This window comes from Diplotaxodon limnothrissa, linkage group LG11 (genome assembly GCF_057381915.1).
Source record: "Diplotaxodon limnothrissa isolate DT_005_m linkage group LG11, D_limnothrissa_male_GT1.1, whole genome shotgun sequence".
Taxonomy (NCBI): Eukaryota; Metazoa; Chordata; class Actinopteri; order Cichliformes; family Cichlidae; genus Diplotaxodon; species Diplotaxodon limnothrissa.
Genome location: NC_140606.1, coordinates 1,794,974 through 1,865,597, shown reverse-complemented (window position 1 = coordinate 1,865,597; position 70,624 = coordinate 1,794,974). Strand labels below are relative to the sequence as shown.

Here is a 70,624-nt window from a genome sequence, read left to right as displayed (position 1 = left end):
ACCCACCAACGCATCCGAGGATACAATTTTGAGGACCTGACAGACAGAAACATGTACGTCATCAGAGTAACTGAAGTACTAATTAGTCATTACTTTAATAGTAAATGTATCTGTTCTGTCTTTCTGGAGACGTCTCTGCAACTGTTTTAAGGATCTGAGAAACTACTGAACACTTCAGTCCCAAAACACTGGTTGTAGAGATGTTTGCTGTCTACAGTCTGGAATACATCGATCTATTGGATCAGTTCACAAACGAGCAAGAGCAGAATGTCCTGTATGAGATGAGATTTAACAGCCACAGATATTCACTGCAAGTGTCTTAATGAATGTCAATAACGTCTCGTGATGAACTCAGCCAGCAAAGGTCATGTTTGGCCTTATATCTGTGCGTCCATCAGTAGGTGTGTCAGCTGATACGTTTCTTACCAGTACCAGGTCCTCCTAAGAAGGACTCGGTCACTCCACACCTGATTAATTTGAAAGAAATGTGGAAATATTTTGCCAAGCAACCAAATATGATCAAACTTGGAGTTATTCACTACTTTGTTACACTTGTTACACTGTCACACTTAGATGTGTCAGTTCATCAAACTACTTTAAGTATTAGACAATGTTAACCTTAAATAATCTTAATAAATAAGAAGAAATACTGAGTCCATCTTAGGAATCCCCGGCAGCCTACGTCTATTGCAGCATAACTAAGGGAGGATTCAGGGTCACCTGGTCCAGCCCTAACTATATGCTTTAGCAAAAAGGAAAGTTTGAAGCCTGATCTTGAAAGTAGAGATAGTGTCTGTCTCCTGAATCCAAACTGGAAGCTGGTTCCACAGAAGAGGGGCCTGAAAACTGAAGGCTCTGCCTCCCATTCTACTTTTAAATACTCTAGGAACAACAAGTAGGCCTGCAGAGCGAGAGCGGAGCGCTCTAATAGGGTGATATGGTACTACAAGGTCATTAAGATAAGATGGGGCCTGATTATTTAAGACCTTGTATGTGAGGAGCAGGATTTTGAATCCTGGATTTAACAGGAAGCCAAAACAGGAGAAATCTGCTCTCTCTTTCTAGTCCCTGTCAGGACTCTTGCTGCAGCATTTTGGATCAGCTGAAGGCTTTTCACGGAGTTTTTTGGACATCCTGATAATAATGAATTACAGTCGTCCAGCCTGGAAGTAATAAATGCATGAACTAGTTTTTCAGCGTCACTCTGAGACAGGATGTTTCTAACTTTAGAGATGTTGCACAAATGGAAGAAAGCAGTCTTACATATTTGTTTAATATGTGCTTTGAAGGACATGTCCTGGTCAAAAATGACTCCAAGGTTCCTCACAGTGTTACTGGAGGCCAAGGTAATGCCATCCAGAGTAAGAATCTGCTTAGATACCATATTTCTAAGCTTTTCAGGGCCGAGTACAATAACCTCAGTTTGATCTGAATTAAGAAGCAGAAAGTTAGCGGCCATCCAGGTCTTTATGTCTTTAAGACATTCCTGCAGTTTAACTCATTGGTGTGTGTTATCTGGCTTCATGGACAGATAGAGCTGGGTGTCATCTGCATAGCAGTGTAAATGTATGCTATGTCTTCTAATGATGCTGCCTAAGGGAAGCATGTATAATGTAAACAGAATTGGTCCTAGCACTGAACCCTGTGGAACTCCATAATTAACCTCAGTGTGTGAAGAGGACTCTCCATTTACATGCACAAACTGGACATTTCCAACCACTGTAGTGTAGCACCTTTAAATCATTATCTCTGTAATAAAATTTGTGGTCATCAGTATTGAACATGTTCACCTAACATGTGAAAGTTGGACTTATTAACTTCTGGTTGAAGACTGGAAGGTGTCACAAATTAGCATCAGGATGGGCCGTAAAAACGCTGCCACATGCTGAGCCGTCTCCTGTGGTGATCAGTGAATTAGGGAGGAGCAGTCAGAAGCCTCATTTCTAAAATAAACATGTTTGTGTATGTTGTCCTTCCAGAGTGCAGGAGGACCATCCCATTATGTCTTTCACTGTTTCCAAAAATGGAAGGTTAGCTCTGCTCAATGTTGCTACTCAGGTGAGCTCCTGATTACTTCCTGACATTTTGTTTCTTTCATCAGCTGCTTCACATCAGCTTTGTCTTGATTGTTGAAATGTGCCTCTTATTTGCAGGGAGTGCACCTTTGGGACCTGCAGGACCGGGTGCTGGTGAGGAAGTACCAAGGTGTCACCCAGGGTTTTTACACCATCCATTCCTGCTTCGGGGGGCACAATGAAGACTTCATTGCCAGTGGTAGTGAAGGTAAGACCAAAGCATGTTTAGTTCTAAGGAAGAAGAAAGCAAAAAGTGTCCTCCACAAATGTTGCTCTGTAAAGAGACATTCATACAAATATTGAACCCAAACGTTGTTCTTGATGCTAAAAGAAGGTTTTGTGCTGGTCATTAGTGTGATCCAACAAACTGCTGACGAGCTCGTCTCTCTCTTGTCAGACCACAAAGTTTACATCTGGCACCGGCGCAGTGAGCTGCCCATCGCAGAGCTGACCGGTCACACACGCACAGTCAACTGTGTGAGCTGGAACCCCGTGGTGCCCGGTCTGCTGGCCAGCGCCTCAGACGATGGAACCATCCGAATCTGGGGACCTGCGCCCTTCCTGGATGTCCAGGATGCAGAGGGACTGAATGGTATGAAAGTGAAACGATTTTGAAAGGCTAAAGGTAAAGTTCAGTCTCCACCAGAAAAGAAAGAAATTAAATTCTGGTAAAATAAAGTTGATAAACTGTCCTTCTGTGGAAAATCAGTGATTGGCCCACAGCTGGAAGTCAGATCAGATCTGTTCCAATCAAAGGCCAAGTTTGAGCATCAGTGTTGTACTTTTATTCATTTGTATTCTTTAATGTCTGTGGTCAGGTACATTTGTCACATTTGAGATTAAAGCAAAAAAAAAATCAAAATATTTAAATAAGAATTTTGAACAAAGATTTCTTTCTCCTCTCTCAAGGAGAACATGGGGCTTACAGGAACTGCATCTTGGTGTGGAAACTCTGGCTTTATTTATCATTAGTGAGGCAGTGAGCTGTGCTCCACACAGCAGCTCAGAGTCAGCAGATGTAGATGATGCAGGCGGTTCTGGAGTGAGCCGATCTGGGTGAGGGCACTCGCCCAGGTGTCTTCCTGCTCGCGCTGATACCTGAGTGACCTTGCAGGTCGGACCTTATCAGTCATACCTGTTACCAGCTGCCCTCTCGATCGTGGCTCTTGCTAATCTGGGTTGGTTTAAAGGCCTGTGCGATGGTACTCAGAAAGGCCAGAGCCTATTAGACTAATATGGGTTAATACTCAGAACATAATGTAATATAATTACATTAATATGTGTTTCTAGTCTTCTTGCCTAATGAAAGCACTTGTACAGGACTTTAATCTGTACCAGTTTAGCCCTTTATCTAGCTCACATACATGACCAGTAACTAACATTCTCAGGCGCTGTGAGGAGCTGTTGGTCAAGTGTTTGCTTGGTCAAAGTGACGCCCAGCAGCCTGTAATCACTGACGACGATGATGATGATGATGATGAGTAACGTGTGTTTCTTATCCTGCAGAGTGTTGCAGCATGGACAGCTGATGATCTGCCGCTAACACCCTGAAAGCATTGAGACTCTGTAGAGACTTGAATGCATAAAGTGGGGACGTTTTTTAATTGGACAGCTGCATCTTGAAGGCGTGGCCTGTAGTGGGGCGCGCCTGGACGTCACAACACGAGCTGTCGAACTCGAGGCCGGGCTCCAGGACATCTGACCCACCTTCTCCTCCAATGTGGACCCGTTCCCTAGAACCACACAGGACCACCAGCCTCCTGCTTTATTATAAAGTCCATTATTTATTCCTGAGTAGTTCACTGAGTAGTGCTAGGCGCCCGGTGGAGGCTTCGTCTCTGAGCTTCTCACATGAAGAAACTCTGACCCGTCGCTGAACCTTTTCTGAGACTCTAGCTGGAGCGATGGTTGGTGGAAGTGAGACTCACTCGAAGAGAATCTTTTAACTGCTATAGTCTGTTTTTGGTTTTGTTCCTTACTTTTAAATGTGGAGTTTCATGGCTTGGCTCCGTTGTGCTTTCCTGCTTAAACCCAGAGACAGAATCGTGTCCCAGGAGCATGTTGCATAGGAATCTGCATAACTCGTGTTTTACACTCGCAGTGTTCAAGTGTGTCAAGTGCTTTGCTGTTTGTGAGGGCGTACAGCAGCTGATGTGTACAGCTGTGTCATCATACGTGGATTATGGGATGTTGTTTCCTCTGTTCAAGTGTGGAGTTTCCTTTAATTCATGTTTTCACTCTTTGCTCTTTGATTGTGTTTCAGCCTGTTTCCTTCCTCTGTACAAACAACAGTCATGTTGTGTGTCTGTGTGTGTCTGCTATCTGTTTCATCGTTTGTCATCTTTATCGATGCTGTTGGTTCTGAGTGGAGGTGTAGCATAGAGACAGTCTGATTTCTGACAGATGTGTTTACATGAGGCTGTCAGTGAACCTCTCCATGAACAGTGTGTCAATAATAATAACACAATCGTCTAACAAACCCAGGCTGACTAAACTAAAACTGCTGGCACGTCGTTTTTGAACACACTGATTGCCGTGACCACCCGCAGGCTCGTTTCCTTGAACTGTTAGTGAGATCTGGGTTGTGCATCTCAGTTTGTTTTGGTCCATTGAGAGAATGTTTGTAGTAGAAAACAACTTTCCTGACTTCCTTCATTTACGAGTGGCTGTAGGTCAGGAGGTAGAGCCGGCTCGATGGTTCGAACCCTGGCTCCCCCAGTCTGCAAGCCAAACATCCTTGGGCGGGATACTAAACCCAGACTTCTCTCCTCTGATGCATTTAGATAGAAAGCACTTGAAGTATGGTGAATGTGTATAAAGCACTATATAAGAGTCAGTCCATTTATCATGGTGGACTGATGACTCAGAGGGTTTTTGAAGTTTGTAGCTGTGCACATCTACGTAAAGGCTCCTGTGACAATGACGTCGGTTTGATTCGAAGCAGCTCGAGGGTCACCTCCTCCCTCCAGTGTTTGTGGGATTACTCAGTGCGACCAGTAAAGACAGACACATAAAAACAGAACATCTCTTTGTTATTAATTCAGTTCATCGTCTACTCTGGAATCTCACGCGAAGCCGCTGCATCTCTGCAGCTTAAAGGAATCTTTATTACTCCAAAAAGATTTGGGATCCACGTCATTTTGTAAATTACATTTTCTTAAGATAAAAAAGAAAACATTATCCTTAATGTTCGACACATCAGTAGGAAGCGAACAAAATGACAGAGCGTGTGACTTAATCTGAGTTTCCAAATGTTTCCTGTCTTGGGTCAAAGAGCCGTCTTCCTCCATGTGTGGTACACAGTTGTGTTATTCTGATATTTGTGTTTCGGGGTTTCGGTGCTTCTGGCTGAAATGAACAAACAACTGAAATTTGAATAATGCAGATCAGTTTTTATCCAAACAGCTTTTATACTCTCTGTAAGTCTATTCAGATTCTTTCCAGTTGTGAGCAACAGCTGGAAGACGGTGGGAACCCTGTCGTCTCCCCGGACATAACTGTATCCATCAGCAGCTTCGCTCCTCCATCACACACACAGTGCACAACAGCATCTCTCCCACAGCCCACACGTGGTGTTTGAGTTTCTGCTTCTGTGATCATTTCAGGCTTCTCTTCTTCAGTCAAGAAGCCAAAGTAGTAACTGTGTTTGCTTGCAGGCAGTTTTTGCCTGGAATTCAGTTTTAATGTGTTATTGCAAAAAGTGATTGTACTATTCAGTCTAGTTCTAGAATTATGTGTCCAGATTTTAAATAAAGCATTCGGGGTTTTAAAAAAAGGTTTTACGTGCAGCCTCCTTTGCATCGTTGTTCACAGAGTTTGTAATTAGGAAACGAGCGATCGATGAAGTTTCAAGTGTTCTTGTCATTTACCTGTAAAGGTGCAGAATGTCAGCTGTTCCTGATGGTTTGTGGGTAGAAACTGTCTCTGTGTCTGGATGCTCCTGAACCGCCACAGCAGGAGTGTGAAGAGGCTGTGGCTGGGATCAAACAGCCTCGTGCAGCGCTGTCTGCAGAGAAACTGCATGGTTGACAATTCAGTCCCGGTGATGCGCTGTGCTGATCTCACCACCCTCTGCAGAGCTTTGCAGCGTTACAGCCGCCGTACCAGCCAGTCAGAATACTTGCAATGGTGCATCTGTAGAAGTTGGTAAGTATTCTGGGGTTCATGCCGAATCTTCTCAGGCGCCGCAGAAAGAAGAGCTGCTGTCTTGTTGCTTTTGTGATCACACCAACATGGTGTGACCAGCTCAGGTCAGGAAAAGAAACAAACTCTGCTGTCAGTGATTTCAAGTCCTGCACAATTTTCAAACAAACAATACTTGCACTTCTTACATCGTACGTACCCTGTGCTTTCTGGGGTATGGGCCATACGTGGAGTGACTTAAAAATAGCTCACTTAAATGAAAGAGCAGAAAACGTGCATCCTTAGCTACCAGGCAGGAGCAAAAGAGCCAGACCACAGAGGAAGTTCACAGATGTACTGAAGGACAAGAGGATGCAGGTGGGTGGGATGAAGGTGGCTCCTAAAGGGAGCAGTTGAAAGTAGAAGGGAAAAAAGTACACTATGAATCCACATTTATTTTGATTACAGTTTTATTGGTTTTGCCTTCAATACAGTGGAGCACAATATCCATATGTGGTTTGGCACTGTGCAGGCATTCATGGCACAGCGGTCCCACCTACCTGAGAAAATACTTTTTGTTAGCCTGTTTTACATCTTCTGTTTTAGCCTCACTGCACTGGGTCCCTTCATTTTATTATTCTCTGTTTTTCAGTCTTCAAATCGTCTCCGAGCTCCTACATTTACACTCCCAGCCGCTCCGAACAGCTGACGTGCTGAGGACGCAGCTCAGAGGAGACAGAGACAAACATCTTCAACGAGCATTTTTAAGTCACTTCTTAAAACTCTTTTCAGTGGCGAATATATTTTTATTTTTTAAAGATCCTTGCTGCCCGCAGCCATACACTCGTCAAAGGACCTTTGACCTCTAAGTTTAATTCATTTTATTTACACAGCGCCAGATCACAACAACAGTCACCTGAAGGTGCTTTATATTGTAAGGTCGACCCTACTATAACAGATACAGAGAACAACCCAACAATCATATGACCCCCTATGAACAAGCACTTTGGTGACAGTGGGAAGGAAAAACTCCCTTTTAACAGGAAGAAACCTCCAGCAGAACCAGACTCAGGGAGGGGCGGGGCCATCTGCTGTGATTGTTGTTGTTGCTGATAAAATTGAAGGTCAGATAGCAGCGAAGGGATAAAAGGGGCCACTGCAGCAGCCCCGCCCACCAGGTGATATGCCAGCAAGGCAAATATAATAGCCCTGCCCACAGTGACCTACGCCACCGCACCTCTCCATCAAGACTCTGCATGCGTGATATGTTATATGAGGGAGGTAGAGAACTAACCCTGGAAAGAGAGCCAGGAAGCAACTAGCTCAGCAGGCACCACACTCCACCACAAGGGGTGTGGGGCCCACCACACCATCACTCTGGAGCACCACGGAGTCCAGAGCAGCACAGAGAGTAGACTAGAGTCACAAGTCTCAACTGCACACTGTGTCACAACAGCAGACAGCCAGTACAGGGACAAGACAAACAGGTCTGGGTTGTTCCCTCACCTCGATGCCCCGCCCCACGGGCCTGTGGGAGACTTCCACAGATTTCTTCTTTTAGTTCAGCCACCGGCTGGCTAATAATCTGGATTTCATCCATTTTGAAATATAGCACTCGATTGGTTTAGAAGTTTACTGGGGAAAACAAGTAATTGATTTAGGCTGAATCATCCTTCTAATGATATATATCCCATGAGTGACATGCAGTAGTGTGAAAAAGTTTTCACCTGTCCTGATTTCCTGTTGTTTATTTTTTATGTTTGTCACACTAAAATGTTTCAAGAAAACATTTTTTATATTAGACAAAGATAACAAGAGTAAACACAAAATACTCACTCCAATGAGTCTTTAAAGCGCTGTGGAGGACTTTGGGCCTACTTTGGAGAATTGTTGTAATTTAGCCACAATGGAGGGTTTTTAAGCATGAACCGCCTCTTTGAAGGTCACGCCACAGCACCTTTGGATCAGGCCACTCCAAAGTCTTCATTTCAATTTGTTTAAGCTATTCTTGGCTTGGATTTTTGTTCCCATTAATAATAAACACCTTAATTCAGAAACTGCATTTTGCGTTCACTTGCATTATCTTTGTCCAATATTTACATTTGTTCGATGATCCGAAACGTTTAAGTGTGACAAACATACAGAAAAATAGGAGATCAGGGAGGCGGCAAACACGTGTGAGCTCATCCTCTACAGCAGGGGTGTCAAACTCAAATACACAGTGGGCCAAAATTCAAAACTGGAACAAAGTCGCGGGCTAACGTTAATATTCATTGAAATATATTTATTCCTCCAGATATAAGAATGAATCTTATGGACTCAAACACGTTTTGCTGAAAAACTGAATATGGAACAAGCAAAGCTTAATACTAAACAAACAGTGTTGGTCAAGTTACTTGAAAAAAGTAATCAGTAACTAATTACTGATTACTTCCCCAAAAAAGTAATCCCGTTACTTTACTGATTACTTATTTTCAAAAGTAATTAATTACTTAGTTACTTAGTTACTTTTTAAAAACACGATTCACAACCTGAATAGGTGATAAAGTGATAGATCTTTCAGCCAATTCTACTTTTTCTGCATAATCCTTCATACAAAATGTAATCAAATGGAAAAGTCTCTTTTTAAAACTTGTTTTATTAGTTTTAATCTTTTAACTTTATGCATCAAGCAAAAATTTAATTATATGCAACATTCTCTGACTGGAAGAAATTAGTTGAACATTTAAACCTATTTTCTGCACATTCCAGCACATAAAATAAAATATTTTGTGTGTTTACACTCAGTCTTTCAAATAGATGCAAGTAAAACACAGCAGAAAATAAATAAAGTCAAAGACTCAGCGGTCCTGTTGCTCTATTTTCACCTGTAAAGCAGGAGCGGGGTAGGCGGAGGTTTACCCTGGTGCAGGTGTGCCGCGGTCAGTGGAAGAATCCAGTTTCTCTGTGAGTTTCCCATCACGTCGTAGCTACTCGGTGCTTGCTCTGAAGTTTAGGGGTTTTTCGCTGTAAAAAGAAGTTTTCTTCCCACGCACAGCGGACACTAATGTTTTTGTCACTTTTTATGGAATCAAACTCAAAGTAAGGTCAGTACTTCCACGATTTAAACGCTGCACGCTCATACTCTCTCCCACAATCGATATATGATCCATTGTTGATCTGCACACAGCTGTTGTCACTAACGTCGCACTCGCTTACGTCACTGTCATGAGACATTCTCGCAAAAAAATCACGGTTTTAGTAACGCAGTAACGCAGCGTTCCTACGGGAAAGTAACGGTAATCTAATTACCGTTTTTGCAATAGTAATCCCTTACTTTACTCGTTACTTGAAAAAAGTAATCAGATTACAGTAACGCATTACAAGTAACGCGTTACTGCCCATCTCTGTAAACAATATATATATTAGCTGTATAATACCAGTAGGCCAGCTCTAATAGTAATTTGGTTTCATGGGGCCAGATTTGACGCCTATGCTCTACAGTGTTAAATGAACGTGACTCCACACCAGGCAGTGGCAGAAAGATTTATACCTACATATTTAATGTCAGCTGACTGTAGTGGAGTGGTGGTTTTGAAACTTATCTTTAAGTGTGATCCTCTTTAGGAGCGAGGTTTGTGAGTTCCTGTGAAACAGTGATGCATCATCAGCATACGGGCTTATTATGGTCTGTATTTTCAGACTGCTGCTGGTGGCTCGATAAAAATAACAAAAGCGAGTGGACTGGATACCCTCTGCCTGCTGTGAAGATCATAAACACAGATCCATAATGTAGCGATTCTCAGTCTGTAATAGTGTTGGGCACAGTGAAGCTTGTTTTTCTGTTAATTAAAATGGCTACGACTCTTTGTTTTGAGTTGCAACAGGCTGAGAATGTGTGAAGGAGCTGTGGCGTGTGCACGTTTCAGACACGTGCGTCTCCTGTAGTGAGACAACAGCAGTCGTTTACCTGATCAGTCACTTTAAGCCTCTTTTCCCTGGAATCAACTCCATGTACAACCAGTGTTGAAAAACCTCATTGTGGTCACGTGTAAACCAACTGGTGCAGTGCTGAATGTTCACTAAAGGTCGTCACCTTTTACATCATATATATCAATACATCAGTGTACATCACATATATATGACGTAAAAGGTGACGAGGGGAATAAGGCACTGCAACCTTCCAAGAACCGTTCTGAGTGACCAGAAATGTTACTGTATCATTTTTATATTTATTTTATATACATTGATATTTATATAAAAATAAGGTTGAGTAGTAGAACATCCATTATGCACAAAATTACTTACGCTGTACTTAAAAGTACTTACAGTACAATTTGTTTTATTTCCTGAGAAATACCTGAAAGAAAGACAAGTTTAAGTGACCCCATAAAACATTGTGTGTGTTACCAGCAACCACAGAAATGCATATTTAAAGACGACCACGTTCACTTCCTGGTTTGTCGGGAGCAGCTCCTGAATCTGTTTGGCTGATAGCAGTTAAACTGTCATGAGCTGTGTGGCAGGCAGGGGTAGGACCCAACTGCAGGACTCAGAGACTCGAAGCAGAAGCTTTATTTGCTGTGAAAGATTAACTAAAAACAAAGTACATGAAGAAAGAAACAAAAGGTTAACTTGAAATAAGTCTTGAACTCGGGATACATGACAGGAACCAACTGCTAACGTGGAAACGACAATGAACGTGTTGAGATTGAAGACTTGAATACATGATAACAAGGGGACACAGCTGGGACTGATCAGACCTGACGAGACAGGCAGGAAGCAAAACTAAATATACTGAACACAGGACGAAGGACTACCACAATAAAACAGGAAACAGTCGACACACACAGAGAACAGGGGGAGTGACACAGCAGGAGACAGAACTTAACATGCACGAGAGACATGGCAGCAGACACTGCACAGAGCCACGAACAATACTAAACACGAGGATATAAAAGCAGGACACAGACACTGGGTGGACGACCCAGGACCACGACAACAAAACAAGAGCACGACCATCGGAACCAAAAGCAGGGAGATAAACTAAACCTTAGAAAATTGTTCAAACCATAATCTCAAAAAGACAAAAACATGAACCCTGACATAATCTGAAGTACCGTCCATGTGCAGCCACTATCTTACACATTCACACCGAAGAAATCCCCGAGATTACTCACAGGGCTGCGAAAGGCTCGTAGTGAGCCGCATGTCAGGCTTCTTTCTCTAGCAGGCTGCAGTGGAGGTGGTGAACAGCTGCAACTCTAACATCTGTCTCGAGCTCTGCCCCCCCCCCCCAGCCGATTGGCTCTTCCAGCCTTCTTGTCAGGTACTCAGTCGTGTTAATGAGCCAATCTGAGGTATGTTAGGGAAACGATGCTGACGTGACAAAAGTTAACAGTTAACAAATAAAACCAAACCCATGCAAATGCACCACAATAAGAAAAACATGCACATCACAGCAACATGAAGGTTCTGCCTGATGACACCCATCATTACTTTCTCCAGCTTAAAGCAGGCAGTACTCACAACAATGCATGGAAGAACAAGCTGCAATAATATATAAACAATAATAAAGATTTAGATCATATTTGAATGATTGTAAAGCATTTGTATTAATAAAGGTTTAAATCTTAATAGTGTGAACACTGCTTCAGCATTCTGCTGCTACTAATAATAATAAGTGCTGTTCATGTGCAGGAAATAATCACTCCGCTGATTTACAACTCTTTAAGGAGAAAATCAGTCCTGAGAAATCTACATGTATTTGCTGACTGTCAGAAAAATTGTGTACATTTTATGTATATTTGGAGTGATGCAACATCCTTCATCTATATCCTTCAAGCTCGGTCCTCTACCAGAGGCCTGGGAGCTTGAGGGTCCTGCAGCATCTTAGCTGTTCCCAGGACGGCGCTCTTCTGGACAGAGATCTCCGCTGTTGTTCCCGGGATCTGCTGGAGCCACTCGCCCAGGTTCGGGGACACTGCTCTGAGTGCTCCGATTACCTCGGGGACCACTGTTACCTTCACCCCCATGTTCTCGTTCTTCCTGATGCGGCCATCATCACTACAGCTCTCTTCTTCTGCTTGTCCACCACCGCTGTGTCCGGTTAGCCATCACCATTCGTCTGTATCTGGAAACCCCATCTGAACCGTTATCAACCACTCTTCCTTATTATATCTCTCCACCTGTTTCCTTACCTTAATTTCACTTACCTCCACCTCGTCCTTACTCTGTTGTTGGGACTGCTGTCCTTCTGCCGGCACTTCACAGCTGCAGCTACAACAGCAGCCTCCTGTGGCTGTGGGCTCCTTGTGAGATCTTGCTTGTCCTGTTATTAGCAGCAGCAGCAGCTAACATGTTGGTTCATTTGGTACACTTTGCTATATCGATCTTTGTTTTTCTCTCTTAGCTTTTCGTCACTTCTTCCACACCAAACTGTGCAGGCTGTGGTTTTTTCAGTAAACAATAAAATACCAAAAATGAAAAATATGTGATTTCATAGTTTTATATTATAATTATTTGGCTACACAGATTAATCTGAGGTGGGCCCCAGCCACATAATCTTATGAGGTTCTTGACACAGTCATCCTTTTATTTGTTAGATCTTGATGAACACTCTAGTTCAGGGGTGTCCAACTCCAGGCCTCGAGGACACAACAAGTCCTGCAGGGTTTAGATGTGTCCTTGATCCATCACAGCTGATTCAAATGGCTGAATGACCTCCTCAACATGTCCTGAAGTTCTCCAGAGGCCTGGGAATGAGCTCATCATGTGACTCGGGTGTGTTGACCCAGGGTGAGATCTAAAACCTGCAGGACACCGGCCCTCGAGGCCTGGAGTTGGACACCCCAGGTCAAATTTATATGCACAAGTTTCTCCTTGCTGTTGTCGTACTGAAAGAGATTACATTTGCCTCTCATTACATCTGAGAGAGGCAGTCGATTGTTTACTAGTAAACAATCTTAAACTTTTAATCAAAACTATAAAAATCTAAAATATAACCAAATAATGATTGGACGTCCAGGAGAGAGAAGGCATACAAAAATACTTCAAGAACTCTGTGCAAACAGAATAAGTTCTTCCTTTCACCTCCTGGTGAAATACATTTAAAAAGCTGGTGTACAACACTACAGAGTACTAAGGTTACATTAAGAAAATATGTCATTGATCATGTTGAGAATAAAGTTGAAATTTCAAAGTTAAGTTGAAAATCTGCTGAAATGTGCAGACTGAAGTTGTTTGGAGACAAACAGCCAGTTTCTGCAGCTGAGTCAGCTTTAGTTTCTCTCACTGTGGTGATGAGAAATCTGCACATTTCAGCTTTCTACTCAAAATGATTCTTTTTAAACACACGTACAGAAGCCTATTCATCACAGGAATGCCAGGAAGTGCAATGGAACGAAAATATTTATTCAGGTTCCTGTACTTGGTACAGCACACGACTGCAACAGGTGACCATGCTGGCTTTGTAAGGAACAGTGTGTGTGTGTGTGTGTGTGTGTGTGTGTGGGGTCCTGTATGCAGAATAAGTCTCAGAACTGGATTGGTTATCCAACCTCAACTACACCTCAGTGCAATCAGACACCCGAGGTCAACGTTGGAAAACTGTCAGTAAATCTGTTGGATAGTGTTGAAATCAAAGAGCAGCAGGGTCACAAACCAAGCAGCAGGTGAGCGCACATATGCAAACTACACAATAAAATACACAACGTCAGTCACATGGAGTGGGCCACTTTCATTGTTCTCTATTGGTGCAGACAATAAGAGAAACTCTGAGTTACCAAATACTGACAAAAACAGACCGACGAGCCAGTTTCAAACCTCTGACTCTGACTGAGAGTTTGGGATATTTATTGGATTGATTTGACAGAAGTAGTTCAAGGTTTACTTTAAAAAAAAAGGATTATGTTGACACAACAAGAACTTTCAAACATTTCCCCAAAGAATAAAACTTTGCCAATCAAAGAGTCAGAATCCCGACTGCCTCTTAATTCAGTGCACGTATGACGCTGCTGAGCATCGACTGCAGCAGCGTCATAGAAACATCTTATTAGTTGTTGGAGGTGGTTAAACCCTGACACGAAGCACAGCATGCACACACCATAAAGGACCACATTAACTGTGAACCTGATTGAATCACCAGCTGGGAAAAGTCATTACGTGTGGCACAAACAGCACAATTTACAGGATGAACTGAAGTGTTATAGTTATTACATGGGTCGCATCACACTGGTGCACAAGAGCGACCAGCGAGGTGAGAAGAAGAATGTCCGAGCGCACTGGAAGGATCCATAACTTAGGCTGCTACAGCAAGACGGGTCCTGCAGGGCCCGCGCTGTTAGCTTGATTTAACTCAGCTGTCCTCCACTCTGTACAAGCTGTCGACCCAAAGTCCTTACAGCAACCTTACTTTGTGTAAAGTACCAGAATAATGAGCACTCATGATGAGGCTGAAAGCAGTTCATTACTGGGAGGGATTGGGCTCATCGTTATTGGTAAAGAAACATACTGCAAACGTCTATCAGCTGTTGAGGTTGTAATGACTTTGTGTTAAACAGAGGTTCAAAAATAAAGGATTGTTTTCCACAGTGCAGACGAGCTTTCTGTTGGAGGCTATGAAGGTGGATCTTTGAAAGGTTAAATATTAACCATATCCATGTGGCAAAGTCAAACTCTGGAATTCAATACAAAAAATGTAATAGTTGTTCTGAGACATTAAATGCATACAGTACAGGAGCACAGGATGTGAGGGGGACGCAGCAAAGCCTGCAGTCTGGAATTTGGCAGCTGAAGTCCGTGGCCTGCTCCGGGCTCAGTCGTTGATCAAAGCCAGGATCATGCTGGAAAACACAAGTCGGATATGTGAGTGCAAACAGCGAAGACAGCCCTGGACGTGTTAGCAAAGTGTGCGTGTGTCACCTGTACAAATAGATGAAGAAGCAGAGCAGGTGGTAACCCAGTTTAATCATGGCCTCCTTCATGTGAGACTTGAGCAGACCTCGGTTGTGGATCTCCGTTGGGTCAAACACTCCCATGTTCCCCATTGGAACCTTCAAGTACCTGCAGGGTGAAATGGATCAAGATGACACACCCGGCAGACTCTAAACACCAGTACGACTGTTCCAGCTGATCGTCTGTGACCGAAGGTTTAGTCACTGGTTAGTACTGTTAAGGTGTCTGCTGGTCCCGACACAGTATAACCCTGCTCTTTGATAGAACATGAGAAGGAAGAGCTTCTGCCACTCGCCTGATGAAACGATTCATTTGTCGCTCTTTGTGTAAAGGTCTGAATAACGGTACAGTACATCCAAACCTTTATTTTGGTAACCAACTGCAGTTCCTCAGCTTTCTAGATGTATGAAGAAAGTCCACGAGAGTCTGAGAGCAAAGTGCTCTAATGGTCATTAAGATAAGATTCAACACATTGTATACTGCAGCGCAGTACCTGTAACACCTACAGCTGCTCTAATAGGATATTATGGTCGACAGTATCGAACGCTGCACTGAGGTCTAGCAGGACAAGCACAGAGATGAGTCCACTGTCAGAGGCCATAAGAAGATCATTTGTAACCTTCACTAAAGCTGTTTCTGTGCTGTGATGAGCTCTGAAACCTGACTGAAACTCTTCAATAAGCCTCTGCAGATGATCTGTTAGCTGTTTGACAACTACTCTTTCAAGGATGTTTGATATAAAGGAAGGTTGGAGATTGGCCTATAATTAGCTAAGACTGCTGGGTCTAGAGATGGTTTTTGAGTAAAGGTTTAACTGCAGCCAGCTTGAAGGCCTGTGGTACATAGCCGATCATTAGAGATAGGTTGATCATATTTAAGATCGAAGAATTAATTAATGGCAGGACTTCTTGTAGGAACGAGCTCTGACTTTTGTCAGGTCTGTGTAGGTTCTCGGGTCATGCTAGTCTTAAGCTTGGAAAGCTCGACTCCTTTAAGAAATAAGTGCTTAAAGTTTTACATGTTTTGTGCCAGTACAGAACATGACATCATCTGATTGGTTAGTTGCTGCTAATGGACTTGCATTAGTTTATTAGCCAACTAGTGACAGAACCAATAACGAGGAGTTTCGTGTTAACAAATATAAGGACGTACTGTCCACTTTCACTCCGTCTTCAGCAGTAAGTGCTTCAGGAAACAGGAGCATCCAGCTGTTAGCTGTAATGTTGGGTTTTATACAGTGGGCTTAAATGAGAGGTGTGTAGAGGAGCCTGTTTGAGTCTGATTTTCCTCATGTGGCTGGATGCAGCGAGCGGTGCAGTCAGCCCATGTGATCAGCTCTATTTCAATCGTCTCCCAAGCAAAACAGTAAAACAACAGGTTCCTACGTGCACACCACAAACAACTATGTATCTTGTTGAAGCACAACTGGGAAAAATAGGTCGATGCGTGCAATCGGAAAAAAGAAATAAAATGGTGACTGCGAGGAAGAGACACGATCTGAACTGTCTGGTGTGCTTGAGAGAGACTGTATGAAATGACAACGACTGCATTGCTTTGCCTGGAGATCGTACGGCTTGGTGCATCCAGCCTGGCGAGGAACATACCAGCGTCACAGTCCAGCTGGTTGGTCTGGTGACTCAAACAGGCTCTCCTCCACACAGGTCTCATTTATAAAGTGCTTTACAGAACCGAACATTACAGCTAACACTTCCTGTTTCAGTGCAGCAGTGCACACTGCTGTACCAAGGGACAATACAACAGTGATGCCCACAGACTCATTTTGAGTTTTGGTCACTAGTCTGCTAACAAATGAATGTAAGCAGCATTAGCACCAGCCAACCTGGTGACATCATGTTCTGTACCGACACTAGATGGCACTAAACATGTTTTAAAGCACTTGTTTCTTAAATCCAGCGACACAGACAGTTATTCATGTTAGCCTGTATACATGTAGTGTTTCAGGTCCACTTTAAATATTGGGATTTTTATCTTTTGGCTTTAGAACCCAAGAAGCCTCTTGGGTGAGGGCCCAATCATTGCTGCTTTAATTATTTTTCCAACCACGTGACATAAAAGGAACAACTACAAAAGAGAAAGGATCCCGACATGCACGTGTAGCCGTGGTGGACCTAACTGATGCTGAGACTGGATGGGCATACCTGTAAATGTTCCAGGCTGCTACAGGCAGGTTGAGGAGGAGGATGAACCAGTGCATCGAGACCAACATGAGCATGGTGGAAAGACACTGGGCAACCATCTCTGGAATTACCCACTAAACATCAAACAAACATTTGAATTACAGATTAGAAATCTGAGTGTGAAAATGATCTTTACAGTCGGTTACAAAAAGAAAAGCGATGATTATTTCATAAACGACGGGGGGTAAAAGATCAACTGCATCATCAACCATATCTATGAAATCAATAAGACAACTTACTTTGTTCAGCTTGGAACAGCAGGCTCTAGCATTGATGTAGTCACATTCTAGGTCAGACAAGGTTATAATCTATATTTCAAGTTAAGGTACAATGTGCTGTGAAAAGGATGTTGCATTCAGGACCTCGACTGGCTCCTTCGATTATCCTTTAAAATATATACATACATATTAAGGATGTGCTGGACTGGCCTCATTTTTCATCGCCGATCGGTCCAGCAACAGTGGACCCACGCACCGCAGCGCTGCGTGGGTCACCCAGCGCTGCGTGGGACTGAAATATAAAAGCCGACAGTGTGAAATGAAACTATCAGTACAGAGATATTTGCAGATAGCGGCTCTTCGTGACTGCTAACTCAAAACACTCTACAAACTTTCATACACTTATTCCGTCACACAAGCCCGACTACAACGCTCATAACAAGGCGGCTAACAAGCTAGCTGGCTGCTATTAAATTAGCTTTTTTATACGGAGAAGACTTCAGCAAAGCTCTCGGACAGAAAACCGCTTTGACGCAGACGAGTACCGTCGCCCGACTCACTGAATCGAAAAGGATACGAAGTAAACGGAGAGGAAAATCAGCGTACAACAATCCACAAGAGACAAAATGAACACTGCCGCTTCCATGTTCCCTTTTCCGCAAGTAGTTTTTATTTCCGGACAGTTGACGCGTTTGTGCTGCCGGGAGTTGTGACAGTGTCAATGCAGCGCTGCCACCTAGCGGACTGGAGTGGACATGGTTGACTCAAGACAACCATGGATCCAGACAAACTGTAACAGTGGGGTTTTTTCTGTCAACACTGACTTAAAATAACGACGTAACATAACATAAAACCCAAAAACGCACCTTTAGGAACTCCTGGCTGTCTCTGTATCTAACAAGACAGTAAACATCAAATAGCAAAAATATTATAAGGCGGCTTCAGCAGAACAGATGCTCGGTGTGCTGTTGGTTATGGGGAAATGGAGGCTGCAGGGGGGATGCGAGAATGCTAAAGCCTGGAGGCAGAAGCAAGAGGGAATTTTCTTTTATCCTAATCCAAATGGAGTTTGTAATAAGATAAGATAAGATAACCTTCATTAGTCCCACACGTGGGAAATTTGTTTTGTCACAGCAACTTCCTGCTGTGACAAAACAAATTTCCCACGTGCAAAAGTTGTATAGAAAAAATTAGAATACAATGAGAATAAAATACTGTACACAACTGTACAGAATAGAATAAAATAAAATACTATATACAGTAGAATAAAATAGAATAAAATATACAATAGGATAAAAATAGAATACAAATTCTATATACAACTGAGTAAAAATCCAACTTTGTCAGAAAAGAGTATTGAACTTCAGCGGAAGAAGGAAAAACGTTTTAAGAGCCAATAAGGAGGAAACACACTCAGGACAGTGTTATGGTCAGGACTCTTACATGCTATTGGTGTTTTATATTTTTTTGTTATTAAGATAAGACTTTATTGATCCCACAACGGGGAAATTTTTGCGTCACCTCAGCTCAAGTACAGATATATGAAGGAAATACAGAAATACAATTAAGTACAATCAATGAAAAAAAGTAAGATAATACACTATATACAATGGTAGCATACACAGTATGTGATTATGGATATGGTTGGAAATATGGAAGACATAAACTATATAGCTTGGAAGGTCATGGAGGGTCCATTATGCATGAAGTGGTGACCGTGGATGTTCACAGTGTCCAGTGACTTATGACATCGTGATTGAGGAGTTATAGAGCCTAACTGCTGTTGGGATGAATGATCTGCGAAAGCGCTCCTTCCTGCAGCGAGGGTGTTTCAGTCTCTGACTAAAGGAGCTGCTCAGCCCACTCACAGACTCATGCAGTGGGTGATGTGGGTTGTTCATGATGGATGTCAGCTTTACTAACATCCTCCCCTCACCAACCACCTCCACAGACTCCAGGGGACATCCCAGCACGGAGCCAGACCTCCGCACCAGTTTGTCAATCCTGCTCCTGTCCCTGTCCGTGCATCCACTCCCCCAGCAGGGCACTGCATAGAAAAGGGCAGATGCTACCACAGTGTCATAGAATAACAGAGTCCCTGCAGACTCCGTAGGACCTCAGTCTCCTCAGCAGGTGGAGTCGACTCTGGCCCTTCTTATACAGGACGTCTGTATTTGTAGTCCAGTCCAGTTTCTTGTTGAGGTGAACACCCAGGTACTTATAAGAGTCCACTATCTCAATGTCTTTCCCTTGGATGTTCACCGGTGTTGCAGGGGGTGACTTCCTCCTGAAGTCTATGATCATCTCCTTTGTCTTGCCGGCGTTGATTTGGAGTACGTTGGTCTCACACCAGCCAACAAAGTCACTGATGACCCCCCTGTATTCCTGATCATTCCCGTCTGATACGCATCCAATGATGGCTGTATCATCTGAGAACTTCTGTATATGGCAATCGTCCGAATTATAACAGAAGTCTGAAGTGTAAAGGCTGAACAGGAAAGGTGAGAGAACCGTGCCCTGTGGTGCCCCCGTGCTGCAGATTACCACCTCAGACACACAGTCATGGAGCCTCACATACTGTGGTCTGTTGGTAAGGTAGTCGACGGTCCATGCAGTCAGCTGTGTGCCTACTCCGGCTCCCTCCAGCTTCCCTCTCAGTAGTGCGGGTTGGATGGTGTTGAAAGCACTGGAGAAGTCAAAAAACATGATCCTCACAGTGCTCCCCGTCTGCTCTAAGTGAGAGAGGAATCGGTGTAGCAGGTAGATGACAGCGTCATCCACCCCAATTCCAGAACGGTAGGCGAACTGCAGGGGTCCAACACTGAGCCCACCAGTGGCTGAAGGTAGTGCAGGATGAGCCTTTCCATGGTCTTCATCAGATGAGAAGTCAAGGCAACAGGCCTGAAGTGGTTGGGCTCCCTGGGGTGTGCGATTTTTGGCACCGGAACCACACAGGAAGTCTTCCACAGTTCAGGAACCCTCTCCAGGCTCAGGCTCAGGTTGAAGATGTACAGGCCCACCTGACAGAGCTAGTCTGCACAGTCCCTGAGCAGTCTGGAGCAGATTCCATCCGGACCTGCTGCCTTCCTTGCCTTCGTCCTCTTGAGCTGATTTCTCACCTGATCAGCTGTGAAGTAGATGTGAGGCTGGGCTGGAGTGGGGGGGTGGGGCTCGCTTCGTTGTGGATAGATGTGTGGATAGGGGTGAAGCAGAGTTGTGGTGAGAGGAGAGCTCAGGTGACAATGGCATTGCACCCAGAGTGGGGGGGGGGGCAAATGGAGGGGGGTTAATGGAACCTGGGGGGTGGGAGAGGTGATCAGTGGGCCATTGTCAAATCTGTTAAAAAACAGATTCAAGTCGTTAGCCCACCCCCGGCCAGCAGACACTGTGGCTCCTCCATTATCCTGGAAATGTCCAGAGATTTGTTTCATGTTCCTCCAGACTTCTTTGACGTTATAGTGCTAATTATTTTATTATTTTATTGTTGCATTGTCTATGTTCTCTATCACTGTGTATGATGATACAGTTCTACTTTGCTATAGCTGTGTGCTATAGATTATTCCTATTAGTGGTTTTTACCTGTGAACATAATCCCACACTTATATGACTCCGATGTTTTAGTGTAAATCATTTTATTGTTTTATTGTTTTATGTAAAGCACTTTGGCATGCCCCTGGCTTTTAATGTGCTATATAAATAAAGATTGTTGTTGTTGTTGTTGTTGTTGTTGTTTGACGTTTTTCTGTTGGAGTTGGTTTTCCATCTTCCTACTGAAGCGCTCCTTGCCTTCTTGGATCTTGTATTTAAGATCCTTTTGGACTTTCTTCAGTTCCTCCTTGTTTCCCGACCAGAAAGCACTCTTCTTCTTGTTCAGCAGGGCCTTCAGTTCTGGGGTGACCCACGGTTTATTGTTTGAGAAACACTGTATCTTCTTGGTAGGCACAGTGTTCTCAACACAGAAATGAATGTAGTCCGCGATGCAGTGAGTGAGGGCGTCGATGTCCTCACCGTGAGGCTTGCAGAGTTCCTGCCAGTCTGTGCATTCAAAACAGTCTCTTAAGGCCTCAGTGCATTCCTCAGACCACACCCTTATCACCTTCTTCGTGGGGGGGTTCCTCTTCACCATAGGTGTGTAGGTGTGGTGGAGAAGGACCAGGTTGTGGTCTGAGTGGCCAAGCGGGGGGAGGGGTGATGCACTGTAAGCCTGCTTTGTGTTGGCAAACAATAGATCCAGGGTTTTGCTGTCCCTTGTATGTCAGTCAACGTACTGGGAGAAGTTTGGGAGAGTGACAGATAGTGAGGCATGATTGAAGTCCCCAGAAATAATAATGAGGGACTGCCGATGTGCCATCTGTAGCTGAGACAGTGGAGTGAATGTACTCACAGGCTGCTGTAGCGTCGGCCGAGGGTGGGATGTAAACAGTCAGCACAATAACGTGTGAAAATTCCCTGGCCAGGTGGTATGGCCGGACGCTAACTGCCAACAGTTCAATGTCTTTGGTACAGCTCTGTTCCTTCACAGTGATGTGCCCTGGGTTACACCATCTCTCACTGACAGACATTGCTAGTCCCCCACCTCTCCTCTTACCACTCTCCATTGCACTCCGGTGCTCTAACCAGTTGAAAGCCATCCAGAGTTATAACAGTCCGGTGTGTGGTCCATGAGCCATGTCTCAGTGAACAGGAGGAGGCTGCTCTGCTTGTACTCCCACTGCAGTCTGGTTAGCGCAATTAGCTCTTCCATCTTGTTGGGTAAAGATCTTACATTACCCATGAGAATGGATGGAATGCTTGGTTTGTACCGTCTCCTTCTTTCCTGGTACTTCACTCCAGCCCTGCGTCCCCTCCTCCAACGTTGTAATTCCTTTGGAATCTTGGGTCGCTCCTCCGGGAGTACTTTCCTGTTGCCCAGTGCTAGCAGCTGCTCCGTACTGTAAACAATGGCTTGGCTTACAGATTCTCCAGAAGTGGTGGTAAAAAGTCCCAAAAAGAGTAGAAGACATACTACTACTCTCATGAAAATTTGTGGGTCCATGTCCCGTTGCACAACAAATAAAACACGACCAAGAGTGTCGGGTAAAAAAAGCTTAAAGCACAAGAAAAAACAGAAAGGAAAGGAAAAAGCTGGGAGCTGAGGAAACAGGCTGCCTACCGTGGCGCCATCTTGGATGGCGGATAGCCTGCAAAGTGGACATGCTACTGGAATGGATACCAGGAAACCAGGAGTTCCAGTTCCAGGAGATATTTTGTTTGGAGGAATTTTTCCCATTGACAAAGACGTGGGGACAAAGAACAAAACCTTTGCTCGACACCTGCAGTCTTCTATCAGGTAAGGTCTTAGTGTCAAGATGATCTGTTTCTCATCAGCTTCACAAATCGTGACTGTGTTGAGCATCCACTGAGTGGTAATTTGGCTCCTAAATGTTATTTTCACTATCTTCTAAGCCCATAACAGAATTCCATAATTAATATAATTCCTGCACAAAAAATAAATGGTAGAGAAAAATATGTACCAATGCATACTGTATCCAAGCACAAAAGCAGGCGACTGGATCTTGGGACGTTTACACATTTTGACGGACATGAAATCTTATGATCGAAATGTGAAGTTAACAAAACCATCACAGGGTCAAATATAAAAACACAGAAAACAGCAGTAAGTCTCAGTTAATTCAGACCTTTATGCTACAAACTGTGAGCCACCTCTGCTGGCACCTTATGACTCAGACTAACACATTACTGCAGATGCTACATCCATTAGTCCATCGATCTCCTGCTCCTTCCTTCCCTCACCCGTGGAAAAGGCGTGGGAAGATGCTAACTGTCATTGCAGCCAAAATATTTGGTCGTAAACCACCTTTGCATGAGCTCAATGAAGCCAAATGCATCATCTTAAAAACAGAAGAGCTGCGATCTTCAGACCGCAGAATTTGATTCTTGTCCTCTCGATGACTATAAAGTCCATCACCTACCACAATGAACAACAACAGATACACCGACCCCGAGGACAGCTGAGGCTTTGAACATGTGTTTCTTTGAGTGAAAAAATGATGATATGTCTATTCTAATAAAATCATTTTCAATTAATAAACCTTTGTTTAAACACATGGTGTGTTCTTCTTCTGCTTGATGGTTATTACTAATAACCCCCCACTATATATAACAATGTACAGCACAGTCTTACAGTAGGTCAGTGGTTCCCAAACTTTTTCGCTGGGCCCCCTTTGTTTTACAAGAAAAATGGCCCCCCCCCCATCCTCCAACCACACACCCCCATATTTTGCTCCATTGTGGTTTATTTCACACCACAAACATTTAGTAAATAATTAAGCAAATAAAAGTAATCTGCAATAAATTACAGGTAGCAATGAAATAAACTACTAACTCTTTTACGTCCACATCTACACGGGTATTTTTGAACACGCAGCTGTTTCATCCACGTAAACGGCGTTTCCAATCACCGAAAACAGATTTTTTTTTAAAACTCCTTTTTTGCGTTTACGTGTGGACGAGGAATACAGAGTTTGTCACCCAATGTCAGAGGTATGTGCCTTTTTCCACGTCACGCTGTGGCCACGTTATTGTTTACATGGGATGAATTGCAGAATAGCAGATAGAGACAAAATACTGTTAATCTGACTGTCTGCAGGTTTACATGCAGTTACTGTCCCTCCATTTACAAAGGCAGAGGCGTCACGGTGGGATTATTTTACGTGTAGTTGTTTTTTCCTGTGTAATAATATTCAACATTGATATCAATACATTTTTCAAAAAATGCCTCTCTGTGCAAAATGGGTTTAAACACAAAATCGTGGCAGGATCAGCCTGATATTATTTGTATCCCGCTGTAACTTTACTGTATAAAGAGCAAACATCTCCAACATGTCAGGAGCAGTTAGTCATTACAACAAGTGTTTGTGAACTAAAGATCAAGAATGTGGGATCCTGTTTGTCCGTGATTTGAAGAGCCCAGCGCTGCTCCTGATGCAGGGGAAACCAGTTCTGCAGGGAGACCTACCTCAGCACCTGTGCAGGTGAAGCCAAAGGGAAGATTTGCTTCACCATGTTTTCTAGTCTTTGGCTCAGAATGAAGTTGGTTTGGAAACATATGCAGCGACGCTTCATCTCCTGCTTTGCGTTTGTGTGGGCGCCTCGTCAACAAACCTGTCCATGATGTTAGCAGTGTCCAAGCGTTTTTTTTTTTTCCTTTTCATACCACACCCCCCCTGCAATGGCTCTGCACCTCCCTAGGGGGCGTGCCCCACACTTTGGGAACCTCTGTAGTAGGTGAAGTGAGGTCCCTGCCTCCACCTGATTATGTAATTTACCAGGAGATGCTTTTATATAAACTATAACTTCTATAATTGCAGTGTTTGTCTTTAGAGCTGGGAGCAGAATCGCTGATGATTTATTAGCAGCAGTTATTACTGTAGGGTCTACCTTACACTATAACACGTCTTGAGGTGACTGTTGCTAAATAAAATTGAACTGGTTTTTATTTAGAAACAGGCAGAGCTCTTCTTGGCTTCATGTCTCTAATTATGTGGCACGCAACCTCGCGCTAAATCACCCAAACACAGCACACATCCTGCCAGTGATTCAGTTCCTTACAAAACACTGAATAAGGTGCTGAAGCAGTGACGAAGCTTCGGACGTCATCGATCACGTGACTCTGTTCAGCCCCCGCCTCGGCCCAGTGTTTCTGAAGCTGTGTGACTGACTCGTGCCGGAGCTTCAGCTTCAAACGAGCCGGCACAGGTCGCAGCGAGGCTTTGAGACAATCTGACTCATCTGCACAGGGACACCTGCTGGTCGTCCTCCTCACAGACTAAACACCAAAGTCAAACAGGACGAGAACTTTCCTCCAGATACTCACAGCACACCACAGCTCACATCGTTTTTATCCAATGGATGCATTTAATTATTATTATTTTTTTTACATCATATAGCTGCAGCCTCACACGTGATCAGTGACTACAACAGCTTCCACCATCAGGTCTCCGTGTGTCAGGAACCACAGGCTGCATATTATAGTATCACACTGTTGTACATCGGCTGTTGACAATTAAACACATGAATCCACGAGCGACGGGAACACAGCAAATGAACTTCCAAAAGCAAAAAACCCAAAAACTACAAAAAAAAGAAAAACAGAGAAACCAGAAATATTAGAAAACTATATGATTGAATGTGCTTGATGTAAATTCTGCATTACAAATAGTTTTACTTCACATAAATATAGACTGATTTTGCGTCCAGTTGATGTCACTGTACTCAAATCGACACGTATCAAAAGTGTTCGGGGGCGGAGCTCGAAGAAGGAAAGAAGCCTCCGCTTCCTCCTTAAGACCTCGACCACAACAAAACATGAAAAAATAAAGTGGAAATATTCAAAGTTCAAAATGAAACTGTCAAAACTGCATATCAAGCAGAAAAAATATTGCATATAACCTATTCCCACAGCCACTTAAATATCGTCTTTGCACTTACATGTATATATAATATACAAAACCCTCCAGGTCGCTCAGGAAATCCCATCACACCAGGCAGAAATAATTTAAGACAGATAACTGGCAAACCAGACAACTGAACAATCTCACGGGAAAGAGTTTTGCACACAGCATCGTGTCACAGACATTACCTGCCACGTCCCGATAACTTGCGGATCAACTGAAAGAACGTTTGAAATTAGCAGCAATGAAAAGCTAACACTGTCACAGACTAACTCAGGCCGCTGCTCGATGCAGGAAAAAAGCTCCGACTCTTCTGTTTCTAACGAGCTCAGCAGACACAGCAGCCCTCCGTTCTTCAAGTCCTTTAGAAGTAAAAGGTGGATGTGCCGCTGCTCCAGACGGCAGCGCTGGGACAAACAGTAGTGTTGTTCTACAGGTGACCCTGATCTGAACATTTCGGATCCGGATTTCCTTTCAGATTTCCACATCAATGGAAAAATGAAGCAATGCTCGGTGTTCTTTTCTCTCCCTTTTCACTCTTCTTTCTGGAGACTGAAGAGGTAGTTTCACATTCACAAAGGGATATGGATGATGGCTTGGAGACATAAATATTAACATCATTTTGAATGATTAAAAAAACACCACTGAAAGCTTAACGTTGTGATTTTGCACTAAATTTGAAAACAAGGTTTCAAAACCTTTTGACTTGAGTCGGCTTTCGATGGCAGAGACATTTTATCAACGGTACGGAAACGGGTAAAGCTCAGCTCTCTATTTAGGACTCCAGAGGAGCCAAACGCTTGATCTCTATTTTCACAAATCTCAGGCATAGTACACGTGAAGATCCTGCACAGCAGAGAAGAGACGGGTCTGCTGCAGAGACGTTCCAAGTCCAACAAGACCGAACTAAGGAAGTGCAGTGGGATTAAAGCTGGAAACCCTCCATGGGTCCTTCCTGTTGCTGGAAGACAAACTGGCCTTGATTCTGATCCACCTGTGGAGCCAGGCTGGCATCCTCTTCCTCCACACCGAAGTAGTGTTCAATCAGGTCAAAGGCCTTCTGGTAGATCTCCTGGTTCTCGTGGCTCTGTAAAAACTCAATCTTGTCCAATCCTGAAAGAATGGAAGCAAACGCACAAATCTTCACACGACAGAAGTTTCAACCCTGAGTGACAAAAAGCTCCTGTGAATATAGTTACAGCAGGCATTTCTAATCAAAGTGCTGCTGTTTCCATCCCTGTCTGTGTGCCAAAGTACGGCAGGGCCAGATACTGAACCCCGAGTTCCTCTCCTGCATCCAGCAGCGTGTGTGTGTGTGTGTGTGTGTGTGTGTGTGTGGTAAAAAACCTTGGGAGTCTGCGAGCAAATTAGAAACATGCTACACAAGAACCAGCCCGTTTATCTTCTTCATTCATTTTAATCATCGATGCAGAAATGCTGCCAATTTAAATTTCTTGTAAGTGATCAGAAATGATTTAACTCCAAAGATGTGGACAGAGGGTCTAACCTCCAACCTTTGATGTTACAAATGACACACCTGAGACTATAGTCAGGGAAGATGGAGGCTGTGTGTGTGTGTGTGTGTGTGAGACAAAAATACCAGCATGCCTATAAAGCTTGTGATTCTTAAAATGTCCAAACTTTGCCTTCTGCCCTCACGTACAAACTTCCTAAACAAAGCTTTCACTTTTATTTGACACTTTTTTAAACTTAGACGTTCTTGCAAACACGCTCGGTTACAAAGAAGTGCCGAGAAAGAAGCAACCCCACCGAGGTGCAGTGAACACTCGGTGGGTGTGGAACCAAACGCGACACAAAAGAACGTGTCCACTTTACTGAGTGAATGAAAGCTCGTGAATGTTCTGTTGGTGGTTTGCGAGCATTACCGTAAGCTTCCTCAATCAGAGCGCAGTACGGATTGATGCCAGTTCCATTCTGTTTGGCTTCCTGTTCTCCCAGTCTGAGGATGTTCTCTAAACCGTTCAGTGACACCTGAACAATCTTAGAGTCCATCACTGTCAGCAGATCGCACATAGGTTTGATGGCATTCAGGGACACCAGATACCTGTCACGGAAAGCACAGACGTTAGTCCTCAGCAGCATTTCACTTTGTTTATAAAGCTCGACTGATTTTTGGATTTCCACCAATTCCTGCTGTGCAAATGTGCAGAGAAGTCCCAGCACAGTGAAATCTGACAAACCAAATATATGAACATGTAAAATGAAACCAGCGCTGTTGATTTAACAGTCTGAATGAGTCACATTAACATCCATGTGGTGTTTGTAGGAAAGAGTGTGGTGCACCATCTGAAGCAGTGCTCAGCTAACATTGGTGGATTTTAATGACTCATCACATGGTGCAACTACTCGCACTGAACTGTGACTCAAGTTTGTATTTGTGGGAAACACGGCACCAGAACTACGTAAGGAGGAATCTTCACATCAAGTGTTTTTAAGACGTCTGGTAAACACACTTTATCTGTGAGGGAGTGCCCCCAGAGGTGGCGTTGGTAATTGCCCACGCAGCCTCCTTTCTTGTGCGGAACTCGGCCTTCTGAAGGATCTCGATCAGTACTGGAAAGATGTTGGCGTCAATGACGTTCTGACAAAAACAGAAAAATGTGGTCAGCAGCAAAGAACAGCAGCTCTTCATCTCGCCACGACAAACGGAGACGCTGCAGCAGAATACCTGAATCTGAGCTCGGTTTCCTGCGGTGATGTTGGACACAGTCCAGCAGGCCTCCTTCTTGATGGATTCCTTAGGGCTGCTGAGAAGGTGGAGCAAACACGGCAGTGCTGAACAGTTCAAGATTACCTGAGACGAAAGCAGAGGAGCCAAAGATCTTAATGCTGTCAATGAGAAAAGGCCAAGCAGCACCGATGGAAGAAACAGAGGCTGTACCTGAGTCTGGATGTCATCTCCTGTCACGATGTTTCCCACTGCACGCAAGGCAGGAGAAACAACCTTGTAGTCGCCGTGCCTGGAAACAGGAGGCACACAGTGAGACGTGCAAAGCGTGGACGGGATCAGAAACGACAGATTCTTTGTGCAACAATGTTACGCCATCAAAAGAAAACAACGTTTGATGCTTCAAATCGTCCAGGGAACGAAATCAGAGGAAGCTGATTGTGTTCTACTGGACGCTGCGTCTCCCAAAGAAAACAGACGAACAGAACAGACGCTCTCAGACAAGAAAATATCAGAAAAGAACCTGTGACTCTGGAAGTTTCATACCACCAATAAGAAACTCAAAGGACTGAAAGCTGGAGCTTAGACACTGTGCATGAATAGGCTCATTGCAAGGGAAACTAATACCGCCGACTGTTAATCCAACATTTCTGTTCAACACGCTGATCCCTTCTTTTTAAATCCAGCACCACCCAACAGCAGTTTTTATTCACCACAGTACTTCGTTTATTAATGTTTCAGTTTTCTTCTTTTGGCTGCCTTTAAGTGTCACCACCCCCGATCTGACCTGCTCTCAGTCCAAGCCGATACCCAGCACTCAACATGCCCCCTTCACTATACACAGGAATAATCCTCTCAGCTACACCAACCTGGATAAACTTGAAAACAGCGTTTTGGTCTCCGCGGCCACACTATTGTTTTCATCCCCACTGAAAACGCTCATGCTCGCGTGCTGATGATTCAGTCTGCGTCATTTTCGTCTGCCGTTTATTTACTTTGTGGCACTTAAGTGTGTTGATTGGGCAATACAGCATCAGCAATGAAAATGAACGAATGGGCTCGTGTCAGCACTTACAGGGCTGGTGTGGAGCGTCCCTTCAATTAACCCAACTGGGCAAATGGCCAGTGTTCCCCATGACTGACGCAAGAATCATTTCAGCTGTCTCCCAGAAAATTGTGAAGGACCATGTCCAGCCAGTTCGTACTGGAAACTCAGCTACACTCATGACACTTAAATCCAATCCAACGTTACGTTTTGGCTCAACAGCCCTTCAATTCTGCAAAGAACAGGGGGCTGAAACTGCTTCACAGCTACGTGGAACACTCAAAGCTTGTCACAGCACAATCAGCTCTTACATTTAGGGAGCAATTTTCATTTATGTTCAACAAATGTGCAAAAAACAACAACAACAACCAAAGAGTATGTCAGTGTCGTACATGAGCAGCTCAACGAGCCTGCGGCAGACCCCGGAGTCGATGACCGTCTGGATCTTTTCATTGGGGCCGTCAGACAGGTAGGAGAGAGCCCAACACGCATCGGCCAGCACATCTGGATCACTGCTGAACAGCAGCCTGGACAAAACGTTGAGACAAGGAGACACCTGACAAAATAACACAGACAAGGGGACAATTTAATATTGGAACCACATGATCAGTACAGGAAATATGACTTTAAGGAGGAGGAAGGCGAATGAGCTCCAGTATTCAGTGACTCAACAACAATGACGGGGCTGACCTTTGCAAAATCTGGTGGTGGGTTTTTCCCTCTGCACAGGTTGGACAGAGCCCACACTGCATTTCGGGTTGTTGTGAGACGGTTGGATTTAGCGAGCAGCCTGCACAGAGCAGAGCCAGCTGTTAGTGCAGCTCTGACACACAAACGCAGACAGACGACGAACACTTACTGCTGTAAAGATGGGAGGATGCCACAGTTGAGTACGTAGTCTCTGCACTCAGCGTTGTCGCCCGCTATGTTCCCCAGTGCCCACACTGCCTGGAAAACAGCCAACATGCTTCAACTACGTCACAGCCCAACAGACCGCCTTTGACACTAAAACTCGTCCTGTCAAACACTACCACAGCAGTTTACACACATTCAGGTTTGTGCCTCTCAAAAGTCCTGAAACTGTTAGAAAAGCTCAACATCTCAACTCACTCACTATAGATGAGCAGGTTACCTGTAACTAAGCAGGTGTTATCATGTGACTCTCACCTGTTCCTGCACATCCTCGTACTCTGAGTTCAGCAGTTCAATGAAAATGGGAACAGCTCCTGTTTCAATCACAACCTTGGTGTGCAAGAAGGTCCCAGAGGCGATGTTGGTCAGTGCCCAGGCCGCTTCGAACTGTTACGAGCACACCGTGGACAATATGACAACAACAACAGTTTTACCCGATACAACTGGAGGTTCAATGCTCACAATAGCTGTGTAACGCCTACCAATCATTTCAACATTCTAGCTATTATTATTAAATACATATAAATATGACTCATAACAAAGCAACATGTAAATTGCTGCCCTGTGAAGCACCATGTCACCCACTCGCTTTGAGACTAATAACAAATTAGAAAAGGACAAAATGAAACAATAAATGAAATACGAGCAATAATCTGACTGTAGACGTCTGCTGAGGTGAACACGTGACACAGGAACACATCTGTTATCTGATAGTGGGACATCCAGATGTCCTGATACTCTCAGGTGTACAGTGTTGGATTCTCTGACCTGCAGTGTGCAGTTTTCACTCCGCTGCAGAAAATCCACAAACCGAGTCACAACACCAGGAGTGGAAATCACTTCATCTATGGGGGGGCTGGGTTCTGTGCAAAAGAAACAAGTGAACACTTTGAGCACAAACCTGCTAAAGGGTTAAAGGCATTTCACAGACAGAGCAACAGGCTGTTTCACAAAACCAATTCAATTTGTGTTCTGCAGAAAAACACCTCAAAGAGCAAGATTTCTTTTTCAGGTCATTTTGTGTGTTTCTCTTGGTTTAATCTCTGTTGTGTAAGCCAGCACAGGTGTGGTGCAACATTGATAAAGTTGTGGGAAATGATTACTTTAGTATTTTGATACTGAGGCAGCACTGCGCCTGTAGAAACGAGGCGTTGCAGAAGCTGCACACAGAGCAGAGCCTGTTGTTGACAGCCAGGTGGAAGCAGAATAAAATAACTTGGCAGCTTCTCTGTTCAACTTTGGTCCAAACAGTTATTTCTCTTTTAGTAAACCGACTACAGAAACACGAATCTTCCATTAAACGTCACAGAGACACACCTTTGGAAAGCAATTTTCTGAATTTCTGTGTAGCAATTAGTTGATGGTCGGGGTCTTCAGAAAAGATCATCTGAATCATATCTGCTGTTATGACTCCATCCTGCACAAACGCATCAGAGAGTTCATGTTTAGTTCAGACTACAGCACAGCAAACCTACAGGAGAGAGGCAGCTTACACTTACAGCTGTGATGGGTACTGTGGAGCTGATGTCTGGATCTTGGATCGGACATTCCTGCATGGAGTCATCAGCTGAAGGTATGCAGACATTTCTTCTCTTGAACAGCTGCAGTCATACAGACACACATTAAATAAATGCACAGACGCACAAATGAAAGGCTGCAGGAGACGGCGGTGATCGGAGCAGAGATGCAGCCTGAATATTGTAAAGAAGTCCAGACTGAAAATGGAGACGGAGAAGAATCAGGACCAAAGTAAAGAGAGAAACACAAACCAGTCAAAAAACAAAAGCTCAGCAAAATCAATGTTAACCAAACACACAGAGTGAGCAAGAAGCCACATGGACACAACTCTTTAATGGGAACTTGAGCCCCAGTTGCTGAGTGCAGTTAGCTGGTAGCAAAGGCAGGAGAGCAGAACTCACACCCTGATAGGAAAAACACAGCAGGTGCTAACAGGACCATAACAGTCCCACACACATGTTGAACTCTGTTAGCTTAATTCCATTTTATACACCAAACGTTAGCAAAGATCACCTGCTCCTCTCTTTTTTGTTTGCGTAGCTGAATTCCTTCCTCTTCTCTCCTTCGACGCATTTCCTGAGGATTCAGCGCTTTGTTCTTATAGCTCTTCATCCTGTAGTTGTCTTTCCCTGGACTCGCCATTGTGTCTGAGGATTTAAGCAGATTGATGCAGTCACCACCGTGCTGAAGCCTCGGTACATTTTACTTTACAACATACGAAATGACATCAACAAGCAGAGTGTGCGCGGGAGAAATAGACTGGGGAATGGTGCATAAAACTTGTTGCAGCTTGAAGTTAGCACACTGGCCTCCGTGGAAGAAGTTTGGAACCACCTGGACTCTTCTTAGAGGTGGCCGCCCTGCCAATCTGAGCAGTCACGGTACGAGGGCAGGGGACAGAGACCTGATGGTCACGCTGACAGAGCTCCAGCAGAACTTTGCAAAGGACAACCATTTCTGCAGCACTACGAGAATTAGGCCTGCATGGTAAAGTCACCTGACAGAAGTGACTCTGTAAGAGGTGAAAGACACCTGGAGTGCCAAAAAAGCACCTGAAGGACTTGGGAAAATTCTCTGGTCTGATCAAACAACGACCGAACTTGAATGCCAAGTGTCAAACCAGGAACCACCTAAGCACAGAGTGGCTGTGGGACCATCTGTGGTTGTCCAGGCTGCTAGCAACACACCTGGAATACTTTCCCAGTGCACTACATTCTCTTATGTTCATTCAATCATTTCAGCAATCGGCCTTCACAAATCTGCTGACATTTGTGAGTCCTTATAGTAATGCAATGATTATTATTTCTATATACGGAGTCAATGATTGTTATTCTCTCTCCCAATACATTCAAAACTGCTTGAAAAAAAAGGAGCTGGTAAAGCACCGTAGGAGTTGATGGCACTGACAGATTATGCTTTGGGGCCGTTTCACTAGTTCGTTAAACGGGCGATTCACCGCCTTGAAGGGACGATTGATGGGACGAGCGAGTGAGCTTGTGTCTGTAAACCTTTAAAAGACCAAGCGTGTCTGCAATGAAGGAAAGCAAACATATTAGCATTCTCAAGTTTGCCCTGTGCTTTGATGCAACACTTTTGTGCTGCTGAAAACAAGACGTGATGGTGTAGATGGTAATATCAATAATCAGCGTCCAACCTAACAACCCTCGGGTAGGGGCGGGCGATATATCGAATATACTCGATGTATCCTGAGTTTTTCCATGTACATGGGTTCAATGGTTGCATCGTAAAAGCTGCCTGCATGTAATTCACTGTGAGGTTGTTTTCCTACCACAGGCTGCAAATGCATCATTTATTCACACCTGCCAACTGGAAACATGTCTCCCGGCTGGAACGCGCCGAGCAGGCGTGTTTCTATTAGGGCTGCCACAAACGATTATTTTGATAGTCGACTAGTCACCGATTATTTTTGCGATTAGTCGACTATTAAATCAGTCGTCGACGATTTTAATAGTCGACATAATCGTGACTAGTCGACTAATCGTGGCAGCCCTAGTTTCTATGCTGCCGGACAGGGACAGCAGAAGTCTCAGATGAGCGAAGGAATGAGACTCGCTGTCGTTTGGATGTCGAACAAAATGCAGTATTTTTCAAAACATGCCATAAAACTATGCCACAAAAGGCAGCAGTACCACAAATTTATTCCACCAGCTCAAAAGTCAAAATGAAGCCTGTGGTAAGCTCCCCGCACACCAAAGAACACGTCAAACACACCAGCTGTGATCCCTGTGACTGCTCTCGGTCGGTGGCTTTTATAGTCACTATCTTTTTTTTTCTTTTTCCAAATATTAAACTTAAACAAATAGTAATAGTTTTCACAGCCTTTTTGTTAAGTGATCCACTAATCAATTTTATGTAACATAAAACATCATTAAAGTAATGTTTAAAATTAGGTTTTTTGTTACTGTATTTGCATTTGTGAAAATAAAATTTAGCTAAGATAACTAACAAGTTTATTATAAAGTAAATTTCTTCTTTTTTTTGCCTTCGAAAGAAACAAAATACAACATTTTCCCATTTCACAGTAAAGTCATTATAGAGATGTCCAGCAATGAATCTACTGAAGTCTTTCCAAAATGTTCTAGCGTATGAACAGATCCAGAAGAGGTGCTGCAGTCTCAGGATGGCTTCCACAAAATCCACAGCTCACATTTATGTCCCTTTTGAACTTCGTCATGTAATGATTAGCAGGATAAAATTTATGCAGTATTTTAAATGGGACTTCCTTCACTTTATTCGTTACCAGATACTTGTTAGGAATTGTCCATACTCTTTTCCAGTTAATGTCACTGACAAAGGAATTCCAATAAGAGACCACATGTGGGAAAGTTAGAGATTCTGTCTGGAACAAAGCACGGATATTCTTATTACTTTTACTGTGGTTTGTTAGACAGATTCTTCCTATGTGTGAATCTAAAGGGTTGGGGAGAGAAACAGATGATATGCAAGGTTGAATACCTTTAAAAAGCATTATAATACCCGTAGGTATTGCATCAAATAATATGGCATATTCTTTGGGTGTGGCTGGAAATTTATAGGTGTTTAAGAATTCTGAATAGGACATAAGCTGCCCATTAGGATTAAACAGCTGATTCACTAAAACAATCCGTTTCTCAACCCACCTAGAAAAAAATAATGATTTATTTTTATACACTATGTTCCTGTTATTCCAAATTGAATATGTATGGGGTGTAAAGTTGTGTTTATATATAAGGGACCAAGCTAATAGAACTTGTTTGTGAAACATCGAGAGCTTTTCTGGAAGCTTATCTATATTATAATCACAACCTAAGATAAAACTTAGACCACCAAACTTAGAGAAAATGTAGTGAGGAATAAAATTCCAAATGGATACCGGATTTTTAAGAAAATGTTTAGCCCAATTAATCTTAAATGTATTGTTTAGAGTAGTAAAATCCAAAACATTGAGACCACCGTGTTCATAGTCATTCATCAATACACTTTTTCTGATGTAATGTGTCCGGTTTTTCCAGAGCAAGTTGTAAGGATATCGACCGAATGCTCTTCAAGTTTTGCCGTCCACATGCAGAGAAATTGCTGCATAAGTCAGTCGAGACAGACCTTCTGCTTTTGAGAGCAATACCCTTCCTCTTAAACTTAAATCTCTCTGCAACCATTGATTTAATTTGGTTTGAGATTTTTTAATAATTGGGGGAAAATTTAGTAAAATTCTGTCTTTTGGATCTTTGCAGATAATCAGACCTAAATATGTTGCTTCATTTTTAACTGTTATATTACAAATACTCTGAACATTACACTCTTTGACAGGTAATAACTGACATTTATTTAAGTTTAGGACCAATCCAGACCCTTTTGAGAAATCCTCTATTACACGTAAAGCAATTGGCACTTGGCTGGCATTTTTAAGAAAAATTGTGGTATCATCTGCCAATTGACTGATGACAATCTCTCTGTCTGCTATGTTTATACCCTTCACAGGGCTATTCGAAATATGAGAGGCAAGAATTTGGGTGCAAAGTAAAAAAAGATAAGGGCTAATCAGGCAACCTTGGCGTACACCTCGATTAAGACTAAAACGAGAAGTGGTGCCATTTGGAATACAGAGTTTTGATAGCTCTGCAGAAGATTTTATAGTCACTATCTAGACCTTTGTTTCTGTGGGCTGGACATCATCATCTAAAGGTCGAAGGTCACTCTTTCAAGGATGCCAATGTTCACATTTTGGACAGAGAACACAGATGATTGGAAAGAGGAGTGAAAGAGGCATCTGTGTCCACTGTGAACGGCCATCTTTGAACAGAGGGCGGGGCTTACGACACCAAGTGTCCGAAAACAAGCTTTTATTTTAATATGTTTAAATATTAACCCAATGCCACTTTCAATCTGAAAAAATGTTACGAAAGGCTCGACATGAATGCCGCCCTTTAGACTCAAACCCCCGTTTGCTGCAGGTATCGCTTCCGTCCGAGCTGTAACTGAAGTTAACATTTCATCTGCATAATTCAGAGCCATGCATTCAACGAAGCATTTGAGTCAATTTTATAATCAAATTATTCGCATTAATCGTTGCAGTCCTACTTTCAACCCTTTATTATTTAACTTAATTTCAAAATTAGAGTGCACTATTGTTTTTTATTATTGTAGCCACAGAAAATAGTACAACAGAAGCAATTCAACAGCAATTAGAGAACAATAGTCCAAGTCTCCCACAGAATGTGCTAGAAACGGTACATCACTGCCACACAACGAACCACACCTCCAAAGTAAAGCGCTGTTTAGAACAACGGCTTCACCTTCGGAACCTCGTCTCCATCTAAATCGACACCAAGTTTGAATCGTTTCGGGAATATTCAGCAAGTCGGAGAAGACATGCAGCACCACCTGGAAAACTGTAGAGTATTTAAGGTCACAGCAATCTCCACCTCCAAGTGAGTTCTCCTACCCGAGATCTTAAGAGGACCTCCACAGATGATGAGCGCTAACGTTCACCTTCTTCTAAACTGAAGCGTTGCAAACAATGACAGCGATAGCCGCTCCTAAACTAGGATATTTCTTTATCAGGGAAGTGGACACGACCCGCTTTCCCGGTCAGGAAGGAGGTCATTCCTAACTGCTTAAATCCCTCCACTCCTGAGAGTATAGGCACACATTTAACAGACAACATGAACAGTGAATACCCACGTTATCCGATTTCGTAACACGTCGTTTTACTAGCTTGCAGGAACTAACCTCACTCCGTGAAACAGAACAAAACGGATTTTGGCCAACTTATTCCTGGTTAGACCCTAAATTAGCTTCCCGGACAACTCGATAGCTAATGCTAACTTGTGGTCAACATCTCTGCTGTAAATTCAATGCAGCGGTTTTACTAACTCTACCCTTATTACATAACCTTCCCCGATTCTTACCCAGTGAAGATCTGATGTAGCTGAAAACACGCACGGCTGTGAAATACCTGCAACTTCGACTACTCCCTCTGTTTCTTAATCCAAAATGGCGTCAAACTAAAACTTTCCCAGCAAACCCCGCGCGTCAACAACACCTCCGTTTCCGTCCACCGGTATAGTACGGGAAGCCGAAAGAGCCAAATCCGCCCCCTTTTCCCCATGGACGACCTAGAGCTCCACAAACATGAAGCCAAAACGTCTCTTTCGCCCCCTGGTGTCTGATGCGGTATAGATCATAGATCAGCGGACGGGACGAGAGTTCTTCTCATTTTTCCCAAATATGCTTGTCTGCCATTATTAGTCATTCTCATCACGCTGATTTGTGTCCAGGGGTCTTCTTTCGCATTCGATTAGATTCTGATTGTTAACTTGTGTTAAGGTTCAAAATATTGGGGATGAAAAACCACAATAACAACACTGGTCCGGCCGGGTTGAGTCAAACGATGATTTTAATGAACACACGCGTGGGAGATGGACACCGTATGCAGACAGCCTCAGATCTCAAAATGGTGGAGCATTGCTCAAACTCTTATAGCCTCTGGTTCTCCCACCTTATCATAAAAGCCTAAACATTCACATGCTTTTCTCTCACACGGCGCCTAAGCTACGACCTTGGCTCCCCGTTTATCTGCTCCTGCTGAGTTGGGGCAGAAAACTCCAGCATGCTCTGTTCTGTTCTAATCAGACAAATAAGGCGATGACTTTCTGCAAACAGTATTTCTTATAACATCATAAAACAATATCATTCATCCACAATAAATCAGCAGTCTAATGTAATGCAAATCAGTTTAACGAATGCAATAGTTATCAGCTTCTTCTAATTCAGGAGACTAATGCAAACTAAAACTACATAATAATTCACAATCTTTAGTTAGGGGTATAACATGGCATAAAATAATATTATAATCTAACACTTGATACTATAAGAATCACTCACTCTGTATCCCTGTTGTTAATTAGATAGCAATGCTACACACCTGTGCTACTCTAATAGTCTATGTTTGAATGCTTCAGCACTCTCCCTTAGACAGAGATGACATGAGCTGCACACTCCACAGAGTACTGTTAAAGAATTACCTGGAAATTAAACGTTGTACTTGAGACAAGACTGAAGATGATATAAAACTGAAGATTTAAAGTTTTAGATCCATGAGCACTCTACAGCTCGTTAGATTTAAAAACACAGCAGCAGCAGGTTTCATACAAGTGTAATTTGTTCTTTTCATTTCATTCAACACAATAAGAACAGCAACAGCCTGAACTAAATCAAATAATACATTATGTAACAAAGCTACAAAATAGAAGAAATAGCTCAAATATAAATACCCAGAATATTACCGAGATTAAATATATATGATGATATTATCATCATCAACATTCACCCTGGAAAAGCACTAATGAGAAGACCATCAGGACCGAGCTGCGTCTCCTGGATGCATCATCACAGCTGTCATGTACCAGATCTCGGCGCAGGGATCAAGCAGGACTCGTAGTCTTTACCAGCACCTCCTTCAGTCCTGTAGAAAGCTATACAGTAACAATGTATATACATTACAATGTCATTACTCAGATATGACTGACTCTGAATTACTTTATGGTAAGTAACACACTATTGGCAAGACCCAGTGTGAAAGAATTCCTTGCTCAAGTTTTTATTTCATCATCAAGTGACGACCTTTGACCTTACATCAGGTTGTATTGAATGCTGTCAGAGAAAATCTCATGTCCTCTTTCTGCAGCTGACTACAGTGTTTAAAACAGAAGCCGTGCAGATCTGAGTCTATGTGACAGCATGGATGATCAATCATTTTGACTTTTTGTCTTTAACTTTAGTATAACCAGGACGATCACCTCACCTCGTCACCATCCGTCAGCTGATGATCCCACCATGGTTTCTCTGTAGTCTTTAATAGATGTCCACACCCAAAGAGCTGGGAAAAGCACTGCAGACACCCATCTGACTGAGAGGGACAGCTACATCAAATGGTAAACATTTTGAATATGTACGGAGAGAAGCAATGAGAAAAACTGAGAAACTGGTTACTCAGAACAGTCTTCATCTTTCAGCTGCTCCTTTAAGGGGTTGCCGTATTGGATCACCTGCCTCCATCTAACTCCATCATTAGCATCATCTAGCATCCGTCACATATGCCCTCTGTATGTCCCATTACATTCAAAAACTCTTCTGAGGTCTTCCTCTTTTCCTTCCACCTGGTAGCTTCAACATCCTTTGTGTAATATGTCCACTTGTGGACTTTCCTTGTTGCCATCCTTCTGTCACCAATCACCAAAAAACACTCATCTCCATACAAACTGTATGCCAAAGTATCCTTGGGCAAGAGACTAAACCCGTGCTGCTCCCAATGCATTCATTGTAGTGTGAATGTGTAAGTAAATGCTGTGAATGAGACCTTGAATAAAATACTTGGGGTCAAGTACACCAGAAATGTACTATATAGGAACCTTGTCATACACACAGTTCTTGTCTAAAGAGACAGTGCAACACCTTCAGTCTTCATCAACACTGTCAAAGGAAACGTCACATATGGAGTGAAACCACGTAGCTGCTCAGTGATCACCTCTGTGTTTGATAACACTTAACCAAAGATTCCAAATTCTGATCCATCAGTCCATAAGACCTTCTTCCAGTCTGCAGTAGTCCAGTGGTGGAGTTTATGGCCCAGCCAAGCCTCTTTGTCTTATTGTGATGTTGCTGCAGCTCGTCCTGTCAAACCTGCAGCAGGAAGTCTTCTCTTCACAGCTGAAACTGAGACTTCTCACTACAACCACGATTAAGCTGCTTGTAGCTGTTGTCCTGTGAGCCGCCATCACACTGTAACTGATACAGTCGTGTCTTTGGGTCTGCAGACCCCCTCCTGTCACAGTTTGTTTCTGAGCCTTTGGATGATGAAGGAAACTGGACTCACTCTTTGCAGTTTCTCTGTAGGACAAACCTACATTTGAAGTGTTATGATGGTCTGTCTCTCTTCCATTGTTAATCGTCTTGTTGTCACCATTTCTGTACCAACACGCTACTTTCTGCAGTACAATAATGTTCAACTGATGCTCACGAGGGTCTGGTACCACAGTGTGCCCAGCACACAGAGGGGCTGTACCTGCAGGAATTAGTAGCACTAACCTGAGTCTCAATTGCTGCAGAGCAGCTTTAAATTGTTAACCCATGTTGTGTTCCCTGAAAAAGACCTTTTTGTATAATTCTGAAATGTACATTATTTTTCACTTTTGGGTATCTTTTATTTTAACCTGGCAGTTCACCACTTGTTTGTTCTATTTCAAGATATTTAGTGGACTTAAACTTGAATTGCAATAAATAACTGGAAAAATTGGGCTGTTCAAAACTTTTTAATCAGTAGTGTGTGTGTGTGTGTGTGTGTGTGTGTGTGTGTGTGTGTGTGTGTATATGCAGAAAGGCTCCGGCCCAGGACCTTATCCATTGAAGCAACAATGCTAACCACTGCTACACATCTTAGACTCACTTCTAAATTAAATTATTTGAAGGAAAACTGATGTAAGAAACTGCTAAACATGCCCAACTTTCCCACAGTGTTACAGCCATCAAATTCAAATTTGGAGTTGGTCAGTCCAACTACTAAAATCTTACTTTGGTCACGTAAAGAACTGCTCACCTGATTTATTGTCACAGAATGTTTTTACTGCACATCGGAAAATATTCTAGTTTTTCTGGAAATGCGGTCACGTGTAATAGAGTATAGTTACTTCAACCTCAGCAAAGCAAGACTTTTATTCTCTGGCCATACCTGACAGTTTAGTGCCTTCAACTGGGCAGAAACTTGCTGATACTGGGATGAGCTTAAAGACAAAGCCCCAGAGGGAACACACATTTTTATCAGACTTAATCGAGGCAGTTGAAATAAACACCAACTGTTGAGTGTTTTTAAACAATTTCCTCTCCTTTCATTCGGAGTTTTGTAAAATAAAAAAAAGCAGACATGTCCTTAATGGCCAGAAGACGGCGTCCAGGACAAGAGCAGCATGTTCCTCTGATCATGCTTGAAGCCTTTGATTCCACCGTCCTGCTCTGCCTTTAGTCTTCATCACTACCCATCTCTATAGGGTCAAAATCTGGGTCATCTTCATCCAAATCCAAGTCCTCAATGTCCTGGAATAGTGACTCGTCCACTTCAACGTTGTTTCCAGCTGCATAAGAAGAAAGCCACGGGGTTAGAAGAAACTTCACAGGAAAAAGATTATTCCTACTAAATGCTGTTCTCTGACTGGGAGTTGTTGACTGAGCCAACAGATCCAGATGATCTGTGACTCTGACACAGCAAATCAGATCTTAGAAAGTCACGTTTTTTTCTCTCTTTCACGTGTCTGCCTGCTGCCAATCCCGTTTCTCCCGAGCTACACAAACACAATTCCATCCATTTTCTGCCACTTATCCAGGTTCGGGTCACCGGGGTCTGAAGCCCACACTTCCATCACCCTGGCTCTTCAGCTCATCTGGGCAGACAATGAGTTGTTCTCAAGCCAACCAAGACATATAATCTGTCCAGCAAGTCCTGGGTCTGTATGAGTGCACCCACCAAGTAGGACACGCCCAGAATACTTCACCCAGGAGGTCGGGGGGGGGGGGGGCGCCTCCTCGTCAGATGCCTGAACCACGTAAACTGACTCCTTTCGCTGTGGCTGGCGGCTCTACTCTCAGCTGAGCTCCTCAGTCTATCGCTAAAGGAGAGGAAGCTTACTTCTGCCACTTGTATCTGCAAATTTGTCGTCTTGGTCACTAGGCTGAGCTCATGAGCACAGGTGAGGGCAGGAAGGAAGATCGCAGTAAATCAACAACTTTGCTTTTAAGCTCTCCTCACCAAAACAAGATGATACGAAGTCCGTGGCTCAATCCTTCTGACAATCTCACATTCCACTCTGCCCTCACTTGTAAACGAAACCCCGACCTACTAGTAACTCGTCCCTGACACAGAGTTTGACTCCACCCTTTCAAGCTGAGAAGGTCTCGGAAACGGAGGTGCCGATTTTGAATCCAACTGCTTCACACTCAGCAGCAAACTGCTCCAGTGAAAGCTGGAGGTCACCACCTGATGAAGCCAACAGAACCACAACATTCGCAAAAAGCACAGCTGAAACCCTGATGCCACCAAAACAGAGACCCTCCACTACCTGCTACACCTGGATACTAGGGGTGCAACGATATTCGTATCGATATTGAACCGTTCGATACAGTGCTTTCGGTTCGGTACGCATATGTATGAACAATACAACATTTGTAATTTATTTTATCAACTTTCCTTCTGACGATGCTGTCTGTGTTGAGCGCTCAGTGAATCTGCGTTCGACTACTCCGCCTAGGCTCGACAGTGCAGCCTAGGCGGAGTAGTCGAACGCAGATTCACTGAGCGCTCAACACAGACAGCATCATCAGAAGGAAGAGCGCAGGGCAAGCTAGCGAGACAGAAGTTAAGCTCTCCTTGCAACATGAACCTCCCCCACCCTCATTCAGATCTGGCGTTTGGAATTATTTTGGTTTTCATGTGACGTATGACCCTGAAGGTAAGCGAGTCATGGACTAAAGTAAAACAGTATGTTGGATGTGCCATGCAATGCTCAATTACATGGGTGGGAACTAGTGTGTTAGCGCAGTTAGCTCGTTAACGTGTTGGCCGTCTAGCCCCATGCACGGAGCGATCGGCGGTAGCTCGTTAACGGAGATTTGCCGTGTTGTGGCGTTAAGGTCATTTCAACGAGATTAACCTGAAAGCACTAGTGGGAACACAACGAATATGACTGCACATTTACGCTGACATCATCCTAGTGCAAAGACAAAAACAACAAGCATGCTACTAACTTTAGCCGAGTCATTTAGACAGCTGTTAGCACATGATTCTCCTTATGCTGCTGAGAATATAGCCCAGAAGAAGCGGATAGTATAGCTTTTATTTTGGAAAGAGCCATTTCTCTGTAATAAACTCTCTTTTCCAAAGATGAGTGATTCCTCAATCAGATACAGGGCTCGCAATATCGCTAGCCCGACGTCCCGGGGCTAGCGATCTTTTCAGTCGGGCTACCAAAATCTATCTCTTCCCTGCCCGTCGGGCTATTGTAGGAAAAATATATGTCAATGCTTTTGCATTCTTTCAGAAATGTAGCTGGGTAATTATGTCATTGGCATCGATGAGCCACTGTCAATATGTGACATATTGAAGTCGCGTTTGAATTTGCGCTTGTTTTTTTGCTTTCACTTTGCAATGACAGCACTGATCTGTGAGTGATGATAATTTGTGCACCAATTCCTCTGACATCGTCTTATTAATCGTTAGCTTACTATGCAAACATGACAAGTGAAATCTCCCGCAGCAAGCTTAAACATGTGAGAGGTTGATCGCGCAGAGAATCGCTGAGCTTATGTGAGTCCGTGTGTAAAAGCAGCAGGATTTATATTTGACTACGATGACCTGGATGACTGAGAACCTTCACAGACAGATATATATTTTAGTTCTGCTGAGCCAAATAAGACAGGTCAGGGTGAAGAAGTGACAGCCAAAGAAAAGCTTACCACAAAACGGAGAAGTTATGACAAATCAGACTATAAGGCAAAAAGAAAGTGCAGCTTTATGGTTTCATGGACAAAATAATTTCTGTGGCTGCAATATGACGAGCTAAATAACCAGGGCTGCACATAAGTGGTCCGCAGGTGCGCATTCGCTGTCAAAATAAAAAACACGCACAAGGGTTAGGGTTAAATTTAAAAACTGTACTTTTGAGTTAAAATATATATTTATAATTTTAATAAATGACAAATTAAAAAGGCATGAACATTTTTTTTGTATCGAAAAAATATCGAACCGTGACACCAAAGTATCGAACCGAACCGAACCGTGAATTTTGTGTATCGTTGCACCCCTACTGGATGCCGTCCATAACAGAATCTGTGACAAAGGGCAGCATCCACCAGAAACTGCCGACCACATGGCCGTCGCTACACGTACCTAACGCCCTGTAATGACAGACAAGACACCTCATACTCCCGAAGGATAAACCTGTCAGCTGACACCGCTGGGATCTACAGCAATGACATCGGAATGTCATTTGGACTGGAGAAACGTACTCGGATGGTAACAAAGAAATGTTGGTCGGGAATTGCAGATACTGAGTACAGCTATAAGTATCTTTTAATCCCACGAGAAAATGGAAGCCGTAAAGAGGAACCTCGGAAAACTGCAACCACCAAATACCCGCAGAGAATAAGGCGAGCCCCGAGGATCGGCTGAACGGGAAGAACGAGATCCGAGCAATCAACACTGCTGGGATAATAGGATGGCCAAAGGAAAAGGTGGAAGCCACTGAGACCGAGGCAAGAAAGCGAGGGTTTCACCCCAGACACGGCACACTGAGAGGAAGGAAGGAGGTCGAAACCACCATCCCGAATGAAACAAGGATCCATCAGCCCATCACAAAGATGGCCACGACTGATCACGTGCCTACTGATTACCTGCAAACACAGATGTCCACACAAGTGTTATGTTTAGATTCCACTGTCCTATAAATGACTTTAGTCCTCACAACAAAAAGAAGCACAACACTCAGAAACAGTCCTTACCATCTTCAAGGAACTGAATGTCAGATGTGTCCAGGTTGTGGTCTCTCTCAAACAGCTGTTTACCTGGTGACAGATGCACAGTCTTCAGTCAGGACACGTACATCATCATCTTTACAGTTTTTGGTGTCTTTGAGTAACACCGTGTACCTGTCAGTTTGGGTTTTCCTGCCTGCTCCTCCTCTTTCTGTCTTTTTCTCCTCAGTTCAGCCATTTCCAGCTCAAACTTGGCTTTCCATGCCAGGAAGTTTTCAATGGTTACCACTGTTCCCTGGAAAGCCACCTGTTGAAAGCAACTACTGTTATAATAAAATAAAACCTTGGCTGCAGAGAGTGAATGGTCATGAATCCCGTCTGGGTTCTACCTTCTCTGCTTCCTGGGCCTCTCTCTCTTTCCTCCGCTTTTCCTCTTCTTGCCTATTTTTCATCACATCAACAATTGTATTAAGTTTCTCTTGAACAGCTGTAACCAGGGTGAAGATCATCACCATGCCCAAGTTTTCTTCTGCCTGCACAGTGAACACAAACATACAAAGCCACATTTCACCAACTGTCCAAGAACAGTTCAACACTTTTGGTTCAATTCTTTTTCTTTTTGCAATAAGGCGATGGAGAGACGTCTGACGTCACCTACATTTTGATTGTTATTATTGCTGTGTAGTTTAAGGGGCTTGGAAAGCAAGCTTCTGTAAGGTTCTTGGAGATGTTTCACCTGTGAAGCTTCTTCAGTTCACATAAAAAATACAAAATTGAAAGTAAATTTTCTCATTAAGTGCATCCTCCCGCTGCTGCGTTGTCACATGGATATCTATGTTTGGACACAGCTTCTCATTCAATGTTTTTTCTTTATTTTTAGCACTTTGGACATTGTAGGTACAACATGAAGACATCACATGGTGATGGAGTGCTGCACCGTGACCTGCCCTCCACAGTCACCTGACCTACACCCAGTGGAGATGGTTTGGGATGAGATGGAGCGCAGAGTGAAGGCAAAGGGCCAACGAGTGCTCAGCATCTGTGGGAACTCCTTCAAGCCTGAAACAGTATTATGGTGTTTCACACTTTTTGTTTACTACATAATTCCACATGTGTTCAATCATAGTTTTGATGCCTTCAGTGAGAATCTACAATGTAAAAAACCATCACACGAGAAGGTGTGTCCAAGCTTCTGACTGCTCGTGTATGGCCAGTATAAAGCATCAATCTGATACTCTGAGTTACACTGATAAAAAGAACACATATATCAATCCTTTTAAACGCTTTGGAAACATTTAAAGTTGTCTCCATCTCGCTACATGTCTGACAGGCATCACTGCACAGTTCAATGAACATACACTGTTATTGTGTTATTAGTATGCACCCATATTTCATTACAATGTTACTGTAGTCGTGCCCATGGACCAGCTGTACGAATGTCTGAAGCTTTAAGATTCGGCAGCATTTCTTCACAGATTCCTCTTAATGAGGTTTGAGCTTCAGCTACATCACAAATGTAGACACGCAACAGTGAAGCTGTCATCCAAGGCACTGGGCTTCCATCCAAGCATCTGGAAAGATCTAGAAGCCACTAATTAGCCCTCAACCAGCACCAGACCCACGACTGCTCAGATAAATCCAATGACAGACCTGCTGTTGTAATAGTGTGAGGATATCTTCTGCGTCACTCTCCTCCAAGTTCTCCTGGGAATAGATTTCCCACAGCGGGGGCTCGTCTGGGTACTTGTCTACATACGTAAACTTTAAAGTTGTTTCCACAGCTGCAAAAAGACAACAGACAGTTCATGTTCCACAACTTTACAAGTGCACAATGAAAAAGTTCTTTTTATTATTTAACTAAAGATAAAACTTTCATTTATTCTTTATTCACTACGTGTAAAGTCAAACAGGTGGATATACGTGTACCCCCCCAGCTTAGTGCCAGCATAGTGGGGTTTTCACTAGTGGACGAGAGGATTGCTTTCATTCTGGTCAAGTAAAGGGTCTTGTTATTCGTGCTCATCAATCAACCATGCAGCCTACCCAGCCTTCCTGGAGGCCCTGAGTGGGGTGCGTTAAAGTGGCCTTTGCTGTGTTACTAAGACCCCACAAGAACAGTTCTGATAACATAACTGATCCTGCGACCATGCAGGGGAACATCCTTAGAAGCAAAGCAGTATCACTGGGACCAGTGTTCCTTCAACTGCTGTCAGACAGTAGTCACAGACGGGCTCAACGGTCATGGATTTCACACCAGAGGTTTTACAATACTGTTCTATTATCATGATCCATTTCAAATGCTAAGTTGCTTTTAAATATATGCTATAAATGTACACATGCATACACACCTGACATAATAACAGCTGCAGTGCTAGCAACACACCGTTTTCCAACCACATTCATCAGTTTACTTACTTTCCCCGTTCTCCCCGGCATCAGACGTGACCGTGATGGTGAAGCTGGTTGGATCTTCTGAGAGCACTGCAAGTACACATTCATTAGTAACATCACTATTACCATGATTTCATAAGTGGCTGGGTAACTAAGGCATATTTCACGATTTTACCAACCAGAAATAATAAAGATTTGGATACAAAGACTTCAGGCAAGCTTTGCTTTTCCCAACAGCTACCGCGTGCTAATAGAAATAGTATTAGTATTTTAACATTTGACATTAATATGAGCATCCTTTCACAAACACAAGAACACCAGCAAGCTAATCCCAAAAAGTTGATGCTCCTCATTTGGACGTTTTCAGCAGGAGAAACGCTTCATGCAGGGGACTTCTTCAGTCTCAGCTGACTGCAGGTTTCCAACCTTATAAACAGAACATTTGTACAACGACTGAAACCAGCACAGCTGATTAACAACGGGCTGGGAGGTCAGTTCTGCAAATTCTCATGACCATTGATCAACAACCATTGGTGAGTGTCATTCACAGAGAGTTGGGGGATGGCTGCAATCACAGCATTGTAAGATGCACACAGGTGTACCCTTAGGTCCCCTCCTCGTTTCAGAGATGGTCTTTCCCTTTTCACGTGAAAGGTTTCAGTCATTGTACAAATGTTCTGTTTATAAGGTTGGAAACCTGCAGTCAGCTGAGACTGAAGAAGTCCCCTGGATGAAACGTTTCTCCCGCTGAAAACGTCCAGATGAACAGAATCAACCTTCTGGGATTTCCTTACCTGGATCACTGAGCATGCATCAAGACCAGCAAGCTAAGTAACGTGTACTTGCTAGCTATGAGCTAGCTACTACTTTCGTGCTACAATCCTACTTAACGTTACGTGCCATTCAGACCTGTAAAGGAGTCTGGGTAGATGGACTCTATGGCTTCGAGTTCATTCCGCTGCTCTTCGGCGTAGTCTGTCATGTTTGTGAAGCTGCAGGTTATCTGGAAGTTCGTAAAATCATCACCAATGCGTTCGCTGTGTGCTGCGTACTCAGCTGAAACAGTCGATCGCCGATCTCGACGATCCGCCTCTTCTTCTTCTTCTTTTCGGGTTTAGCGGGGGTCGCAAACCAGCTTTGAACGTACATTACCGCCACCTCCTGGACTTGTGTAGATCACACGCTCCACACAAGAAAAAGAGAAAAACTTGCGTCCGTGTGATTTTTCTTTATGAATGAGTGGAAAAAAAAAACAATCGGGAAATGGTCGTTTACCAATTATCATTTGGAGGAAAACAAATAAACAATAAATAAATAGATAAGGGAAAGGAACCGTTTTACTAACAGGGGGCGTATCGAAAGTGTTTGTCTGAGTGGGGGAATGAGTCGAGTTGTACAAAGGACTTTGAGATATAAGAACCAGTCAAATTACCAAATCTTATTTCGCACTTTTGTTGGTATTTATTTAGTTTCTCCTCTTGTACAGGTGTGAATGCCAAGATTAGGTCTCTTTTTTAAGAGTCACTTGTCTCCATTCCTCCTTCCATTTCTTTCTGGTCTATTTTTTTAGGACATTGACTGGAAGAAAGTTTGGCGTTTGCCAAAAAAAATTCCTCCTTACTAAGTGAAGTAAATTTCATTTAAGCTAATTCATAGATTCTACCCTGTTAAATGCTTCCCTCAGAAATGTAAGAGGGATGTAGACACTCTTTGCTCCTTCTGTAAGATCGCCCCAGAGTCCTGCTCACATCTATTCTGGTCTTGTACCTCTACGTAGATTTTGTGGTTTCATCTCTAAGAACATCTTATCAAATTTTGTGCTTTTTTACCAAAATGTGTTATTTGGTTACACTGACTTAGTAGGAAAGACTCGAATGCTTTTTACCTCATTAATCTGATTTTACTCCTCGCCAAAGACCATAAAAGTTCTCAAGCAATGAACCTCACTTTCTCACTTTTAGGAAAGAAATTGAACTCTGTGAATACAATTTGCTCCTCTCACAACAAAAAAGCTTTTAAAACCGTAAATATCTGTAATGTAATAATGTAATGATTGTGTGTTTAATGTCCCCGTTTAATGATTCAATGTCATTGTATCTCTCGCTTGTTTTTCTTTTCTTTTTTATTCCTTTTTCTTATTTTCCCCTTTTAATTTTGATATGCATCTTACCTGTTTAATTTGGCGCACTCTTCCATTGTATCATAATTTTGCAGTACATTGTCTCCTCCGTGTTTTATATTTGTTGTTACTGTTCCTCTTGAAATAAAGATGGAGAGAAAAAAGTCTGAACTGGGACACAGCCGGAGCTACACTTTCTACCGGGTTAACTTTGGCACAGCACGGAACCCTGTTCCAGATCCTTCCGGCCCGCTTCAACCTCTAATGGCCCGAATAAGCCATTTCATTACCATTGCAGACAGAACAAACGTCGCTGTGTTTATTTCTCTGGGTTTTATTGGCGAGTACACGAAGAAGCTTTTTCCTCATACGTGTAGAACAAATCGGAATTCCTGGACGGAACCTTTGACGGGCGGTTAGTTGTACTCTACGGAAACGACGTAGTGTAACACACAATGTCTCTGGTGGAAGCACACGCGTTGGACTCCGGTGAGTTTTGTAATTCACGTTTTTATTATTGCTGCTAATTGTAGCCGCACGGCCTCGAAGATTCTTACAACAACAGCACTAAAGGCGGTCTCTGCTGTTATTGTTAACACAGCAGCAGAGACATGAATGGTCTGCTGTGGTTACAGGATGGATTTAAAGTCCGTCTGTTCACCTGGTAGAAAATGAGCGAAACTTTTCTCCTGTAACCTGCTCTTTGAATGCGAGCGTTTACATCGTACTAAGTGTAAATAGTGTAACAAATCACGCGTGAATCGCACACGAACACCGCATTTGCGTCGGTATTCAGACAACAACGATCAACAGGGGCGTCGCTAGCATCACTGAGGACTTGGCCCAGCCCTGAAATCTTTTGGATTCCTGCTTGAGAAGAACATTAATTTGAGTCCTTCTTGTTTGTTACAGTTTTATTTGCCAGTACAGAGTTTTTACCAGCCTCGGAGCTTTTATTGCACCACGATTGCTGCGTTTGAACTGTATGCCCTCTTTCTGATGCTCACCTCTTCTTCGTCTTTCCTGCTGTTGTGGTGTCCCTCATTTTGCATCTCTTCTCCTTTGCTCGCTCCTCCTGTTCTCTTTCCTGACCTGGTTATGAAAAGAATGCAGTCAGCATGTGCCGATCAAACGCCACCACCATCTAGTTTGATGGGATTATTAAGGCATCAACTTATTTTATACACACTGACTCAACCTCAAATATCAGACTGCAGAAAAGCAAAATGACTCATGCACTCTGCCAAGACACAAGAGCTAAACAGCAAACAAAGTCAGTGGTGAATGTGAGCTATAGGCCAACATTTAGTTCAGCTGCAGAGGTAGACTGCACACAGTGACGTCTGTCTTCAGTCACAGCACTTCCTCTTTTGTCATTTTATGTTTTCTTCTTCATTTTGCAGGATTTCATTTTTCACTCTGTTAAAATCTACATCTGATTTATTTCAAGCTTTTCTGTGAAGTATCTTCAAATGTCCAATAGCTTTCTTTGATCCTCGGTAAACATGCAACATAAAAAGATCGTAGCGGTCACTCTGCTGTGTTACGGCACAAACGTGCATATTTGTGAGGAGCACAGGAGTCAAACGTGCACGAGTAAACAGAGAAATTACACCAAATGAACTCAAGTCAAGGCTTAATTTTTCAGTTCATGAAATTTAAAACATCCCCTGCGTTTCCATGGTTACTCACTGTCATGTGTAAACCATCCCTGCAGGATGACATCACCCTGAGCTGCTGTGGGATTTCACAGCGTCTCAGAGTTCCTCCTGATGTTCTTATAAACGCTGTTGTAACGCTTATGCTGGAGTCCCACGCATCGTTAAACCCCGTTGGTCAGACCAATCAGGTGCTCGTACGAGGTTGGACCTATTGAGGGATGCTCAGCTGTAATTGGTTCACACAGATATGTGACTGTTTCAGGTGTGACTTTAATAAACAATTCTTTAAAGATCCAGAGCTAATCACAAACCATCTGTGGCTCGAGCCCCGACACACCTGTGGAGCACAGCAACAGCTTCCAGCAGCTGAAAGGTCATTATTTGTTTATTATTGTTTATCCAACTTGAATTTTCCAAGTGATGCAGTAGTTGGACTTTTGCCTTTTAAAGTGAACTCATGGTTTGTAGAGTGTTACCTGTGCTGCTGCTCTAAGCTGTCACAGTAGTTGTGGATTAGTCATGTTAATTTTTGTGCTTTCATGAAGTGTTTGTAGTTTGATCGTTACAGACTCTTAGAATAATAATAATACTGTTCATCAAACCATGAGCCTCGCTGTGCTTCTCTCTTGAACTATGCTGGCTGCTCTCATGTAGACTCTGATTGTTAGTCACTGAATGTTCTATCAGTTGTTCCATTAATTAATCGAGAAATCAGGTAAGAAATACTTTTGTGTTACTATGATCAATAATATATATTCCAAAGGGGGGAAAAGTGCAGGTCTTCAAAATGAACTGTTTAAAACATCTGTCCAAAAAACAAAAACCCCAAACCCTGAGCCTGCAGTGATATAATGACATTATTTAAAGAAAATATTCATTAATGGGAAAATAAAATCATCTCAAATACAGTAATGTTAAATAAAATAAAGTTCATCCTTCTGAGAACTGAGGAAAAATAAAGAGAGCTCAAAGTCCAGGATGTCCTCGATGTCGTCCATCAGGACTTGTTAGGATCGCTCGAATGAGCCAAAAGATACAGACCACAAATCAGACGTCCGTTACAGAGGACGTAAGTGAATCAGAATCAGAATCAGAATCAGAAAGGGTTTTATTGCCAAATGTTGAGCAGGTTTACAACATTAGGAAATTGCTGCGGTGCTTCAGTGCAAACATACTGTCATAAATAGCACTTAAATAGACATGAAAAAATAAAAGTAAGAATAAGAATTAAAAGTGCTAAGTAGAAAGATATGTGCATGAGTGCAGGTGGTGATCAGTGCCAACATGGAATGATGCAGTGACACAGCGTAGGGTCATGTGTTAGTGGTGGGAACAGTCGTACGTTTATTGTTCATGTGTCCAACAGCAGAGGGGAAGAAACTGTTCTTATGGCGAGAGGTTCTGGTGGCGAGAGGTTCTGGTGCGAATGGACCGGAGCCTCCTGCCTGAGGGGAGCAGGTCAAACAGACTGTGTCCAGGGTGAGAAGGGTCAGCTGAGATCCGAGCTGCACGCCGCAGTGTCCTGGAGGTGTACAGGTCCTGCAGAGATGGGAGTCTGCAGCCAATCACCTTCTCAGCAGAGCGCACAACACGCTGCAGTCTCTGTTTGTCCCTGATAGTGGCTCCAGCGTACCACACGGTGATGGAGGAGGTGAGGATGGACTCGATGATTGCAGTGTAGAACTGCATCATCGTCCGTGTTGGCAGGTTGAATTTCTTCAGCTGCCTCAGGAAGTACATCCTCTGCTGGGCTTTCTTGATGACGGAGGTGATGGTGGGCTCCCACTTCAGGTCCTGGGTGATGGTGGTACCCAGGAAGCGGAATGAGTCCACAGAGGTGATGGGGGTGTCAGTCAGGATGATGGGGGGGAGTGGGGCTGTGTGCTTCCTGAAGTCCACAATAATCTCCACTGTCTTCTGGGCAGTGGAGACGTACAGGAGGACGTATGTTCATGTGCAAGTGAATGGATGAGTTTGTATCTGTGAGCCTTTAAAGGCGTATATGGTGAAAACAAGCACGTCAGCATCCTGAAGTCTGCCCTACAGCTGTGATGTTGTAGCCCAGCGGTCTCCAACCTTTTTTGTGCCACGGACCGGTTTATGCCCGACAATATTTTCACAGACCGGCCTTTAAGGTGTCGCGGATAAATACAACAAAATAAAACCAGTACCGGTACAGAAAAAAGAAGATTTATTCATAACACACATGAAAGACCCAGGAAAACCAAGTTAATGATAAAAACGATAACAAAATCACGCTGAAAACCGATAAAAACACTGAAAACACCTGAGCCTCAACTCTCACGGACCGGTACCGGTCCGAGTCCCGGGGGCTGGGGACCGCTGCTGTAGTGCTTAGTCATTCATTAACTTTCATTAAACAGCTGTACTGGTGCATTTCTGTTGGTCTGGGGGTAAAGAGCTTTTATTTTTATATATTGAAATATTAATCTCATTTATTTAGCGAATTTAAAGTGAAAACATATAATGTGACAGAGGTGCTGAAATAAAGAGGGTGTAGTTGACCCCCTGTTAGACTCCCCCTGTTGTTCCAGGATCACTGTGATTGAAACGCTGCATCAGTTACACGTCTGTAGATTTCTGCTGTGTGGGACAAACACCGTGGATGGCAGCTGTTCCAAACGTAGCTTTTCTTCACTGTGAGTTTATCCGTCAGGTGCTTTGATAGCCGACTCCCTCCGGCTGTTTCCAGCAAAGGTTTAAATATCGATCGCAGTAACGAGCGCCGCCGTTTCTGGATGTTTTGCTTCACCTCTCTGCACTTCTTGGTATCTTTATGTAGACACAGTGTCATCACCACTGCAGCTGTTATGTTGAAAGGTTCTTAGATAGCGTTTCTCTGCACGCGGCACAACTTCCCTCATTCACACATTTATTAGTACAGTTTTTATCGCTAAGCATCCGAATCTCAATAAACTTTACTGAAAATCTTCTTGTGTACAATCAACATTTAAATGTGATTTCAAACGTTTGCATCCAAGAAGTCAAATAAATCAACTTTTCTCCACCGTCTTTACTCCCATCATCACCTGTCTGCATGTGGTAGGACTAATGTCCACACATAAACAGTGTTTATGTGTTTCTGCCAGTTAAGGTCTTCTTGTCGCTGTGGTGGAGTAAACACGTCTGTAACCTTTGGATGAAATCAGACGCTCGGTTCATCAGGACAGGATCAACTTTCTGGGATTGTCGGATATTTTAGCATGAATCAAAATGCTTCTACTGTGTCAGCGAGAGTTTGTAGTTCACTGCATCATTTCTTTGTGTGAATCAGGTGACAGCATGGCTCTTTGGTCTGAAGGCAAGGTTGATTCTGAAGGAGAGAGTGAAGGTGAAAGAGTGAATGATGAAGAGAAAGAAGAGGATGAAAATGAACATAATGAAGATGCCAGCACTGGGTGGGCTGAAGCCATGGCAAAGATCCTCGGGAAGAAAACCACGAGCGGCATCCTGGAGAAGAACAAGGAGCTGGAAAAGATGAAGGCAGCAGAGAGACAGGAGCAGCTCGAGAGGAAGAAACAGGTGAGCGCCGAGTCCCAGGCTCAGGATGATGTGTCCGAGCAGATGTTCATCACTCACCGAGCACAGTTTCCACATTTGTTCATCACTGTCGACAAGAAATGACAACGTTCGACTTATAATAACAAGTTATAATAAGTAGGCGAGTTTATTTTCATGTTTTGGCTCTAAAGACGACCATAAGTATAAACTAGTGATTGAACACAGGAACCAATCAGGAAAGCAGGCAGACCTTAGACACTGTGCTCTGCTCACAATGTTCATCCACATAATAATGTAAAATCAAAACTGCACTGTGACCAGCTGTGTTTGAAAATATATATTCATTCATTTTCTCCTTGTTGTTGAACACTTTCAAAAAAGCAACACGTTTATTTCTAAGCCTTGAAAACCCAAAGATTGTGTGTCCCTAACAGGCTGACGAGAAGAAAGCGTGGGAGCAGATGTGCAGGGAGAAACCTGACATAGTGACGGACCGCGAGACTGAGAAAGCATTACAGAGAATTGCTACAAGGTGACCACTCCGTTTGCTTTGTGTCTTTGTTTGACGTATATGCAACCGAGCATCTGTTCTAATGTGGTCCTCCTTCACTCAGAGGGGTGGTTCAGCTGTTCAACGCTGTCAGGAAACACCAGAAAACTGTGCAGGAAAAGGTGAAGGATGCTGGTGGATCAGACAGGAAGAGGGCAAAGATCCTTTGTTCTGTCTCAAAGAAAGACTTCATCGATGTGCTGAGGAGGGAAGACGGAGGTGTCCGAGCAACGGGCAAGACCGAAAAGGCTGCTGTGAGTTGACAGATGTTTGTTTCGTTCTGTACCTCTGCTGTCAGTGTGTTTATCCTGATGTTTCTGTGTGTGTGCTCGTGCAAAGGTCGCTGCTGTGGAGAAGCCTGCCTGGACTGTTCTCAGAGATGACTTCATGATGGGAGCCACAATGAAAGACTGGGACAAAAGCAGTGACCAGGACGAGCCACAGGAGGGAAACAGTGAGGCAGTGATTCAGATCTGACATCAGCCGTGCACACTGAAAGGCTGAGCTCTGACCGTCTGGGAAAAACCAACAGGAGACCCTGAACTGAAAAGACGAGCTTTAGCGTCAGCACACGCCCGTGCACCCACACGTGCACGCTCACGTGCACCGCTGCGTTGGAGATGTACAGTTTTATATTTGTTGCTGAATAAATTTTGACAGGTGACTGTGAAACATACTGAATGTGGACTGTAGCAGAGAACATGTTAAACTACAAATTTCTTCACAGATTCATTCAAATGCAAAACTGTTTATTTGTTGACACTGGAGAAATGCATCCTTCATGTTAACAGTTTTCTATTCAACAATAAATGTGTGCATGCTGGAGTGTACTACACGCTCACAGGTGGAACAGCCTGTTACATCAGCTGCTTTCAGACTGATTTTAGTACACGAGTCGAGCAGTGGCATCTCAGTGTGGCTACAAGCAGGGGGTGTGGCAACTGCAAAACTAGTCTTGTTATCATCTATCGTCCACCTGGGCCTTACACAGAGCTTCTGTCTGATTTCTCAGACTTTATATCTGATTTAGTTCTGAGCTCAGATAAAATAATTATTGTGGGTGATTTTAACATCCATGTAGATGCTAAAAATGACAGCCTCAACATGGCATTTAATCTGTTATTAGACTCAATTGGCTTCTCTCAAAATGTAAAAGAACCCACCCACCACTTTAATCACACTCTAGATCTTGTGTTAACATATGGCATAGAAACTGAACATTTAACAGTGTTTCTTGAAAACCCTCTCCTGTCTGATCATTTCCTGATAACATTTACTTTTACAATAATTGATTACACAGCGGTGGAGAGTAGACTTTATCACAGTAGATGTCTTTCTGAAAGCGCTGTAACTCAGTTTAAGAATATAATCCACCCACTGTTATCATCTTCAATGCCCTGTACCAACACAGAGCAGAGCAGCTGCCAACAAGGGTCTAAAAAATTATATATTTTAAAATAAAATAATTAAACATACAAACCTGAAATGGGTTTAGCTACATTCTGGAGCGTGTTCCTGGATTGCAGTAGCTAGGGAGCTGATTGGAGACAATAACAGCCAATCAGAAGGTTTGCATCCAAGTCTGTGATTGGTTGGTTTTGTGGCACATTTATAACAGTGTTGCTCGTGCAGGGAGCAGAGATGTTAGTGGGAGGGGCTATATTCTGTGTGTGGATAATCGCAAACACCGAAACACATTTATTGCACGCAGCAATGAATTTTGTTCGCTCAAAATAGTTTTCTCCTCAACACGCAACATTTGTGCTCGCAAATTTATTTATTTTTACGTGCGCTCAGAATAGAGGCACTAAAATAACGCCATAGATCTGAGGTGATTCTGAGGATCACCACGACCTTGCAAGGAATGGATTACGACTAATATGATATATGATGAGATAGTATATTAGTCAGTGTGGTGTTTTGAAATTTGGTTCCAAGGTCAGCTTTGTCCTCGGGCAGTGAAGGTCAAATGCTGAGCCCACCTAGGTACGCATGTCCCCCACGGGACATAATTATTAGAAGCAGCCTACTTCACACCGACCCCCCCTCCCCAAGGGAGAATAAAACAAAACATTTTCTAAAAATGCAATTTAATGAATTATAAAAGAAACTAATATGGAAGCAGTGGTTCCCAAAGTGTGTGTGTGTGTGGTGGGGGGGTATGAATAAAAAAAGGAATGCTTGGACACTGCTAGCACAATGGACGGGGCTCCCACACGAACGCTGCACAACGCTGGTGCCCAGGTACGTCTCCCTGCAGAAGAGTTTCCCCTGCGTCGGGAGCACGTGCTGGGCTGATAATGACACGCTCCCTCTTTCCACCCGAGGCTGCTCCACACTCCTCCACTATCACAATTCCCGCCACCCTCCCTGACCACTCCCCTCCACTTTATGCCACTATGGTGGAGCATCTTGTTGTCTGCTGGGGAGGTGGCAGCATGGAGAGGGACAGGAACTCCAGTCTAATTTTATTTCTAAAGCAAAAATACCCAGCACAGGACCAAAGTGCTGTACAAGTTCAAAACAATAGAATAACAGAAAACAGCACAAATAACTAAATAAAACACATAAAAATTAAAACAGCCATATATTAAAAAAGAAAACAAGATAAAAGAGCATAGAATCAACTAAAAACAACTAAAATAAGACTAAACAATAAAAAGCAACTTCTCACGTGGTGTCAAAGGTCAGGGTAGAGAGGTGGGTTTTCAGGAGTGACTTAAAAACAGGTGGTGAAGGAACTGGATTATAGGCTGGTAAAAAGGACCAACTGGGTCCTGGCCAGTTCCCAGACTCCACAGAGGAACTGGGCGAGACTGTAACAGCTACCACAGGTCTTTCATCCCAGCAGCTGTCAGACTGCACAGTGCCCACAGATACTGTCACCTACATGTTGTCATTCCAGCTGCACCTCATGTGCACAGGATAGAAATCTTGGTATATTTGACTGTAAGCTGTATGCAGCATTTTATTTCAGCTTCACTGTTTCCTGCTGTCACTTGTGCTGCTGTGATGTGGATCAAATGAAGCAAAAGAAATGTAAAGAAAACAAAATACTAGTTGAAATTATTCTTTTAAACTTATTCTTCTGAATAAGTTTAAAAGAATAATTGAGGCTTGAGGATCTGGATGTTTCTCATCTTGAGCTGATACACTCAAAGGCATTGCTCTACTCTCGGCTCTTAAATACAGATTCTGACATTCCCTGAATCAAAAGTAAGTTTGATGTTCTTTATTATTATGGTTGCAGTGGTCCTACAAAAACAGTTAACACTGGACCAAACGTTGCCACTGGTCTGTAGGCATTTGTTTATAAGCCAGGTAACATTGCTCTCGAGTGTAAGTGGCATCTGTGACTGGAGATGGTCTGAGGTTGTCTTTTTGTCTGAGGTGATTGTGTTTGGTCCTAGCAGACCTTCTAACCCTCTGCTATTGACTCGGGACCCCTGGCAGAGTATTTTAAACCTGTTGTCACTAATCTGGGTTTTAAGATGGACGCTCAAATTAGGGCCAGTTTTTATCATTTAAGGCGTTTGGCAAAGGTAAGACTATTTTATCCAGGCCGCATTTTGAAACAGTGCGTGCTGTTATTTCATCTCGTTTGGATTACTGTAATGTGCTGTGTTTTGGAGTTAGTCGGTGTCTTCTCTCTCGTCTGCAGCTGGTCCAAAATGCTACTGCACGACTTTTAACCAGCACATAGCTCCCATCCTGGCCTCACTCCATTGGCTGCCTGTTCATCTTAGATTTTCAACTCTAATGTTTGTTTTTGCTCCACCTTACCTCTCTGAGCTTCTGCATCCTTACTCAGACCCCAGGTCTCTCAGGTCAGCTGACCAGCTGCTCCTGGAGGTACTCAGAGGGGGCGGGGTCTTCTCCGCCCCAGAACATTAGAGAGGCCCCTTCACTGTCCACTTTTAAAACACGTCTTAAAACCCATTTTTACTCCTTGGCATGTGACACAGTCTGACCCTGATTTTGTTGTTTTAAATTTAATTCTAATTATCATTTTATACTATCGTGGCGGACCACCAGGTGGCTCCACTCACACCAAGTGGAAGGGCAGTGCTGGGGTGGAGAGTTTGGCGCTTTTCTGTATGTGAAGTTCTGCTGGCTCAGTAATTAAGTTGGAGTGAGACACTGAGACCGCCCCTGTCGTTTTTACAAACCTGCACACTATTTTATTTTTTGGTATTTGTGCTAATTTCATTATTTTAAAATTTATTTTAATTCTCATCTTATTCTTTTATTTTTATCTTTATTTTTTAACGTATTCATTGCATCACGTTTAGCGTGTCAAGTGTTCAGCACTCTGTGCTCAGCTGGGAGTTGTGCTATATAAATAAATGGCTTGCTTCATACAAGAAGCGGTTAAGTTTGTAGCACTGTGAGCTGTCCATTGTTCTCAGTGACAGACTGAGCCATGGCCAGCAGATGCTCTTAAAACCACTGTGCAGTGAAGGTCTTCATCCTACACTGCACAGGACTTTCTGAAATCAGTTCCCACTTAGCTTCAGACGACTGGGATTGTTTTTGGTCTCAGTTGACGGCTTGGAAAGTCTCCAGTGCTCAAACACTTATCTGTTATTGGGAGATGAGGTTGGGGTCTACAGGGAGTGCAGAATTATTAGGCAAGTTGTATTTTTGAGGAATACTTTTATTATTGAACAACAACCATGTTCTCAATGAACCCAAAAAACTCATTAATATCAAAGCTGAATGTTTGTGGAAGTAGTTTTTAGTTTGTTTTTAGTTTTAGCTATTTTAGGGGGATATCTGTGTGTGCAGGTGACTATTACTGTGCATAATTATTAGGCAACTTAACAAAAACAAATATATACCCATTTCAATGATTTATTTTTACCAGTGAAACCAATATAACATCTCCACATTCACAAATATACATTTCTGACATTCAAAAACAAAACAAAAACAAATCAGCGACCAATATAGCCACCTTTCTTTGCAAGGACACTCAAAAGCCTGCCATCCATGGATTCTGTCAGTGTTTTGATCTGTTCACCATCAACATTGCGTGCAGCAGCAACCACAGCCTCCCAGACACTGTTCAGAGAGGTGTACTGTTTTCCCTCCTTGTAAATCTCACATTTGATGATGGACCACAGGTTCTCAATGGGGTTCAGATCAGGTGAACAAGGAGGCCATGTCATTAGTTTTTCTTCTTTTATACCCTTTCTTGCCAGCCACGCTGTGGAGTACTTGGACGCGTGTGATGGAGCATTGTCCTGCATGAAAATCATGTTTTTCTTGAAGGATGCAGACTTCTTCCTGTACCACTGCTTGAAGAAGGTGTCTTCCAGAAACTGGCAGTAGGACTGGGAGTTGAGCTTGACTCCATCCTCAACCCGAAAAGGCCCCACAAGCTCATCTTTGATGATACCAGCCCAAACCAGTACTCCACCTCCACCTTGCTGGCGTCTGAGTGGGACTGGAGCTCTCTGCCCTTTACCAATCCAGCCACGAGCCCATCCATCTGGCCCATCAAGACTCACTCTCATTTCATCAGTCCATAAAACCTTAGAAAAACCAGTCTTGAGATATTTCTTGGCCCAGTCTTGACGTTTCAGCTTGTGTGTCTTGTTCAGTGGTGGTCGTCTTTCAGCCTTTCTTACCTTGGCCATGTCTCTGAGTATTGCACACCTTGTGCTTTTGGGCACTCCAGTGATGTTGCAGCTCTGAAATATGGCCAAACTGGTGGCAAGTGGCATCTTGGCAGCTGCACGCTTGACTTTTCTCAGTTCATGGGCAGTTATTTGGCGCCTTGGTTTTTCCACACGCTTCTTGCGACCCTGTTGACTATTTTGAATGAAACGCTTGATTGTTCGATGATCACGCTTCAGAAGCTTTGCAATTTTGAGACTGCTGCATCCCTCTGCAAGATATCTCACTATTTTTGACTTTTCTGAGCCGGTCAAGTCCTTCTGTTGACCCATTTTGCCAAAGGAAAGGACGTTGCCTAATAATTATGCACACCTGATATAGGGTGTTGATGTCATTAGACCACACCCCTTCTCATTACAGAGATGCACATCACCTAATATGCTTAATCGGTAGTAGGCTTTCGAGCCTATACAGCTTGGAGTAAGACAACATGCATGAAGAGGATGATGTGGACAAAATACTCATTTGCCTAATAATTCTGCACTCCCTGTATTTGCGCAATATATGCTTCTGTTCTTCAAGCACTGGAGGTAGAATGAAGGACATGAACGTGGAAGAGAGAGCAAAATTTTTCCATTAAGACTGCAGCGTCTACCAAGAAAGGAATGAGGAGATTAAATCAAATTCACTAGGTAATTAAAACAAGTGCCTCCTCCCAGGTGAGCCATAATCGATGCTGCAACTCAAATATGAATCCTGAAGAGCAGCATGTACATTTAAGAATCACATCAGAGTGTGAATAATAGAGAGAACGCAGCAGAATAAAGGAAAAAGTCCTTGTATGAATGAGTGTACCAGAGATGGGCAGTAACGCGTTACTTATATAAAATATAAGAGAAAGAGAGAACTTTAAGAAATTAATAATAACTACAGTGACCATCAAAACCATGAAAAATATTAAACAGTTTATTTTGTGACACCACAAAACAAACGATAGCATAATAGGAAACGACAGACATTTTTATATCGCCATCCGATATATATCGTTATATCGAACAGCCCTACTGGAAAGGAAAAACTCAATGCATCATGGGAATCCCCCGGCAGCCTACGTCTATTGCAGCATAACTAAGGGAGGATTCAGGGTCACCTGGTCCAGCCCTAACTATATGCTTTAGCAAAAAGGAAAGTTTGAAGCCTAATCTTGAAAGTAGAGATAGTGTCTGTCTCCTGAATCCAAACTGGAAGCTGGTTCCACAGAAGAGGGGCCTGAAAACTGAAGGCTCTGCCTCCCATTCTACTTTTAAATACTCTAGGAACAACAAGTGGGCCTGCAGAGCGAGAGCGAAGTGCTCTAATAGGGTGATATGGTACTACAAGGTCATTAAGATAAGATGGGGCCTGATTATTTAAGACCTTGTATGTGAGGAGCAGGATTTTGAATTCTGGATTTAACAGGAAGCCAAAACAGGAGAAATCTGCTCTCTCTTTCTAGTCCCTGTCAGGACTCTTGCTGCAGCATTTTGGATCAGCTGAAGGCTATAAGACCACACAGCTGTGAGATGTGGTCATGTTTTCAGCTGTTGTCAACAGTTCTATACAGCGATTTTATAGTCAGAATTATCCTGACAAAGTGCCTCTGTGTCTTAAAATGCCATTTTTATTGTTGAATTATTGACTTTCATGAGGTGCAACTTCAAAGTTCTGTATTTAAAAGCAGGAGCTTTGATAAATCATCATATTGGCATTACGACTGTCACAATATGAGTTATCATAGTTATATTACAAAATCTGAAGAAAAATATGCTTTTAAAAATGTCTGAGACATGAATTTAAACATAATTATTTTTTAAAGTATATTAATAAAAAAAGTTTAGGTATCAGGCTTAATAAGACAGGCTGATGATTTATGTCAGAACATATGTAAATATTTAGACAACAGTGTACATCTGTAAGCTAAAACTGTAATAAAAAGAAATTTAGAACAGTATTCAAGGGTAACTTTGATATGTGTGGAGGCCCATTCACTGCAGTACATATCCACAGCTACATGATGGACTGACTCTGTCTTTGGTTACATCATATCGTATATTATTAGCTGTGTGTGACATGAAGGGCCCACACGTACACACTGTTAGGTACTCTGTGCAGCTGTTGATCCTGGTGCAGACTTCCCCTCCGGTCCCAGCTGAGAACTGAAATAGCAGCCCCGATCACTTAAATCAGTGATGGTTTGTTAGGATGAGGTAAACAACGACAGGTTGACCCCCCCCCCCCCCCCCCCCCCCCCTTACCTGCTGGGACAAAATGGCCCCAAGCCCTCTGCTTGAGGCATCTGTCTGCAGAATAAAAGGAGTAAAAAATCAGGGGTGTGGAATAGAGACCCCACAGAGAGCCTTCTTCATGCTCCCTGGCACTGCTCGGTCCACTGGACTAGATGTGGGGCCCTCTTTCAGGGCTGTCAAAGTGCCGGTCATTTCTGCAAAGTTCAGCACGAACCTAGTCAATAACCAGTGAACCCCAAGAACCGTCTCACCTCTCTTTTGTTCTTGGAGAAAACAACAGCCATCACATCCTGCCTGTGTCCCGACTGCACCTGCCCGCCTCCCAAGTGGTGCCCAGATACTGTATCTCCCTCAGTCCAACTGCAAACCTCTTGGAGTTAGCTGCAAGCCACACCTGCCTCGGGGACTCCAGGACCGTGGCCACTGCGGACACATGTTCTGCCCAGGTGTCACTACAGATGATGATGTCATCCAGGTAGGCAGCAGCATATGTTGCACAGAGTCTATAAGTGGCTGGACTTTGACCAATTTGTCACACTTCCATTCAGCACACTGTACAAGTTGAGAATGATTCTTTGGACTCTGCAGGCAGGGAATCTGCCCTGGGTTCAATCCAGTCCCCAAGCGAGCAGTGCCTAACGTGTCCAGGACCCCATCAAGCTGGGGCATGGTATAGGCATCAAACTGTGACACTTGCAGTAATCAACACAGAACAGTATGGACCCATCTTTCTTTAGCATAAGAACATCACGCACTGTGCACCTCTATTACTCCTATTTTCAGCATCTCAGCTGGTTTTGTTTGAATATCTAGTCTTTTATGTTCAGGTAACCGATAGGACAGAGAACGCACTGTCATGCCAGGGCATGATTCAAAATGGTGAGTTTGTACAGCCAAGAAGTGGGGAGTACACATCTGCAAACTGCTGTTGGACTGCAGCAACATCTGGTCCACTGGCTGGTGCAGTGGACCCACTCCGCCTCTCCTGCCTGGAGTCTCTCCAGAAACCACCTGAGAATGATCAGATGCACCAGCTGAGCCTCCCCTTATTTGTGCCCCCCTGTAGCCACATGGCTGCCACGTTGTTCAGATGCCTGACATAGGTGAAGGGCCGATCCTCCAGCCCCATTCAGCCCTCCTGGAAGTGTTGCAGTGCTCCACAGGTACGACAACCAGGTGGTCCATAATTGCCTGGTGGACATCCTCAAAATGGCCCCTCACCACCACTGGCAGGCTCAGGGCTGCTGCCTGGGGTTCCTTGACAGTAGAAGCAGTAGCTGCAGCCTCGAATCTTCTTCAGGCCACTGGCACACCTCCCCCATGGACCGGAAGAAACCTCCAGGAATGCCTGGGGTCATCTCCCTCCCCCACCTGGTGGAGCATCAACCTCGAGTGCAGCGGCGGTGCCGGGAGAAAGGCAGACCAAGTGACCAGGTCCTCCAACACTCTTGTCCAATGCTTGGCCTGATCCTGTAGCCACTGGAGCTGATCGTGATGCACCGCTGCCTGCTTAAGATATTTAGAACATTATTGTAATGATGGTGGTTGAGTTAAAGAAGGAGACAATAAAAAAGAAAGTTCCAAGTGGCCTGAAGTATTTATTTACACTTGGGTCTCATCTCTCCCATCATACAGAGTAAGACAACAGACACAGCCTGTCTACATTCACATTTATACCTGCTGTTGTTCTGTACATCTGACACCACATATGTTTATCTCTAAGAGAGCCTTTTTGCTGGAAGCCTTCTGACCTACAGAACACAGAACTAGATGTTGACCCTGCAAACTGCCCAAAGATAGAAGTTTTTTATATGATCATTAGTATGACACGGCTGTGTTTAAGCCTGTAAGCAGACTTGGAGTAGAGCTGCTGCTGCTCCACATTGAAAGGACCCAGTTAAAATTGTTCAGGCATCTGACAAGGATGCCTCCTGGACGTGTCCCTGGTCAGGTATTCCAGGAAAGTCCTACTGGGAGGAGAACATCTTCGTGTCCCCCTGGATGAGCTGGAGGTGTTGGCTGGGGTTAGGTAAGCCTGTGCTTCTCTGTTCAGACTGCAATCCAAACCCAGATAAGCAGCAGAAAAGGGATGGATGGATAATCCGAAACAGTGTTTTTGGTACAGATGTTCATTATCTGTGGTCTTGGAGCTTCAGCAACAAGCTAGAAGTGAACATTAAGGGAATAAGGCAAGTAATTTCAAATGTAATGTTTGGATCAACTCAACAGCAGTTTGGCAACAGCACTAATATACAGCAGCTGTATTTGTGAGGAGATTTCACTCAGAGATGGAGAAAAATGTAAGACAGACAGGATAGGAGAGAAAGAAGAGGTTATTGATAGGTTTGTAGCTTGTACCTATCCGCTGGAACGTTGAAGACAATATAATTACACTGCAAAGCAAGACACAAGCAGGCTGGTTTACTCATGCATGAGGGAAATCTGGCTGGAGCCAAGTGTCGTCCCACCACCTAGCCTCCATCAGACTCTCAGCCAGGCTCCCCATAGCACTCCTTTTATTGTGGTTACATGAATATGCATAGGGTCATTAACATATGACATCTTACATAGGTATACATGTGAACAAAGAATACTGTGTGTGTGTGTGTGTGTGTGTGTGTGTGTGTGTGTGTGTGTGTGTGTGTGTGGTCCAGATGTGACCCTGTGAAGACTCCCCAAAGCTGGTGCCAGGAGTCTAGCGGTCCATCTGAACAAAAGGCTCTTATACTTAAACAGATATACGTGTGTTTGCTATACCATATATCAGCAAGAGAAGATACGGCCTTTCCTAGGAGGTGTGTGATCTATGCCGGAACACTCTGTAGAGGGAGTGAACGCACTCCCCCTTCATGCTACACAGAGCTGTTACTTTAGGATGAAACATCCTTTCAATCCACCAATGATTATATACACTTCTAAGCATATATGAGTAAATATTTCTAAGCATAAATGACAATCAACAATACAAATCTAACAGTTATATTTAAAGGTAAGGAGTGCTGAGGGGCATTTGATAAACTGGGAAGTTAAAGCTTACAACAGGTCATCTGCTAATCAGAAGGTTGTTGGCTTGGTCCAGTCTGCATGCCAAATATCCTTGGGCTAAACACTAACTCAAGGTTGCTCTCGGATCCCTTGGAGTGTAAGTGTGTGTGAATGTTAGCTTGGAAGCACTTAACCTCTGGAGCCCCAAAGAACCCAAAAGAGGTTCCTGCTTGAAAATGAATGGAGTATTTCTCTGCAATTACAACTCTGTGAAAACAATCACATGCTGATACTTACATAGCTGAGCTCGTGTTACAGCCCATGAAATACAATCTGCCCCCCTTCGCCCCTGCTACTGGGAGCACTGGTGTTCTGTACCTGAATAAAACTAAAGGCTTTCTTATAAGGTTATAAGACATGTCGACCAAATATTTCACGTCCAAATAATTACTGAGAGTTACTCCAAAAACTTCATGGCTCCCCATTAAAATGTTTATTTATTTGTTTACATGAAAATCAGCCAATGTGTATTTTAACACATCTAAAATTCAATGTGATGCAATTTTCCTGCGTAACAACATAAAAGGTTAAGTAAAAACATATATTGCACTCTAAACACAGCAGATCTGAAACAGCGAACACATAAGTGCTCTGTCGCAGTATGACGAGTGCAGGTGTAGAAAAATATAGTGCCTTTGCAGACTGATAATGAAACAGAGATTACTGAAAATTACAAATACTTGAATGTTGCTTTCTTACAGGCATTTAGTGCCACCTAAAGGCAGTAACTGACAAGTGAGACAGCAAAGCAGTTACATGATTTACATCTCACCACAACAAGCTGGTACAGAAAGGAAGAAGCTGAACTTTAAAATCAAAGGTAGGTAACCAGGCTGAAGATCTGTATTTTCTTTTTCTGCAATCATGATGGGCTGATCTTTTCCTCTGCTATGGACGCTTTTTTCAGGCTTGCTACTTCTATTGTCGTTCACCTCCAGCAATGGTTTCTGTGGGAAAATCCCAGTAGATCAGCCGTTTCTGAAATACTCAGATCAGCCGATTTCGCACCCGCAGCCATGCCACGTTCAAAGTCTCTTGAATCACCTTTTCTTCCCTCCGTTCTGATACTCAGTTTGAACTTTTGTGGGTCATCTTGCCTAAATGCATTGATTTCCAGCCATGTGACTGGCTGATTAGATATTTGTGACAATGAGCAGTTGAGCAAGTGTACCTAACACAATGTGTGTTACTGCCATTTCTGTCTTTATTTAAAGACATTTATCTAGTAACACTACTTTAACTGCAGTGAGCACAGGAAACATCCCTGCAGACGTCTTGCTGCTGTTTTAATTATGGAGATATTCGTTGGTTCTGATGATAAGTTGAATTTATTTGCCACAGACAGTGACTAAAGCTAATTTACACCTGACCCCATGGACCCTGAAGGGAACCTTACATACTTGCATACTTTTATACTTCAGTTAATGGTTTTAGTGTCCGCCCCCGGTATCAGGGGCGAAAAGGAGGAGATCATGTTTAATCGGTTATAACACGGGGTGAGAAATATAAGTCCAGACATGTGTGGTATCCACAGAAACCTCTGAATCTCAGCTAAAATGTCATATAAACCATTTCTACAACCACCAAACACACCGAAAACAAGCCACGATTAAACAAGCAGTTACGTAAATGCGCATTAGTCCGCTAAACAAACAAAACCGAACAAGAAATTCTTCAAACTTCATGTAACAGGTGTTCTGAGAAGCCATCCTACTCTGACAAAGTGTCCTACCCGTCTTATAGTTTGACGTTGACTTGTGACTAACCCTAACACTATCCCCTAACCATAACCTTAAGAACCACAACCTTGGAAACAGAAGTTAATTTGGGTTTGGTGTTGTGTGCATGCGCTGCGTCTGCGCAGAAACATTGGGTAGGATGTTTTTTGAGGTAATGGATTCCCAGAACACCGGCTAAAGACAGGCTGGTTAGCTTCCAGAGCTATTACTGACTCCACACACCAAGTTTCACCACGATCAGACCAAAATTCACTGAATGAGCCGGAAAAGAAGACCACAAAAACACACAGCGGCGCAAATGCGCTAAGACAGAAATTAGCTTACCGTCCCGATTTCCTCTGTTATTTTCGCTGGTAGCTGGTAGCCACGTGATTATCAGCAGTTACCACGCCTACCTAGCCGCATCAGAGCCGTTTCCCATCAACAACCTCCATTTTAGACCCACTTACAGACACGTGACTGGACAGACGCTACATGCAGTAAATTTGGGCCCACATGGGTTTTGGCATTGCAACGTCTGATTGGTTGAAGTAACGTGAACGTGGCATCGTTACTGTGATTCTATTGGCTCAAACGATTAAAAAGAGGTGTCAATCATGCAAATTGACCAAAAGAAACCAAAGTTACAGCCCCTCGGAGTTTAAAGGGCCAGAGGCCAATTAAACGCTCCATGCACGGCAGAAAAGGGCCATTTCCATTTAAATGTGTGGTTAATATATATATAAACAAAACACCCAGCACGCCCCTGCGGGCGGTTTATCCTTCAAGCTCGGGTCCTCTACCAGAGGCCTGGGAGCTTGAGGGTCCTGCGCAGTATCTTAGCTGTTCCCAGGACTGCGCTCTTCTGGACAGAGATCTCCGATGTTGTTCCCGGGATCTGCTGGAGCCACTCGCCTAGCTTGGGAGTCACCGCACCTAGTGCTCCGATTACCACGGGGACCACCGTTACCTTCACCCTCCACATCCTCTCGAGCTCTTCTCTGAGCCCTTGGTATTTCTCCAGCTTCTCGTGTTCCTTCTTCCTGATATTGCTGTCATTCGGAACCGCTACATCGATCACTACGGCCGTCTTCTTCTGTTTGTCTACCACCACTATGTCCGGTTGGTTAGCCACCACCATTTTGTCCGTCTGTATCTGGAAGTCCCACAGGATCTTAGCTCGGTCATTCTCCACCACCCTTGGGGGCATCTCCCATTTTGACCTCGGGACTTCCAGGTTATACTCGGCACAGATGTTCCTGTACACTATGCCGGCCACTTGATTATGGCGTTCCATGTATGCCTTGCCTGCTAGCATCTTGCACCCTGCTGTTATGTGCTGGATTGTCTCTGGGGCATCTTTACACAGCCTGCACCTGGGGTCTTGCCTGGTGTGATAGACCCCAGCCTCTATGGATCTTGTACTCAGAGCTTGTTCTTGTGCTGCCATGATTAGTGCCTCTGTGCTGTCTTTCAGTCCAGCTTTGTCCAGCCACTGGTAAGATTTCTGGATATATATATATATATATATATATATATATATATATATATATATATATATATATATATATATATATATATATATATATATATATATTTATTTATTTATTTATTTATTTATTTATTAACAGGCCTAAAGTGCTATATATATATATATATATATATATATATATATATATATATATATATATATATATATATATATATATATATATATATACACTCAACAAAAATATAAACGCAACACCTTTGTTACTGCTCCCATTCCCCATGGGATGGATGTAGAGACCTAAAATTCATTCCAGATACACAATATAACCATCCCTCCCAAACAGTGGTCACAAATCAGTCCAAATGTGTGGTAGTGGGCACATCTGCTATATTGAGATAATCCATCCCACCTCACAGGTGTGCCACATCAGGATGCTGATCTGACATCATGAGTAGTGCACAGGTGTACCTCAGACTGCCCACAACAAAAGGCCACCCTGGAATGTGCAGTTTTGTCTCACAGCAAAATGCCACAAGCAATGAGGACGCGTGCAATTGGCATGCTGACAGCAGGAATGTCAACCAGATCTGTCGCCCGTGCATTGAATGTTCATTTCTCAACCATAAGCCGTCTCCACAGGCGTTTCAGAGAATATGGCAGCACATCCAACCGGCCTCACAACCGCAGACCTCGTGTAACCACACCAGCCCAGGACCTCCACATCCAGCAGGTTCACCTCCAAGATCGTCTGAGACCAGCCACCCAGACACCTGCTGGAACAATTGGTTTGCACAACCAAACAATTTCTGCACAAACTGTCAGAAACCGTCTCAGGGACGCTCAACTGCATGCCCGTCGTCCTCATCGGGGTCTTGACCTGACTCCAGCTCGTCGCCGTAACAGACTTGTGTGGGCAAATGCTCACATTCGATGGCGTCTGGCACGTTGGAGAGGTGTGCGCTTCACGGATGAATCATGGTTCACATTGTTCAGGGCAGATGGCAGCTGAGAATGTCCCAGTTCTTGCATGGCCAGCAT

At 43.5% G+C, this 70,624-nt stretch overlaps 5 protein-coding genes across 6 annotated transcripts in view; 2 read left to right on the top strand and 3 right to left on the bottom strand.

Moving 5' to 3' along the window:
- Positions 1–5,922, top strand: part of wdr26a (WD repeat domain 26a) — a 16,740-nt gene extending 10,818 nt beyond the window's left edge. The window contains exons 10-14 of the mRNA XM_085366085.1: positions 1–53; positions 1,980–2,058; positions 2,154–2,283; positions 2,473–2,667; positions 3,582–5,922. The exon at positions 1–53 is cut by the window's left edge and continues 93 nt beyond it. Of these exons, the coding sequence (XP_085222211.1) occupies positions 1–53; positions 1,980–2,058; positions 2,154–2,283; positions 2,473–2,667; positions 3,582–3,604 (480 nt within the window). The 3' untranslated portion in view covers positions 3,605–5,922. The remainder of the gene's footprint in view (positions 54–1,979; positions 2,059–2,153; positions 2,284–2,472; positions 2,668–3,581) is intronic.
- A 7,662-nt stretch (positions 5,923–13,584) lies between these two features.
- cnih4 (cornichon family member 4) lies at positions 13,585–18,199 on the bottom strand. The gene is made up of 5 exons (XM_085364969.1): positions 18,125–18,199; positions 17,569–17,637; positions 17,291–17,403; positions 15,099–15,239; positions 13,585–15,019 (listed from the first exon to the last, which is right to left on the bottom strand). The coding sequence occupies exons 1-5, from the start codon at positions 18,191–18,193 to the stop codon at positions 14,992–14,994; spliced, it is 420 nt and encodes a 139-aa protein (XP_085221095.1). The 5' UTR covers positions 18,194–18,199; the 3' UTR covers positions 13,585–14,991.
- Positions 18,200–25,341: 7,142 nt separating this feature from the next.
- Positions 25,342–37,673, bottom strand: LOC146622178 (importin subunit alpha-6). 2 transcript variants are annotated; one of them, XM_085366082.1, is made up of 14 exons: positions 37,573–37,673; positions 32,678–32,811; positions 32,146–32,247; positions 31,964–32,063; positions 31,415–31,509; positions 30,902–31,033; positions 30,594–30,682; positions 30,425–30,524; positions 30,127–30,290; positions 28,903–28,981; positions 28,690–28,815; positions 28,475–28,602; positions 27,887–28,065; positions 25,342–27,113 (listed from the first exon to the last, which is right to left on the bottom strand). In XM_085366082.1, exons 2-14 carry the CDS (start codon positions 32,804–32,806, stop codon positions 26,926–26,928), a joined length of 1,611 nt encoding a protein of 536 aa, XP_085222208.1. In that variant the 5' UTR covers positions 32,807–32,811; positions 37,573–37,673; the 3' UTR covers positions 25,342–26,925. The 2 variants fall into 2 exon arrangements, with proteins under 2 accessions (XP_085222208.1, XP_085222209.1); XM_085366083.1 differs by having other exon boundaries at positions 37,620–37,657.
- Positions 37,674–41,264: 3,591 nt separating this feature from the next.
- rwdd1 (RWD domain containing 1) lies at positions 41,265–48,641 on the bottom strand. Its single transcript, XM_085364968.1, has 7 exons — positions 48,482–48,641; positions 47,597–47,662; positions 46,832–46,962; positions 45,571–45,714; positions 45,356–45,488; positions 45,209–45,271; positions 41,265–41,790 (listed from the first exon to the last, which is right to left on the bottom strand). The coding sequence occupies exons 1-7, from the start codon at positions 48,552–48,554 to the stop codon at positions 41,678–41,680; spliced, it is 723 nt and encodes a 240-aa protein (XP_085221094.1). The 5' UTR covers positions 48,555–48,641; the 3' UTR covers positions 41,265–41,677.
- Positions 48,642–50,146: 1,505 nt separating this feature from the next.
- Positions 50,147–56,266, top strand: rrp15 (ribosomal RNA processing 15 homolog). The gene is made up of 5 exons (XM_085364966.1): positions 50,147–50,180; positions 54,648–54,895; positions 55,309–55,406; positions 55,489–55,678; positions 55,764–56,266. The coding sequence occupies exons 1-5, from the start codon at positions 50,147–50,149 to the stop codon at positions 55,899–55,901; spliced, it is 708 nt and encodes a 235-aa protein (XP_085221092.1). The 3' UTR covers positions 55,902–56,266.
- Positions 56,267–70,624: the final 14,358 nt, after the last annotated feature.

Bases quoted from the DNA above. Each gene is read 5' to 3' on its own strand.
- cnih4 (XM_085364969.1), bottom strand. From the start codon at position 18,193: ATGGAAGCGGCAGTGTTCATTTTGTCTCTTGTGGATTGTTGTACGCTG. The intron at 15,240-17,290 runs GTATGCCCATCC...TTCACCCTGCAG, and splicing joins GCAGCCTGGAACATTTACAG to GTACTTGAAGGTTCCAATGG. The intron at 15,020-15,098 runs GTGACACACGCA...TGTGTTTTCCAG, and splicing joins TTCTTCATCTATTTGTACAG to CATGATCCTGGCTTTGATCA.
- LOC146622178 (XM_085366082.1), bottom strand. From the start codon at position 32,806: ATGGCGAGTCCAGGGAAAGACAACTACAGGATGAAGAGCTATAAGAAC. The intron at 31,510-31,963 runs GTGTGTCTCTGT...TCTTTTGCACAG, and splicing joins CAGAAAATTGCTTTCCAAAG to AACCCAGCCCCCCCATAGAT. The intron at 28,982-30,126 runs GTACGACACTGA...TCCTGTTTCCAG, and splicing joins AGGCTCGTTGAGCTGCTCAT to GCACGGCGACTACAAGGTTG.
- rwdd1 (XM_085364968.1), bottom strand. From the start codon at position 48,554: ATGACAGACTACGCCGAAGAGCAGCGGAATGAACTCGAAGCCATAGAG. The intron at 47,663-48,481 runs GTCTGAATGGCA...GTGTACTTGCAG, and splicing joins CTACCCAGACTCCTTTACAG to TGCTCTCAGAAGATCCAACC. The intron at 41,791-45,208 runs GTAAGGACTGTT...CTTCTTATGCAG, and splicing joins CATTCAGTTCCTTGAAGATG to CTGGAAACAACGTTGAAGTG.
- rrp15 (XM_085364966.1), top strand. From the start codon at position 50,147: ATGTCTCTGGTGGAAGCACACGCGTTGGACTCCG. The intron at 50,181-54,647 runs GTGAGTTTTGTA...TGTGTGAATCAG, and splicing joins AGCACACGCGTTGGACTCCG to GTGACAGCATGGCTCTTTGG. The intron at 54,896-55,308 runs GTGAGCGCCGAG...TGTCCCTAACAG, and splicing joins AGCTCGAGAGGAAGAAACAG to GCTGACGAGAAGAAAGCGTG.